Here is a 72,089-nt window from a genome sequence, read left to right as displayed (position 1 = left end):
TTATGTGCGACCATAAAGACTGCAGTTGCTCACACATTAGGGAAGACAAGGAGTGATTCTCTGTGATTTCTTTGCAAAACCTCTAAACACAATATTCCATTTAACACTGATTGGATGCTGTGATACAAATGTGCCAAAAATGTTTTTTCGTGTCCTTTCAAGGGATTCTTGTTTGCATGTGTTTCTCTCTTCTTGTCTTGGTCTCTGTAATTTCAGTGGGAGGTGATTGTGATTGTTGGCCACAGTCAACCTACTTATTCTGACAAACGTGGGTCCGTGAAATGAAAGTTTAGCATTGTGCCATGATTTAGCGTTGCAGAAAAGTGGATTTCTATAATTAAAAAAAAAAAAAGTTTGTGAGTAATTACGAGTTGTTTCATGATAATATGCACCCATATTAAGAGATGTCCAAGTGCTGTTTTCCTCCAAAGAAAGAGTGAGAGCTTGTTTTAACACTTCGGGAATTACGTACCTACTAGAACTACCAAGGGCAGTCATTTTGACTGCTCATACTTAATTGGCATATCATTTCAATAATCAAAGTACAAACTGAAAGGTGATAGTAAATATGAGGAAACAAAATGTGAACTCTAACTTGTCTATGGTAGTTAAAGGTAGACATGACCAGAACTTGTTTGCGTGTTGTAGTTTTACTTTGTTAAAACAATAAATACACATATTTAGGAAAAGTCAGGGACCCATGGTCTCATATGTTTAATTTCAACAAAGTTATCACCCTAAAAAAATCCAAAGCAGTTAAAATGACTGCCCTTGGTATTTCTAGTAGAAGACATTACATGGAAATGAGGCAAGTTGTGCAATAGGCAATACAGGTCCTTACACCTCCCTGCTGTGCAGCTAGGTTTCAGATCAAAATGAGCAGGTAGTGTTGCTCAGCAGTTCCTCTCCCATCAGCCATTGGGTAGAACATGTAATGGACAGCTCTATACTCGCTCTGCTGGATTCCCACCCCTGTGATGAATTATTCAGCTGCTCCGAGTGTGGTAGCAAAACGCAAGGTGTCAGGAAACCAGACACGACTTCATCAGCAAAATATTCGTGCCCCTCCTCCTCCTCTATGTCCTCTTCCTTCTTCTCCTCCTACTCCGACTGCTCCCCACACTCTGCAGCAATTTCATTTTCACCTCCACTCAGGATCCCGTGAGGGAGAGAAAGCTTGGTTTCTGGGCGGGCGGACGGACGGAGGAGGCCAGCAAGGCTGGGTGTCCCTTTGTCCTTGCTGGCCGTGGAGCTGTAGACCATCCATCTCTGTCAGAGACAAGCATTTCAGGAACACCCCCCCCCCCCCCCCCACCCCGTTTCTCTTCCTCCTCTCACTCTCAAGGCTCTGCCTCACAGGCATGTCAGTGCTAAATGGAGCCTTTACACAGTATTGACTGGCCCCACTAGTCTCTGCACTGGCCGTGCTGGGTAGAGTGGGAACCACACTATCAATTTTATCTTCCCGGGTTGACGGGCTACACGTGAATTGAGGGATGACACAAAAAGCGCGGGTGGGGCCTGGAGGAGGCTGTGTTGGAAATAAAATAGGGTTCCGCCTTGTAGTTTGACACCAGCAGTGACTTAACAGCGACAAAACTCACGTTTGCACACACTGCTGTCACCTTGCACGAGTCAATTATCAAGGCATTGAACCGCTGTGACAATGTCTGTCTGCTCTTCAATATTTCTTCAGCTGTGTGCGATAGCTGCTGGCAAGTGGATCCATAGCTGGCAAGGACAAAAGACTTACAAGGCATTTAAGCAATCTTTATTTTAGCTCAGCGACACAGAGAAGCCAGTTTTTATATGGAGCAGCCTTATATTAGAGACAGGTCTTTATTTCTAATTCCCCTCTGTTTAAGCTGAAGAACACTGGACAAGGTCAAAACTTCCTATACTTTTACCTTCTGTCTTGAGAAATTCGGTAAAAAGTACATTTCCACAGCACTGTTCCATTAATGCATCAACAGAGAAATTACTTACTTTCATCTCCTTATTTTCTGTTTTATAGCTATCCTTGCGGACCAGATCACTACAACAATAATTAATTTGGTCTTATCTTCAAATTGTTAAATAAGAATGTTTTTGGCATGCTCCCTGTTTTATGTCCCTCTCACCAGGTGAACACAAACCGAGGCTCATACTTAACATTGGACATAACCCAAACAAATATGTCTATTTCAGAAACTTTTATTTTGTGTCAATGACAGTTCTTCCTTTTTCACATTGTTTTACAGTTTAGGTAGTTGCTGCTAATGCTGGAATAGCCAATATATGCAGCCTCTTAGCAGATTTTGACCCACAGGACCCCTATTGGCTGTTCTACTGTCAACTGCCAGATTTCAGATTTAACAAAAAAATGTTGCCTACCTCAACTTCAATGCACTGATTAGTTTGGTACAACACATCCATGTTCTTGTGCAGAAAATAAATGTACCAACAACTTTAATTAAGTTAATGTTCAGTGAAAATTAGTGAGACTTGAGTCAACACCAGAAGACTCCTCTGCCCGACCCCCCTCCCTTTCCCAAAGTCTGTAACAATTCAATTTGTGTGGAGGACATTTTGGAGTCATTGCCTAAACATGACTACCAGTAAAAGATGTGTAAAAGCAAAGTCTGATGCAGATCAAACACTCACCCATAGTAGCATCCCACAGACGGGACACTGCACTTTGAGAATGTAACTCAAGTCTCATCCTCTGCTGTTTTGATCACTGTTCAGCTACTGCCAATTAAAGTCAGCACTTCCCCCGCAGATGTTTCACATTATAAGTCCTTGGGGAGCTCAGACGTGATGATTTCCACTGAATTTGTCATGCAAGCCTTCTCTCTTTTTTCAATTAATGAATCAATTAATTAAGTACAAGAGCAGTCAGAAGTCCCAAAGGAGTTGTACGCCAAGGTTGCTGCAACTTCAAAGCGGATATGTTTATGTGATTTGAAAAAAAAAAAAGGCTTTTACAGAAACTATTCATACCAAACAGATGTTTTCATTTGACATGCAGCTAGAATAGGAACAGTGAAACATTTGGCAGTCATGTTCAGAATATGATTTTTAGAGGGATATATTGTACATGCAAACCTTCACAGGTCTGGTATTAGCTCCCTCCTCTGTGTCCTCACCCAGGGAAATCCTTCATCCCTCTTTGTCCCTCTTGTGGAGCTCCCTCGGTATGTCCTCTGTCATGAAAGCTGAAGTCCACACATCTCCCAAGGGGAGCAGAAATCAAAACCTGCCATTGGTATTCCCAGCATAAACCTGCATCCATCAATCATCTCATCTAACACTGGCTGAGGCTCAAAAGCAGCTATTCTCTTTCTGAACTCCCTCTATATGTGTTTCAGAACAAAAGGCGAAAAGGGGCCAATAAATCCCTTAAGAGTGAATGACACTAACCTGTTAGAAGAAAGTAGATCTGGCAATGGAGACACTTTCAAAACTCCTGCCTCAACTTGGTCAAAAAAAATTAAGATATACTTCACTTTTCTTACCAAATGTTCACTTAAATGTAATGGAAGAAGCATATTTTGTTGATGTCACACTGCATGTTAGATGTAGGCAGGAGAGTTTGAGCTCAATGATGAATGTTATGGAATGATTTTAAGATCACTCTCCATTCAAACAATATAAAAACCTCTCATTACTGAAGGATATGTCTGAACCAATAGGGAGCCTCAAAGTGGAGTCATGCTGTGGAGGCATGTGCAAAAGGAATAGAAATAGGTTACCTCCTCTCCATCTTTCCTTGTATAAATAATATATAACTATATAAATATCATTTAATCTACAGTATTGTTTAGTCACATTGTTTATCCTCTGAAGTTTGGAGATGGGGGCGGAGCTGAAGGGGTCACTGGTCCATTGGAAGACCAACCTATGCTCCGTTTCCATCATGGTTTGGTTTGGTATAATATGGTATGGATTGCAATGGTAAAGCCCTGTGTCAGGCTTGCATACATTTACTTGGTAGGCAGGGTGTGGGCCGTGCCTGATGGCCGCATCAGTGAGACACATAGCATGACGTCGTACCAGTGTGACCACAACAAAAAGATGACATTGAACACAATGGGATATTTACCTCATTTGCAAGAATGTGACATTTCTCTGTCGCCCCATCAGCTGAGTGCCATGGAAAGATCTGGTCCAGCTCCACCCTGACCTTTCCATACCATTTTATTCTTGTACAAGAAGGGAACTACTAAGGGAAGGGGCTGAAAGTACGTACCAGACAGTACCAAATTGAACCATTGCACTCTATGGAAACACCACTAGAAACAGGGTATCCGCGAGGTCTTAAAAAGCCTTAAAGTCTTAAATCCAATTATTTGAATTTAAGGCCTTAAAATGTCTTAAATTCTCCTTAAATCTCATAAGCAGTCTTAAATAGACTTTTGAACGGTCTTAAAAATCTATTAACGTTATGTTTATTTAAAACATGCATAAACTTCAGTTTCGCTTTGTGCTGCCCGGTGAGAATTTATCGATCACCCCACCACTAGCTAGTGTGCTGTGCGCGCACCGCGGTGTGTTCTAAGCCGAATTGCAAGTTCAACGATTTGTGGCTCCAATTTCCCTTCATGTCTTTTGTAGTTTTTTACCAGTACAGATTTGAAATGGGTCCTAAATTGTATTCATTGTGGTCTTAAAAAAAGTTTTAAAAAGTTGTTGAAACCTGCAGAGACAACGATTGGTGTACAACTTACATATGTTTCAAGATGTTTTCAGACATTAAACTTTAACTTAAGCTTTTCTTTTTGCCTTTTTTTTGATAGGCTTAATCAACATTGCATTAACTCATGTAAACACAATCCAGTATGCAGATGATGATTATTCACAAGAAATTGTAAATTTTTTAGAATTCATCTAAGTCTGTATTCTAAATTGCAGAAAGAAATTTCTATAAAACATATATTTCTTGCTAAGCAGTAATCACATCACCAGAGCTCCTCTACACTTTGTTCACCTGTCTTATCCTGGTGACGTACACCTGCACTGAGCACTCACCAAGAGGCACAACATAGGTTCAGTAGTACATAATCACACTGAGGTCATCATCTCACTGAGACATCTCTTCCATACAAAACATTATGTTATTCTGCAGAGTTTTCACCGCACCAAAGCCTCTCCTTTCCCCCTCGACACCAGGGAGGAGACACACACTTACTGCTCTCTGTCTCTCACTCAGAGACATATGTCATGTTTAGTAGTGGTCCGACAACCAGATGCATGAATGTTAAATCTTACGTTTTAACAAATATTTCTGTGTATTTCATTTCCCCATTTCCAAGGTCATTGGGTTTTCCTTACACGGGAAATCCTCCTGAACACATATTCATATTTGGAGCAACCTCACCAACTTACCCCAATTTACAAGATGGCTGCCTTCATACAAAGACATGTTTCTATGCTGTTCGTGTGCACAAAGTATCATGTAGAGCAGGGGTTCTCAAAGTTTTCTTACCTGAGGGCCAATTTAGAAACCCAACATTGGACTGAGGGCCGCCAAAGGGAAAAAAACAGAAAGAAATTCCATTTGTAATAATTTTAATGACCAGATTGTAGTTCTACAGTTTAGCGTTAAGTAAGATAAGCGTTTATATAATGTAATTTAAACATTAAAATAATAACACTTTATAATTTACTGGGTAATTACCCAGTATTTTGGCCATTGTTCTTACCTTCTAATTACAGGTTAATACCAAGTAACACATTTCCATACATTTACCATATATTTACTGGGTAAATAGCTAGTAATTGGGGGCTGTAGCTACCTGCTTATTACCAGCTTATAACCCAATAATACACTAAAATTCACCATATAGAAACCAGGTAAATACCCAGTATTTTTGTTTACTCTTATTGGTCTGTATCCAGTAATGTCCAATAAACATTTAACAAGCTTAGTAATTCATTGCGGGCCGCCATGAAATGTTTCTGCGGGCCGCCATTGGCCCCCGGGCCGCACTTTGAGAACCAATGATGTAGAGCATTGCTATTGACTGGCATGGCTGACAATGGCTAGCCCCAAGATACGTTTGCATCCATTGTTTTTTTCTGACTGGAATGCAGTGAACAAGGGTGACGTCACTCCCAGTTCCGATTCTCGAGTTCTGATGTAAACTGAACATAGCTTTGGCTCCAATCTTCACTAGTAAGGAGGAATGACTCGCTCTGGGGTGAGCTCGCTAATTCCGTCATGACTTATTAGCAGCAATCCAAAATTGAGTGTCATATCTGGTGCAACCGTAAAGGTCCCAGACATCTTAGCATAGGCATTAGCCGTTTTGGAAGGCATACTGATTTTTAATGTTTTACTTTATTAGTGCTTTAAAATCGTTCAGTCCCTGTTGAGTTTAAACGAGGGACTGAAGTAAAATATGCAAACCGATAATAATAATCAAAGCGATGGTCTTTACACTACCATCGCCGACAGAATATAAAAACTATAACATTTGTTCAAAAATTCAGTTTCATTGAGTATGGAGCAGTTTTCTCTCACCTCACCATTCACCTATAGATGTCGGCCATCTCTGACTGACAATTGACTGACATGCAGTCAGTTCAACTGCCAGCTTTTAAGGAAACTTCTTGACAGAAAAAAGAGTAACGCCATGACACTTCTGATGTTTGTAGTCCTTACATCACCTCATTTATGCTCTCTGTAGTCATAAAGTTTACTTTCTGTAAAATAGATAACAAAAACAGAGTTTGTTGAAAACTTGTAAGACATCTTAATAACAGCAACACCGTGATTACAACACATTTGGGCATATCACATCCCAAGAGACATATGGCTGCTGTCTCTTGTTACCTCAGTATGCGCCTTCTTTTAGACCTCACTGTTGATTTTGGTACAGACCATCTTCACCTCTTAAATCAGCTACAAATAAATGGTGCCATTGCTACAACAGTTTGTCTCTGTTGAGAATTTTGCATCCCATTATCGCTCATCTCCCATGGTTCTATTTCTTCATTGTTTTATTTAAAGTTGTTTTTTCCTTACGTTTTAATAGTTATTTTATATAATAACATTTTTATAAATTACTTAGTAATAACAAAGAGGCAACAATACAGTACTTTCCTTCTAATTCTAAAATTCTAATTCAAAAGGGTTTCAAAACGTAAACATTACTAAACATGGCATGGCTGTTGAGATCTTCAAAAAAGAAAAGGAAAGGAAAACAGAGCTATTATTCATTGGTGTCATTTCGTGAGAGTCTGCTTTACATCCTGATAAATTACCCCAGCTGCGACACTCAGACCCAACCCTGTGATTAGGGAATGACCCGCCCCACCTTCTGATCCACAGCTGCCCACACATGCGCTTTAATTTCCACTAACTTCCTGAAAGTGCTAAGCGGGTTTAGAGCAGCTGAGTTTCTGAGAGATCCATCATTATCTGTAATGCGTTTACTGACATGTTGACTAACACTGCTTTTACAGCTCCTCAATTAGGAAATGTACATACAAAATTCAAATGTGTTTGGAGGATGTATTATTAATAGTGTACACGTAATAATTTGTATGTACATGCATCTACACATACTATGTTGGCACAGATTATTTATTATCGGACAGCACTAAAAACACAATATAATTAGTAACGGGTTATGTGAAGATGATTATGTGAAGATGCTTTGAACAGGTGAAAAGTCGTAATGGACATCTAGAAAAGGGCAGACTTTTCCAGATGGGGCTTTAAAATTAGATTAAATATGACTAATTTCTTTGCAGATTTTAGGAACAAGAAAAATCAGCTGTTCAGAATAGTATGTGGATGTGGCTTTGAATTTGAAGTCAGTCAATTCAATAATTTTTCCGTTAAACAGTGATGAATATTCTATGTGTTTATTCTGTCTTCAGATATACACAAAGAATGTTAAAAATGACCTTAAGGAGGCGTTTGAAAGGGAGGTGTTCAGGTAAACTATTGTTGAAAAGAATCAATAATGACACTCGTCACAGACAAATTTAACTGGTGATAATTTTTGTCAGCCAATGTGGCCGTTAATATTTCAAAATTCCAGCCATGCAGTATTCTTAAATCGACACACATAACAAGAAACACGCAAATGCACACACGCAGGAAAAACCTGGGAAATAAGTGCAAACGTATGAAAATACACAGCTCGTTCCAAATGTCACAATTCTCCGTTTATGTCAGTTTGCATCTGCGTTTCATGAAGATGGCTTCTTTGGTGTGTTTAGATTCGGTTTTGGAGCGAGAATCCACGTTTGGCAAATACACCGGACACAGGAATTATTTTGGCGATCTTCCCATGCTTCGTCCCAGTCAGGGTAGATTCTCCCAAAATCCCTGAACCAGAACAACACGTTACGCAAAATAACATGTACCAAGCATACGCCTATGGATGTATAACATAACCCCTTTTGGTGGATAGCAGACATCCATGATAGCAGGGTGGATATGTGTCTAGTGCCTTTCCTTCCTGTTAAAAAAATGGACTGTGCGACTGTCCAATGAGCGACGACCCTGGTCGATACCTACCTTTTTTTGAGTTAATATTTTGTTTTTTCTGATTTTGTGTTTTTTGTTTTGCGTTTGTTTTGCATTCATGTTTATTGATTTGCATTTGTGTTTTGTGATTTGTGTTTGTGATTTGCATTGTGTTTTTTAATTTGCATTTGTGTTTTTTGATTTGTGTTTTTTGATTTGCATTTGTCTTTTGTGATTTGCGCCTGTGTTTTGTGATTTGCATTTATGTTTTTTGATTTGCATTTGTGTTTTTTGATTTGCGCTTGTGTTTTTTGATTTGTGTTTGTGTTTTATGATTTGCATTTGTCTTTTTTGATTTGTGTTTGTGTTTTGTGATTTGCGTTTGTGTTTTGCACCTCAGGGCCGTAGTACAGAGATGCACTCAATGAAAGTGTGAGTGAATGGGTGTGATTGGTGTAAAAATGGCAGAACTGTAGTGTAAAGCAGCTTTGAGTGGATATCAAGACTAGAAAAGTGTTGTATAAATACAGACCAGCTTCTTGGGGTTGATTTTTCTGTTTAGTGAATTTTGAGTTTTTATTACCTACAGAAGCAGTATGTATTTTAAATATATATTATTATACATTTAATATAAATGTGTCATGGTCAAGGTTTGTCACTTACTGCAGATCATGTGATTACACCTAAACAAGTGTCATTTGCTGATAAAGGACATGTGATCTGATCAAAACCGCATTTTTCCACAGAAGATGCGCTTCTTCAGGAAATTTGAATGAAATGGCAAATCCAAGCTTTTCAAGAGAGAAAGGGATTATTTATCGCAGCAACAGCGATTACATGGCACAAAGTTAAAATTGAAGAGCAAATTTATCACTTAAACGGTCATTCCATCAACTTTGATTTTATCATCTTACATTTTATGTCCTGTCCTCGTACATCAAAGCCTCTGCAGCGAGCAGCATTCAGGGCAGCGTTATCGCTCCATATCTGACCTTTGTGACTGCAAACAGACACTGGAGTGATGCTCTGAATGGAAAAGGAGGCACTTGCTTTGTTCCCGGGTTGTCAAGTGGCAAAGGAAGAGCTGTTTTGAACTGAAATAGATGCAAACTGAGAACAGTCAGTGGCAGCTACAAAGCATCACATGGAGGCCTCTCCTTCAGCTCACCTCGAGGGGAGAGAGACAGTGAGACAGACAGAGGGACAACTGTCAGTGAGTGAACGCTGTCCTTTGCCTCCGCAGTAGTTATTTTATGACCATGCTGACAGTTTGACTGCCTTTCTCATCCCCTCCTGTATCCAGCCTTTCTTGTTGTCTTTAATCAGTGGCCCCCTCGTCAGTCCTCTCAAGAATGTGCTGCCAGGACGTCTCATGCTCTGAGCAGCACATTCTTGACAATGGCCTCCATCTCCTTCCTCTTCTCTCACTGTTAAAAAAAAATGCAGCCTTCCATTATTCTCTCAGTAGATCTGCTTTACTTGTTAGCATATGGCTAACACCGTTTCCTGCAGCAAAATGCTGATCACATTCAATACCTCCAGAGATAGCAAGTGCACTGGGCTTCCTCACTTTAATGACCATCTTAATTAGTGCTTATTTAAGCAGCAACCGGGCCACTGCTGGAGCAGACCTGATAACCAATCCACGCAGCTGGTGATGCAAAGAGGCATTTGTCTTTTTTCTCTTTTTTTCTTTTTTTTGAGACAGTTACATGCATACATAAAGAGACATAAAATAAAGACACACACAACATGAAGGAACACAACTTTGCCTCTGTGGGTGCATAGGTTTGTGTGAAACCTACATTCACACCTGGACAGACGTGTTTTTTTTTAGCTCTGCTTTGTCTCGATCTTGGCTTGTACTTGATGCTCTACACTTTTTATTTGGATTTAGGACTTCTCTTAACAGATGTTTTGGACTTGACTTGTTTGACTCTTGGATTTCCAAGCCAAAATGTGTCCCTTGACTGAAAATAAAATGGAAAATATACAATTAATGTCCCATTTATACTTTTGTTATACTCAGTGGTATGCCTACAAAATACCCTTTCCTACACACTACCTCCTTAACTTGAAGAAAGAAGACACAAAGCTTGGCAATACATATTGCAAATAAAGGAAAGAAAATTTATTTTGTATGAACACCAGGATGCAAATACCAAACAAATAAAAGTAAAATAAAATATGTGTACTTCCAGTGCCACGTTCCATATAATCAATTTTTTTACCCAGCGAACTACTTTGCCAGATCGATGCTCATTTTCAACTATCTACACTGAATAGATACTGTAATTAGTCAGGCCTGGTGGCAAACCGGCCATCTGGAGTAGTGGGAGTTTTCCCAGTGGGCCGGTCGACCTGTAGTCCAGCAACACCAATGAGATAAAAACAGAATTTCATGCTGTTTGCAATGGGCTGTCCAGCTGGCTTCACAAAGGTGTGTGTGTGTGTGTGTGTGTGTGTGGGGGGGGGGTCAGAAGTTTTTTTTACATCTCATGAGTGGAGCTTTACTTCAAGTGCTGAGCCATTAACAGACACATAATGGCTGTGCTGGGCAGGAAGTGCAGCTGTACTCAGTTCCAGAAGCTGATGAATGTGGGAATGTAGGTGAACAGAAATGATACTGGACTGAAGCTTTGGGCAGAGGAGAGCACATGCTGCCTCAGATTGATGGATGTGTTTTGACAGATTCAGGACTGATGAATCACCACATGTTTGTCCTTAAACGTCAGTCAGCAGTTACTCAATAATGCTTGGACTGTGAGTTGGGCTTTTCCTTCATGGAGGCAGGTTTAGCTTATTGTCAGATACACTGACACACTTACATAATGTCAACGATGAACTGTACACATATGTGTACTGACACACATTGGATCCATCATATACCAAAACAATTGGAGACATTAACTTGAAATGATGCCACTGTATTTGTGCTGCGTGACACGCATAAAAATGCCATTGCAATATTTTGTCTTCCTGCGACATCGATAGTGTAATAAATAGATACAAGCGTATATAAACAGTTATAGTTACAGGGATAGTCAGCAAATGACTTGGAATGCTTCACCTTTATGGAATGAGACATCACAATAGAAATTATGGGAAATGAGTGTACATTTTCATTATCACCATGTCATTCAACTTTTTTTTCAACATTGCCACCAAGTTTTCCTTGTCAGAATGTTTTATTTTCAAGATGCGTTAATAGTGTTGGGAGTTCCCGCAGCTGTGAAAGTGAAACTCATCAAGAACAAATGTCTTTTGGTGTTTGCAGACACAGTTTGGCTGTCACTCACAGCAACTTCCAGAAAATTAAATTGGAGTTAAATAGGACTCAAAATTATGTTATATCAAGTGGACTTGTGTAGACTGGTCATGGAACTGAGAATCTGCATGTTAAATTTAAAATTACACTATAAAGAAATTGTAGTATGATGTGTTATGATCTACTCTGACGTGTAATGATGCTATAGTAGACGTGTAGTGCGGCCCCATGCTGTATCTTGATCAGACGATAACATTATCATTATTTGTGTGTGAATGTGAATTTTATGACTGTCTAAAGAACCGAGTGTATAGTCAGTTCTTTATCGTTTTTGTCACATTCTCTGTCACTAATGATAAGTGTTTTTATTTTTATTGTTTTTATTCTTCACTGATACACTGGTTCAGCTTTAACTCCCTTAAGCCCAATTTATACTCCTGCGTAAAGTGCTCTGCGCAGGTTACATAGAGCCCTCTGCGTCGACGGAGAGCCTGTCGCAGAGCCTCTACGTCGTCTCCGACTGCACAAAATATTTTCTACGGCTGGCTTTACACGACAACGATCCGAACACAAACCGCAAAAGTGGCGTTGCGTTCCCACTTTTTATTTCGCGTTTAGACAAGCGTCTTTGGGTGGAAATCTGCATGCACACGGTGACGCAAAAGTGTTTGAAATTTGATGTAGTATACATGCCAGGTGGCTAGGTGGCACTGTGAAGCACTGTCATACAACAACAACAGGAGCACGTGCATGCGCTGAAACGTCTTTCTACTTCTCTCTAGTAGCGCTGAGTAGCCCACAGTCGAAAACCAAAACATTAACTTGGCGTAATTGCTAAAATGACTCCTGAATAGGTATCAGAGCAGCTAAGGCAACTGGCTGTACTGCACATGGATCTGACCTCAACATGTACAGGAGGATAGCCAGCGTGAGCAGCTCAGAGAACCCTTTTGCGTTTTCAACCCTTTAGGCGGGAATGCGACAGCGGAGCGTTTTTAAGATTTCCACTCTGGAGGGTGGGTTCATTTTTTTGCGTTTTTAAGCCCCAAAAACGCCGTCGCCGTCTAAACGAAAGGCACATCTGATAAAATATTTTGTCGGTTACACCCGGGAGCGTTTCCGTGTAAAGCCAGCCTAAGTGTTTGTCACTCCGTCAAGGGACAATGGAGACGGCAAGAGTTGCGATTGGTCCTCAGGACAGGCCGAGATAACACTGTTCTGTGCCGGCTCACAGTGCGCACCGAGCATCCACAGAGGCGGAGCTGATCACCGCCAACAACGTCGCTGCCAAACTATAAATACGTCATATCTTAATACACACAGCACATGTTTAGACTCTAAATGGCCAATTTCTCGCCTCAAATTATCTTAAAACTGCGTTCCGTGACACAGAAAAGTGGGAAAACGGCCACTGTTTCAACAACAACAATCTTTCTCTCTCTTTGTCTCTCGGACGCCATTGCTCACTGTAGCCAAAAGCACAACAACCTTGCGCAGCGACCCCTACTGATCGGGCGGGAAATTGCAGCGCGTATACGTCCATGGCGCAGAAGTATGAAGGCTCGAGGGGTCTCTGTGGTTACAATATAATGTGGCCTTTACTGCAACATAGTTGTGTGCTCTGTGTGCATCAGAGATCACCTGGCATAGCTGGTAAGCATTTGGTTTTGATCACATTCCATAGCAATACATACTGAGTTTGGAAGTCCAAGTCTACTCAGTGTGACTGGTTTCATGAGCAAAGTCCTTCTTGGAAAGCATTGCCACTTAGCAGCCAATCTACCACCCTCAACCCTGTCCTCCCTTCAGTTGATCATCTTTGGCTCCTCCCACTGCAAATGCTGAACAATAATGATATTATCCTTTCTTGCTTGATATCCTCCTCTTTCATCCATTGCTCAGTGCAACTGCTGCATGTTATTTTCCAATACAGCTGTTGTAAAATAGATTTCTGACTGACTGAGAGAAGGTGGTCAGCTGTGTCATCATCTGTCACATTTGGAGTTACATATTGTTCTATTCTCTCTCTGCCCTATAATGTATCTGTAGTGTCCAGCCTGTGCTGAATACATTGTGCTGACCAGTGGGCAAATAGTAACCCTGTTAATTTAAAGGTGATTTATATTGTTGAAACTTTTTCATTTGGTGTGGGGTTTCATTTTTGGGACCAGTCGGCTTGTGTCTAGGCTTGTAATGTTATCTTGTTGTCCAAGGACAGATCAATATTCCAACATCTACAGAGACTGGTAGAGAAGAGGGGGCTGGGAATGTAGAGCTCCAATTCCAAAACGAGAGACTTTGGTAGCGCAGTTTGTCGAGCAGGCTGAGTGATATGAATAAATAATGGTCCTGCTGGTGCCAACAGCAGGCTTTTCTTAATTTGAAGGGGTATTTAAGATCCCAGCTCAGTGGATTTTTAAGATGTCAAACAATGATAATGTGAAGGTGGCAGATGAGTCAATATCCCATCTTAAATTATATGTAGTAAAAACCGGCGCGTCCACACAGATGCACATACGCACTACCTCCTTTTTTTTCTTTCTTTCGTCTCTCCCTATCTGATTCACCCCCCGGAACATTTCTCTGGTACAGAAATGAAGACATCTTGAACTTCAAACACTCTCTACAGTAAACAAGCACTGTGGAGAAAGTGTTTCATCTGTGCCTCTGGGATATTATTAAACGTCTGCTGTAGCACAGGCTGCACAGCAGTAGAGTGGACTCCTGTCTGTCTGTCAACCAGCTAATGCATGCATTTAAAATATTATTAATATTGTTATTGTTATTATTATTATTATTATTGTTGATATTATTAAAGCTCACATAGAGTGGTCCTGTTGCACATATATGTTAGTTATGGAGGTCTACTTACATACATTAACTTGTTTTTATGCTCAAAAACCTCCTAGTTACTGTTAACGAGCCGATAGAAATCTCTCTTTTCTGACGCTGTTCCTGAGCCGCGATATTTCAGAAATAAATCTCACCCGCAGAAGACAGAGTGTGTTGTGATTGGCCAGCCAGCGTAGAGCCTTCCCAACTGTCTTGTGATTGACCAATACCCGGAAGTGACATATTCGGCACACCCGCTCTAGGTCTAGGTCCGCTTTAATAATAATAACAATAACAACAATAATAATAATAATAATACTTCTAATGATAATAATCAAGATTAATGTTTTGCTCCATCAAACCTCATGATATTATGTATGAAATGCACAGACCCCTCAATCCCTTGTGTCACTACACACAGCAGCCACTGAAATAAATAGAAGGCTTGTGTTCATGATGAAATGCTGTTTGTCTTCCTCACGGGCTTTAGGAATGCAGGGAAGATGATGAATTTAATTAGAATTTGGTGGAAATGTATGAATAATGATCCAGAATGTCAGTGACAGTATTCTATAAATCAATAGAACTTGATTTTTGAAATCTCTATTACTATTGGAAATTCATATTTTCAGTCTTGTTTTTTTGGAAACAATTACAATAACTTTTTTGTGTGTTTGTGTAATATGGACAGTTTTATGTACAATGCACTTATGTGTTTATATATGTACTGTATATGTGTGTTCTGTATGAATGCATGAATATACTGTATTTCTACACACCTACATATTATTTGGTTTCCAATAAGTATAAAATGTGTCTATATATGTATATATACTATATATGTTTGTCGTGTATCTATGCTGCCTTTACATGCGTGTGCATGTACGTGTATGTGCAGTATGTAGTATATGTGTGTGCAATCTTGCCTGCAGCTCATGGCAAACTGTATCAGTGTGTTCACAGTGATGAGACACGCAGCTCATATATAAATGATGCAGAATGCCATGTGGCACCTAAGTGGGTTGATCTATCTTGGTGCTTTCAACCGTAATCACTATTGCAGCATTTGGGCAAAATAAAAATAATAATAATAATAATAATAATAAAAGAAAAAGCAACAAGAAAAAAGGAATACTTGAGATATTTGTCACCACAGATATTTATTTTTACACTGTCTGCTTGTAAATCAGGTCTCAAAAAGCAATTCAAAGAAAATGTTTTTAATGGATGGTGAAAATGGAAAATGCCTGGAGCGTGACTGATATGATTTTTAGGACTTGCCAAGCTTGTACAGTATGGGCCTACATGACAAATTATTTATCCAGAACCAGAGATCAAAGAATGCTCTTGTAGTCACAAACCGATTCTGCTAATTCTGCGTGAAAAAGACTCCCTGGTGCACTGCATTAAGCCCTGAAACTGCTCGGGACAGCTTCATTAAGTGCTGATCATCATTATTAACCATGATATCGATGCCTGTGCTGCTGTCTATCAGGTTCTCAGTGTTAAAGCATCAGAGTACGTCTGTTCTGCTCATCCCTAACGACTACTCCATTGATTGTAGCTGTTTGCTACCCATTAGATTAATGAGTGGGAGCAGGAGACAGCAAGTGGCAGACATGGCAGATATATGATGGGCGAGTTCTAACCGAGACTCTCACACACACACACACACACACACACACACACACACACACACACACACACACACACACACACACACAGAAGCTGTGTAATGTTTCCCTTTGACACATCTGTGAATGCACTCGTGTTTTCTGTGCAACAGATGTCACTCTCCGAGTCCCCCTGTCAGTGGAATATCTTCATTAGGAGTTTCAAAGGCAGGCCCCACTGGCAAAGCAAAAACAGGCAGCAGCACAAGAGGAGTGTGGATTAAACACGATCACCACCCCTCCTTCTTCAGCTTTACCAAGCATCATATTAGCATATCCTGTATTATTCATGCAGAACCCAGTTCAGAAATTGCCCTTTTTAAATTGTTTTATGGAATGGATGGTTCCTGTGCAGGTGTGTGAACTTGCTGAATAAAATATTTTGCCAGTTCTGGGTGGAATCCCTGGATTGTTTTCGTGTACAGAGGTTTCACTGTGAAAAAATTAATGAAAAACAAGGCATATATTCAGAAAAGCATTCTTGTGATATGCAAAGTACCTGGCTTCAAAATATTTCACTGTGGAAGGAAACCTTTTCCAATACATTGAAAGCACAGGAATCAATGCCCCCTATAGAATCGTCAGAAAACGTTCCCTCTTCCTTGAGAGTCTGCACGCGTAAACTGTTGAGGGCTGTTGATTACGTATTGAAATTGCCGACATTGTTGTTATCACATCGGAAAAGGTTAAAATGTGATTTAAAAGTCCAATTGCCTCATTGACACGGACCCGGTCGAACATTTTCACAATACTACATCCAGAGGAGGCGGGACACTGACCTTGAGATCCAGCTGGAGAGGTATCCTGATAAGCCAATTAGAAACTGGAAATTCAAGTTGACTTCTATTTCAATCAAACTCTCTTACACATACTACTATACTCGCTCACACTGCATGTCATTCACTATCATGTTGTTGCATCCATAATAGCGTGTAAGAGAGTATGATAGTGTTTGTGAGAATGATAGTAAATGTGTGTGGTGATAGTAGTGTTTGTGAGAGTCTGATAGTAAATGTATGTGACTAAAGTAGTGTTTGTGAGAGAGTACGATAGTAAATGAGTGCGACCATAGTAGTGTTTGTGAGAGAGTATGATAGCAAATGTGTGCGACTATAGTAGTGTTTGTGAGAGAGTCTGCTTGTAAATGTGTGCGACAACAGCAGTGTTTGTGAGAGAGTATGATAGTAAATTTGTGCGACTATAGTAGTGTTTGTGAGAGAGTATGATAGTAAATGTGTGCGACTATAGTAGTGTTTGTGAGAGAGTGTGATAGTAAATGTGTGCGACTATAGTATTGTTTGTGAGAGTCTGATAGTAAATGTGTGTGACTATAGTGTTTGTGAGAGAGTATGATAGTAAATGTGTGCGACTATAGTAGTGTTTGTGAGAGAGTATTAAAGTAAATGTGTGTGACTATAGTCATGTTTGTGAGAGCGTGATAGTAAATGTGTGACTATAGTAGTGTTTGTGAGAGCGTATGACAGTAAATGTGTGTGACTATAGTCATGTTTGTGAGAGAGTATGATGTAACGTGAGCGCAAGACTGAGTTATTTCTCGAACGACCTCTCATATGGATGTATGTTTGTTCGTACTAAATCTATGTCTGTTATGATATTCAATAAAAAGGGGGACATGCAAGACTGCTTTGAAGTGAGGGAGATTAGATCTTTAAAGCATCAATTCTAAAGGGTTACAGCCTCACTAGCACCCCTTGCAGGGATGCCAACTGCACATTATTCATTCTTCTTTATTGCCAGGTAGAGGAGCTAAAAAATAAGTTTATCCTGAGGGTGGCCCTCGAAGAAAGACATAAGATCATTATCTTCTATGGAGCATGAATATGACCAAAAATCTTAATGGAAAACTGACTGGAGGCATTTTTTATTCTGTGAGTAGCCCATGAGGAACTGCACACCATGCTCTTTTTGGTGCATGAATCCACCTAATTTGACCATTAATCGATTAGCAGGATAACTGCAAATAATCCCACTATATGTTGTTCTACAGCAGCCATTTCTTTATATTCATTATCTGTTATTTATCCATCAACATGTTCCACATACTGTACTTCAACATGAAAAAAAATCAAATTTTTCTGCTTCTTACTAGTTCCACACACATTGATGTAGAAACAGCTCATTTAGGACGTTATTCAGTCCATCACTCATAATCACATAATTGTTCATAGATTTCATAGGAAATCTATCTATCTGTCTGTCTGCCAGGGGTTTGCAGTCATGCAATATATGTAAGATTATTTTTATTAAGGCTTGAGATTCATCTGAAATCACCCTCTAGATAAATGTTTCAGTCTGGGCCTAAGTAGTAGTCAGACATCCTTTAAACAAAGGCCCCACTGTGACTTAAAGTAGATTCACTTACATCACTGAACAGGAACTAAAGAATTAAAAGCTTAATTTGTATGATGTCCAGTAAATTCTAGCCAAAGCCTTTTTTTTGCCTGATTCCACGAATCATCAGTAAGTGTCCATTCATTATATGGAGACATACAGGTTTCCTTACAAGGAAGAGTGGCTTCACTGTAAAGAAACCCCTGAAACCTATATGGTATAAGTTGGTCTCTGTGTATAATATACACTGAAATTTGAGGATAGATTTTTCCATTTAAGGCCTGTGCCAGGCAGTTGTCCTCAGTCGTGCGTTACCTCACTCGTTCTTTAACAGACTCTGGCCATGTCAGACCACCACTAATATGTCTGCTCAATTAGTCCGCACCAGTCCTCTGCTTTGATGGCTGGGTCTTTGCCAAGTCTAATTATAAAAGCTTCATTTTTGAGGATTATGTCAAAGAGCTTGTCATTTTTTTGCACTTTGCTCAGAGAACAATTTCATCACATTTTGGGGGAGGGAGGACAGCCCTTGAATACTCAAATACAAAGACAACTACTACAAAACACTGCATTGATTTCTTCAGAATACTAGATAACATTTTGCAACATTTTTATCATTTTACTATCGCCAAAAGCTTCTTCTATCTTGCATTTGTCAGTCGTGACTTGAAACAAATCATTTAGGAATTATGTCGGGCAACTTGACATCAACACCCCAATACTGAGAGAACGTCATGTAAAGCCGATTGGCTTGATCAGCATTGTGTGAACTCATTTGGCATTCATTTATAAAAATCAAAAGTTACACTCTACAGTTTAAATTATTTGAAATATTGTAATTAACCCATTAAGACCTGAAGTGCCTGGAATAAATGTCTCTAAAACCTGAGCTTCAATGCCGACTGAATGACCGATTTCTCAGCCTCTGTAGCAGATATAGGAACACAATTCAAAAAGTATTTGAAAGCGTGAACCTGTGGCTTTCCTGTGAAATTTATTTCATTATTAGATACAAAAATTTTAAATTAAAGTGAATAACTATTTTCAATTAAAAAACAGTAAGAAAATAAAGTAATATCAACTTGTGTCAGTGCCTTGATTTAGTCCTGATGGAGTGTGAAGAACAAGAACAGCATGTAATGACTGTAACAGTCTGCTTCACATGTGACGGTGATGATGCTTACAGCGCTGTGGCATCTGCAGGTAAATCCACTGTCACCCCTGGTGCGCGGTTGTAAACACTCCGTCGGTGGTCATCGTCATCGCCGACCTCGTCGTCTTCAAACATAATTATGTCTTTACCATAAATCCCGGTCGATTTGTTCAACGCGTTTGAAGTTATCAGCGATGATGTCATTGAAGACGAAACTCCTCAAAATCACTGGCTACAGAAATATCTCCACTGTCAAAGTCCTCCATGTTTGTGAGAAGTAATTTCAAAACAATCGCGAGGAACCCTTATACCCCCGAAAATTGACCGCTTTACCGGCGTCTATGGTAGAAGTGCGGCAATGCTTTCCCGGTGTCAATGGGTTAAAGTGGACCTAGAATGCAAAGTTTCCAATGAACGCTTTTTTGTTTGGTGTGCATCTGAGCCATTACCTCGTTTATGAAGCCTTGAAGGTTCTAAACAAACAGTTCAGCCACTGCTGAAAACGCTGTGTTGTATTGGAATCTAAACAGCATTTCTCCTGAACAGCGGATCCTCCTGTCCGGGCACATCCGGTTGCATACATTGTACCGCAGTAGAAGAAGAACATCCGTTGTGGAGGTATGCAATATTTTTTTAGGCGAGAGAAAAACATCCGTCAGTTATGCTGTGTTCCATGTACATTTACTCTGACACAGTGGCATCTACAGTGAAACTTACACTGTTTCTGGTGGAAGTGTTGTCTGTAGTTTGATACCAAGATAATCCACATACATTTTCGAGCAGGGATTCCAAAAAGAGGGTCAGGGAAGAAGTGGTTGTAACACTGTTAAAACAATGTTTTGATAATGAGTAGCAGTGCATCCACCTTTCCAGAGGGGGAGCTGCGCTTCTGAGAGCCGGTGTGCTGATTACGTCACTTCCAGGTATTGGCCAATCACAAGACAGTCTGTCTTCTGGGTGTGAGATTTCAGCCTGAAACAGCGTGGCTGATGAGAGCTTCAGTGAGGAGAGATTTCCATCGGCTCGTTTCCAGCAACTAGGAGGTTTTTGACAAATGAAAAATAAGTTAATGTACGTAAGTAGACCTCCATAACTAACATACAGTATATGTGTCCAGCCATGGCAAAACCGGTCACAAGTCTGGTCTAAGCTGTCAGTGAAACCACACCTCTCGGTATGAGCACAGATACTATTGTTGTGAGCTACACTGCTACACAGAATAATACATATGCAATACATTAAAAACTGGATATAATATCCTCTTAAGATTTGAAATGAAGTAACCTAAAAAAATTATTCTGTTATTCTGTTATTATTTCTTGTCCTTACACTTGTGTAGTCATACAGTGGTATGCAAGTTTGGGCACCCCTGTAAATCTTCATGATTTTCCTTTATAAATCATTGGTTGTTTGAATTTAAATATATCATATAGGAGACAAACACAGTGATAATTGAGAATTGAAATAAAGTTTATATGATTTACAGGCAGTCTGCAATAATTATTTAAAGAAAATTAGGCATGCCCACCCTCTCTTATTGGAAAGCTTAGAAATCACACTTTCGGAATCTGTAAATAACTCAAAATGTCCCTTGGTAGACTTGTGACCGGTTAGGAAAAGGGAACCATTGACAGGCTTTTTCCCATTGCACTTGAGGTGGGCTTAACACAATGACAACAGAGAAGATCATCAACAGAACATCTAACAGCTTTTGCATTCATCCATCATGGTGACGATTGAAAAGCTGTCTTTCCATTTAGCCGTTGCTTCCATCGGAAGCGACTTGCTCCACAGTTCCCCCTGGCAAAGGTCGTTAGACGCATAACTCGAAAGCCACCACTCCTTGAAAACTAAAACTACTAATCTCCAATGAGATTGAGATGCAGTCTGGTGTTCGTCAGGCTAGTAGTATGTGGCAAAAACAATGCACATCATGCACTGGGAGGTTTCAAGGCTGATTCAAATTAAGCAGCAGGGAGGCAGTTACTTTGTATTTCAGTGGAAAGTTTGTCTGGCACTTTGAGGATTTTATTAACAACAATTGAATGATTCCACATGTGCAGCAATGTCAAAGTAATGGAGCCATGGGTAGAGTAATGGTTGTGAATAAATCTTTTTTAGTAATCATTGCACAAACAGTGGCAGCATTTAAATCTTTAAAAACATTTGTCACTTATTTAATCAGTCTGAAAATTGTCTATAAAGTGGCGTGAGTGATTCTCAAACAATCTGTTGTCTACTTTATATTAAAAAAGAAAAAAAAAACACTAACTCAATTTTCAGTTAATTAAATCCCTGCAGCCATCAGAAGTCAGCAGGAGACTTCCTCTATGTTGATGAATCTGCAAGTACCATGCCACTGCAGTGCAGTGCCATTACCCACAGCTGTCCACTTACCTTTATTAAATCACATACAAATGATTTAAGGGTTTCACTTCTTAATGCTACACATTACGGCACACATCAGTCTTGTCTGTTACGACATGGCACGCTGACGTTTAAGCGGGAGATGTATGTGGATAATCAATCCATGCTTCCGTTTTAACTTTGCTGAGCAGAATTAACATTTCATGTCATTCCATTTTATGGTATGATGGGACCATTTATAACGTAAAGTACAGCAGAAATAAAAAAAAGGAAAATTAGGTGACCATATAAACATCCTCGTTGTACTTTGTTTATCCATGTTTATACATGTACAACCATAAAATGTTGATGAAAATGGACGCAGTTTTCCAGTCACAAGATTTAAGCCAAATGGAAATGTCTTAAATCTTATTTATCTTTAATAGCCATCAGGGGCCGACTCCACTGGTTTGTAAATAAGAATAGAAGTCTATCACTGGATTCATAAGTGCAGTAATCATAATCTTGTGGAGTTTATGGTCTCGATCATTTGTTTCGTCTTCTACCGTAGAGCATGGTTTTTGTAAATGATGGTCCCAGATGAGAGTGAAATCGACCAAAAGTGTTGAGCTCAATCCAATTTATATATAAAGCACATTTAAAAACAACATTGTTGACCAAAGTATTGTACAGTTCATTTAAAACCCTAAAACACAAACTCACACTGAGTTGAAGGCCAAAGAGAACAGTTTATAACAGACTTTCCACTCCACAATTTGGGAGCTGCTACCATGAAGGCATTACCACCTGTAAGCTTCATCCTTGTTTTGGGGATGACCAAGAGCAGCTGATCTTAGGGGCCATGAAGGCGTGTACATCTGGAGCTGGTTTCTGGAGGACCATTACCTTTCCTTCCACATACACCAATGCAAGTGAATCTGAGTTGCATGAGGCACCGGCATATAAGACTTTTCTTTCAAAGATTCCAATTACATTATTGGGGGCTTTGTGGTTGTGTGTGTGCCAGGGTGGTGACTGGTTCATCCATTTTATGTCATTGAGGTGCAGATGTCAAGATACAACTGGCCAAAGTGGCGCAGTGTGTTTTCCTCTGCAAAGATACAACACAATGCATCATCATAAATGATGGACACAAAACAACTACAAGTCAACCTGTAGAAAAATATGACTCTCTAAGTGTGCTGGCAAATAACAGCAATGAAAGTTATATGATCACAATTTACTATTTAGAGGTTTGAAAGTGAGTAAAAACAAAGTTTCGGGATTGAAAATCAGCATAAAATGTATTTACACCTATAACTTTTACTTTGACTAAACTTCTACTGAACACAAAATTATATATGTATACTTGAGGTACTTCTTTTTTAGTGGGGGTATATTGGTATTCCTTGCACCTCTGACTATAACTATTGTGAAATGTGGTGCTGATGCAGCACGGTGTGTTTCATACTTGTTGTGCTGAAGCACTCCCACCGGAGTTTAGGCTCCCTCACAAGACAGAGAGAATGGTATTGATTTGAATTGTGTGGGGGAACAGTGAGGTGGCAGGCTGAGAAAAGTAAGGAAATGGAGGTGGAGAGGTGCTGAGCTGGTGATGTGCCCAAACAGGAAGGAAGTGGTTCGATAAGTGGATTTGATCAACACTCCTGCTGTTCAGCCCAAACATTTTTAAAGTAGATGTAGTTGTCCCTTAAACAAATGGACATATAAAATGAAATGGTTCTTTTGAACTTTTTGATGAACGAGGTCAAGTAGTGAATTGGGCCCTATTATTCAATTTTCTAAGCAATTGAATAACATGCCAGCACATCATATGGTCATTAGGCATTTTTTCTACAGACATCGACCATTTTACACAAACATGGCAAATCTAAGAGATGTGTTTGAAAAACTGCTCTTTGACTCAGTTAACCTTTTTTAAGAATAAAATTGATTGAAATAATGTGCTTGTCTTTACAAAACTGAGTCATGGAAAAACATTTTTTAAATATGATGTTTGAGTTCCTCCACTGGGCCGGATATTCATGCTGGGGGGGCAGTTTTAGCCCACAGGCCACCAGTTGCTGACCACTGAGCACATGCTCAATATTGATCATCCCAAAACACTAGAGGTGCAACGGTTTTCAGTGTTTTACCGAACCGTTCGGTACACCCTGTTCGGTTCAATACGCAACGGCAAACAACGGTATTTCTGTACGTTTCAGTCCGTCAAAATGTATTAAAATACACAATGCTGCGTGATTAGATCCACTCAGGAGCAGAGACATGAGCGCAGCTGCTCACTCAGAACGAGACTCTGAAAAGCCTCTCATTTACATCGTCATCACCCGCCTCTTTTACTTGGAGCAGCATGGTGTATTTGTAGTTGTAGTTTCTGTGAGTAGGTTAAAATTGTGTTTATTTTTATTGGATAACACTAAACTTTATTTATTTTTAATTTGTGTGGTTTTTTGTTTGTTTCATTTGATCTGACAGTGCACTATTGTTTAAATAAAGTTTGTGGTGTGATTATATCAGTGCTTGTAATTATTTTTACAATATAATATTGCCTTTGCTAGTCTGAGCAGTTTTATATTAAGATATCGAAAATGCACTGATACCGTGGCCCCAAAACCGTGATACATACCGAACCGTAGAGAAACTGTAACGTTGCATCCCTACAAAACACACATGTAAAGACAATGATTTTAGCACTTTTGGCACATTTGACTGAACTGTTAAATTGACTGCTTATGAATGAGGTTAGGTTAGACAATGTGGGTAACTTGTGGATAGTAACTGCTCTTCATCTTGCTCACACAGAAGCCTTCCACTTCCATGGGAGAATTTCGCCTTAAATACATGTGAACTTCAAATCTGTTAATATGACCTGCATAAACCCATTTGCCTAAATGTGGCATTCAAACATTTTTTTCTGCACATAGAAGTAAAATAGCAACATTTTTCTTGGAGCCCAGGCTGAGCAATAACTCTTGCATTAGGCTTTCCACCATCTTAAGTCGTCCTCCTGCTTCTGTCTTGTTTGAAAGCAGTTTTCACTTTTTTTTTTTTTTACCCCGAAGAGTGAATCTCTGAGCTTTAAGTGACTAAGTCTGTCACTCTGTGATGGAAATATTCAAATGAATAAACCCTGAGTCTGCCAAGTTTCCTTCCACTATTGAAATTCATTTTATGGTATAGCACATGCATACAGTACAGTAGGATTTTACACCTTACAGAAAGAAACGTGTCAAAACTTTCTTAGTGCATGCAAATAAAATGTGGCCAGCCATGGAAAAAAACAGGAACAAGTCACCCAAGGAGCATTTTGAGCTATTTACAGATGTTGGCCATTTGAATGTAGGCACTCCTCAAACTGGTTTAGAGAGATTAGGAAGAAAGATTTAAACCTTTCTGGGAGCCAAGAGTGTCCTCACATTTACATATTCCAACCCTTTCCTGGTCTAGCTGTTAGTGACATCTGATATTCACCCACAGGACATAAACTATTGTAGTGGTTTGAAAAAATGGTTATCAATAGTAGGTTTAGGAACCTCAAGGGTTCTATGAAGAGGTCCCAGGGGGTTCCCAGAAAAAGATAACATGAATTATGAATATAAATGTTTCTAAAAATCAAAAGCAAGAAAGGTTATATACTCAAGAGTTATAATGATAAAAGATAAATACATATTTCTACTATCAAATTGAATACAATTCATTTGAGTGGCTCTGTGTTGTAGTGTGGATGGATCAGTATGTTGCTGAATGAGCTGATGATGTGCTAACTCACCTAGTTGCTAAATCATTAGCATCTTTGTCATTCACGAATTATTCAAACACATCGGGTTGGTTTGTTATTCAAATTAATCACAGATGATCCCATGCTCCCCTTACAGTTTATAATATGATCATCTGATCGAACAAAAGTTTAAATATGCATTTGCATTTTAAAACGACAACACTGAGCTAGCTAATAACAATGTAAGGCACATAACGTTCTGAAATCCACATTGGATTATTAAAAGATAGCATCTAGCAAGAGCAACATTTTTTTAATCCCTGTTTGTGATTTTGAATTAACACCAACCTAACGTAGATTAACGACGATAATGAAAACTCACCCCATAAGAAGAAAGAAGGTTAATAAAAGGTTTGGGGTGCTTTCTTTTCATTGCGACGTCATGTCGTCATCTCAGAAGTAACTACTGTACGTCTGTTTGCCTCAAGGTGTCCAATTATTATCGTGTTCTGCCACTCTTTTCCAGCCGCTAAATAATCCATCCTTATGTTGTACATAAACTCTGGAGAAAATTTGGGGCTACACATTGCGGCTGCGTGGACATGGTAAGATTTGAGTAAGGGTAATTTTCCAACAAAAAACTTGGCATATCACATAAATAATTTTTTTGTGTTCAGGATATTTCCTTATATTTCATTATTAAATTAACATGATGTCTGATTTGCTCTCGGGATCACCCTACAGTTGGTAAATGGTACTGTCTGCCATAAAAGAGTTGAGTTGACGTGCATTTGTTCATAAGCCAGTGATAGGACTTCTAATGTATAAAGAATCATGTCTTCAGACCTGGAGCATTAGCCTGTGTTATAGCATTTTATACAAATGTAGTTCCTTTTTTTTCCAAGAAATCAGAAACAAAAACTACCCCCCCAACACATTATTTGAAGTTTAACATCTTACATTTAAGTACATTTGTTTTGTCTTTCTTTCCTGATTACAGATAAATATTAAAGGTGTTAATATAGGGTATTGGTCAATTTAAAGTTAAAGCTGCAGTGTGTAACTTTTGGTAGTTTTGATATTGTTGATGTTAGTGTTCTTCTTCTGTTTGGTCTTCATGAAGATAAAGAATGTAATATTATTTTCATACTGCTTCGTCGAGCGGTACTATCAGACAGACTGAATGAGGCAGCGTTTGTGTATATATAATATATACATATATATGTGTATATATATATATATACATATATAATATATACATTGTATTTTGTGTATGTATATATACAGCAGCAGAAGAGGAGGCCACATGGTTGGTATAGCGATTAGCTCTTTGAAGCAAGAAGACCCATGTTTGCGACCCGGTCCGAACAAGGGCGTTTCTGCATGGAGTTAGCATGTTCTCCTCGTGTCTGTGGGTTTTCTCCAGGTATCTCCAGTTTCATTCCACAATCCAAAAACATGCAGATTGATGATTTCAGGATTAGGTAAATTGAACACTCTAAATTGATACTAGGTGTGTGAAAGTGAAAGGTTGTTTGTCTCTGTGTGGCCCTGTGATGGACTGTAAACATGTCCAGGGTGTCAGCAGGCCCTATGTCAGCTGGGATTGGCACCCTCATGTGGAGAATAAAGGGGTAGAAGATGAACTGCTATATTGAAACACACAGAGAGGAGCTGATGGGCCTAATCAGTAGTTTGTGAATTCATTTGACAATTGTTTGAATGCAACAGACGTGTTTATGACTATGCACTACAATTTTATCATTATTTTACAATCAAATTTCTAAATATCTTCCATGGAAAGAATTCTGCAATCACCCACTTTAGGTGACTTGTGGTTTTCCAGACATTTTGTATTGTTTATCCTTTTTGATAATGTACCAAATCATCCTATAGTTCCTTTTCCTGACAGGTTTGTGTTTTTCAGCCTCAGGGCCTCTGTCCTCTGATTGTCAGCTCTTTGGACAGTGTCCTTAAACAACTAAACCACTTGGACTCAATACCAGACCTATTTTCCTGCCAAAGTATCAGTGGAATATCATTGTTACTTCAGGACCTGACAGTATATTCACAGTATAATACAATGTGTGTGAGCACACAGTTATTTTTAAGTTGGTGTTTACAACATAAATGCTGTTGTCACAGTTACAGTACATAATGGTTACAGTGCAAACTCCTGGTTTTGACAGTTGATCTGCAAGGCTTGGGTGTCCAATCTCCTATGTGCTGTATCACCCCTATCACATTTTTACACTAAAATTAGTGGGTGCATCTTGGACTTTTGAGACCAGGTGAACATGCTTATAAAAAAGCCAGTTGTTGTTCTGTTGTTTTTTTCACTATGATGTCACAAATGCACCAGAAGCAAAACATCACAGTGATGCTCTGAGAGATGTCAGATTAATTAAACTGATTAATATAACATTTATATATTGTATGGGTTAGTTTGATCCCTCATTCAAACTCAAAGGTGAGTGGATAAATGTAAATTCACTCATGAGCAAAGTTTGGTTTGCTGGAAACATTCATGATATGTTAACAGATCCATGATGAATGTAAGTTGTAATGTTGTACTGGAAATAACACCCCAAGAAATTAAGCGGGCCTAAAATAAACTGCATGTTCACTTGGAAGAAGCCAAAGCTAAATAAATCCTGCATGCATTGCAGAGTCTGGGACAGAGATAGAGGTAGCGGAAGCCGGAAGTGGATGAGTTTAAAAACTGGTGGTCAACCATCCAAAGTCATCTGTCTAAAAGACACAAGGTGGAGGTGACAGAGATTTTTGTTGAGAGTGACCAGGATGGACAGGATTATAAATTAGCATATTCCATGGACAGCTCAGGTTGAATTGTTTGGAAATTAAGTAAGTCACATGCAGAGGAGGGACAGTTATTATATTGATCAATTATGTTGAAGATGTAGCTGCAGAAGGTAAAGTGGAAGATCACAGAGAGGGTTCATGGATGTTATGAAGGAGGACATGAGGACAGTTGGTGCAACAGAAGAGGACACAGGGGAATCAGGTGTATGTATCACATGACTGAGGTCTAAACTCATACTGCTGAAGCACTCTTCAGATAGTGTAACTATATCTGAATAAATAAAGTATATCTGTATTTTCTCACAGTTTATGGATGAAATTACAGTCATGGTCACAAATTCACAGATGCTCCTTACAGTGTGATGTCAGATAATGAGAAGATAAATCATCAGCGAGAAAGATGAGGCCCAGTGCACCTGCCTCTGGAGGTAGTGGAGCTGTGGAGGGCTATAAAGAGAACGCTGAGTTCTGCTGGATGCTTTGTGCTCTCTCTCTGTGCTCTTTCTCTGTACATGTGGCTGGAGACTGGGAACAAGATACGACTTCACCCAGGACATGCAACAAAAGAGTCCTGAGACCCATCCACCACTCAAAAGCTGTGTTGAGAGAAAGCAATATCATGACTGGCACTGCAAAAGAATGTGTGCTGAAAAGGCCAGCCAGTGAATGGAGCCCGATGGGTTTCCCTGAGGTCAAGAGGGGCAACGCTTTAACTACGGTGGCGGACTGCAAATGGTGGCGTCTCTTTGTTTTAGCCAGACTCACATCAACATTGTGTGGATAAGTACCCTCTTTTCTTCAAAGCTGTTAGTCTGCATGAATGAATATCCAGCTAGGAATAGACTTGTTTAAAAGCTGTCTAGTCCATAGTTCCCACGTTAAGTATAACGTGCCTTGGATGCAAGACAAAGGTGCATTATAAAATGACCATAATGTGTCATCAGAGATGAAGAAAACATGGTAAATTGAAAATTCTGGAATGCTTGGTAATGAGTGCATTCACAACTTAAATGCTCATGTGTGACAAAAGTAATTGGCCCTCTCGAAAACGTCTTGACCAGAGGAGAAGAAAAACAAGGGTCGACAGTGGAGATATAAAATAAATATACATAGTATGGCAGATGTTGGATAATTATCTCCTGGACAGCAATTGAATTTCAGCAAAGGTTAGCTAACCCACAATCTCTCACATACATTCTCCTCTGATTTTCATGTAGAAAATCAAGGACCATGAAGGTACCACATATGGTTCCCTGCCAGTCTATGTATGCATGTTTTAGATGTTTCCCTTCTCCAACACTCCTCATTCATTTCATTAACATCAACGTCATTTCTTTTTGAGATAAGATGGAGGAGAAAATTTAGTTGTATGACGATACTAGCCTTCCAGAACTGTACTGAAGTTTATTAGCACTGATTAGTCATTGTATGATAACGCTCTCTGCTGATTGGCTGGGTGGAATCTGCTTGTTTTAAGATCTCGCTGTAACGCACAGTAACATGGTTTCAGGTGTCCACATAAGTTACCAAATATAGTTATTTGCCTGGTAAAGAGTTATAATTAATTATTGCACCTTGTACAGATGCATTTCAATAAATGAGAATACCGTGGAGAAGTTCATTTACTTCAGTAATTCAATACACAGAGACTGAAGTAGTTCTTTGGTTATTTTAATTGTAATGATTTTGGCTCACATTTAGCAAAAAGGCAAAATTCAGTATCTCAAAAAATTAGAATATACCATAAGACCAATTTAAAAAAATAAAAATAAAACATCTGTTGGCCTTCGGGAAAGTATGTGTATGTGTATGTAAGTATGTGGCACTGCTGAGGTGGTATGGAGGGCCAGGTTTCTTTGACAGTGGCCTTCAGCTCTTCTGCATTTTTTGGTCTCTTGTTTTTCCTCTTGACAATACCCCATAGATTCTCTATGGCATCAGTTCTCAAAGTGCGGCCCGGGGGCCAATGGCGGCCCGCAGAAACATTTCTGGCGGCCCACAATGAATTACAGTTGATAGTTTTAATCCAGGAGCTACTAAGCTTGTTAAATGTTTATTGGACATTACAGACCAATAAGTGTAAACAAAAATACTGGGTATTTACCTGGTTTCTATATGGTGAATTTTAGTGTATTATTGGGTTATAAGCAGGTAATAAGCAGGTAGCTACAGCCCCCAATTACTAGCTATTTACCCAATAAATATATGGTAACAGAAATGTGTTACTTGGTATTAACCTGTAATTAGAAGGTAAGAACAATGGCCAAAATACTGGGTAATTACCCAGTAAATTATAACGTGTTATTATATTAATGCTTAAATTACATTATATTAACGCTTATATTACTTAACGCTAAACTGTAGAACTGAAATCTGATCATTAAAATTAATACAAATGGGATTTCTTTCTGTTTTTTTTTCCTTTAGCGGCCCTCAGTCCAATGTTGGGTTCCTAAATTGGCCCTCAGGTATCAAAACTTTGAGAACCCGTGCTCTATGGGGTTCAGGTCTGGTGAGTTGGCATGACAGTCGAGCACACCAACACCATGGTCATTTAACCACCTTTTGGTGCCTCTTGCAGTGTGGACAGGTGCCAAATCCTGCTGGAAAATGAAATCTGGCTCACCCTCTTTGTGAAGGGTGTCAATGATTGTCTTCTGGACAACTGTCAGATCAGCAGTCTTCCTCATGATTGTGTAGCCTTGTGAATCAAACTGAGAGACCATTTTAAAGGCTCAGGAAACCTTTGCAGGTGTTTTGAGTTGATTAGCTGATTGGAATGTTACACTATAAAGTTACAATAGCAAACTCTTTTCCCATATTGTAATTTTTGAGATACTGTATTTTGGGTTCTTGTTAATTGTGAGCCAAAATCATCACAATTACTGAAATAAATGTACTTTTCCGCGATATTCTATTTTATTGAGATGCATCTGTATATGAGAATCTGTCTGTCTGTCTGTATATAATCTGTAAGTGTGAATTAGGTCACAATCACTTTGTGGTTTTCCATGTACAAAGGAAGGGACATAATCAGCGTTAAGTTGGAATTATGAGCAAACTTCTGCCTCTGTATTAGCCATCTGCTTAGAAAAATCACTGGCTACCAACTTTTTTTAATGAGTTCATTAGTTAGTTGTGAACTATTATAATATATAAATGAAGCAGTACTGACAACGTGGAGAATCCCAACTTTAACAATGTTCTCTTTAGAACTCAAATAAGACAAAGAGCATATCTGGCAGAATGTGTCAGTCAAGTTCATTGGATCATAATTACCAGATTAAGTTCTCTCTCCTCATCCTGGTTTGAAGAGCGGCCCTCGCGCCTCACACTGTCAACCCTGACTGCTCTATTACTGCTCTCAAACAAACTTGTTATATGAGCAAATGCACTGCGAGTCGCACAAAGTCTCTGGCAGACCGAACTTTCTTTTGAAATGAAGATCAAAGCTGCGGCAGCAGCGTCTGGGCCTGGCGGTGCACAGAATATTCATGAATACCAGACATCTGTCAGCTACTAGACGGCATTTGTGGGCAAAGAGTGAGGGAGGGAGGTGACATTTGTCTCTCGACAATGAGGGATGGGCTTCAAATAGGGAAGTAAGTAAACACCCCGGGAGCAAACGCACACATTCTTCAATTTGGCTCAGAGGCTGTTTCGTCTTATCTGTAGTTGAAAACAGCGAAGTGACTGCGAGGGGTCTGTGTTTCATTCCCTATGTGTTAAATAAATCATGACAGTTTTGCATAATACCTATTTTACTGTGTGATTCTGTGATTATTTATATGACCTCTTTATTTTCGGAATCCTTCATCTCCATGAGTCTGCAGAACGCCGTCCTTCCTCGAGGCACTGTGAGTTGAATTTAAAGTCACGGGCAATGTCATGACGGATTAAATTTTCATATTAATAAAGACCTCTCGCACAGTGTCCTCCGCTGTAATAAGGAATTGGGGGTGAACAGCACAGGAAATAACAACAGCAATCACACGCTCTGGTTACCATGGCACTTTGCTCTGAGGTTCCTGGACTGTAATTTATAGTGGAGGGTGGTCAGAGGAAGCGTTGATGCTGAGGAAGTGGTTGAACACACACCTGCTGGGAGGCTGCCAGGCTCTGGATGTCAGGGGGTCTGGAGATGTCACATCTACAGCAGAATGACATCCAGAAGTGACCGTTCTATTTCAAACACCTGTGATAGTATCAGAGGACAAATGGAAATGTATGTCCCAGGCCCAGTCCACACAATGTCGGGTAATTTTTAAAACAATTTCTGCATTTTTTGGCTATTTCGTAGACTCTGGGTTAGGGGTAGGGTTAGGGTCTTATAAGTAAGGCTCTTTTTTTTCAGAATGAAAAATTTCACATTCTGCATTCACAATGTTTTTAAATGGGCAGGGAAAATGCAGGTTTTTTCTTGTGCCGTCACACTGCGCACCAGTGACATTTGACAATTGACAATGTGTTGTTAGATGATTAACAGAGTCCTTCTTGTATCCACTAGATGACAACTTCATAAACAAAAATGTGGACCGCCATGGCAAAAGTGTGCCTAAGTTGGCCCAGCACAAAACGAGTAAAAAAATGTTGTGTTTTTTCAAAATTGTCCAAGTTGAAGTTTCGAAGAAGCCACTACATGCTTCAAATCACAGTACTGTGGGTCTTAAAACCATAAACTTTGTATTTGAATTAGGGTTGTCGCTGTGAATCGATTTCTAGTTAGTGTGTGGTGATATCACATTCCAGAGCTTTTGTTGTTTTTTCAGCCAATCAGCTGACGGGGAGGTAACACATGGCTACTTAATATGGACACAGCTGCTGCTGCTGCCTCAATGCTGCTGTTGACCTGTGTGTGTTCACTGTTGAATAAAGATGGACAAGGAAAAACCACAGAAGAACAAATCTGGCTGTACTTCTTAACAAAGACAGACACAGATCTCACTTCTGCTATGTGAGTGGACTCGTTAGCGTTTTAGCGATTTAAAGGCTTTACAGTTACTGATATATTGCCACCTGATGACTTGGCATGTTTTTGTCAGCACTTAACAGCAAATGTTTGTGTTTTAATGCAGACAAAGCCTGATACTGACCCAAACCTGTCATGTGTCCTGTATTTTCTTTGTCCAATCCTGACCCAGACATGATACAACATACGCTCAAGTGTACGCTGACTGTCAAGCATAGCCTTTATTTATGACTGCAAATGACTTATGTTATTGTTACATCCTGGAGAAAGCAAATACAGATGTATCAAAATTAATTAGAATGTCGTGGAAAAGTTAATTTATTTCAGTAATTCAACTCAAACAGTGAAACTTGTGTATTATATACACTCAATACACACAGACTGAAGTAGTATGTAAGTAAGTAGTAAGTCTTTGGTTCTTTTAATTGTGATCATGTTGGCTCACATTTAACAAGAACCCGAAAATCAGTATCTCAAAAAATTAGAATATGGTGAAAAAGTTCACTATTGTAACTTTATAGTGTCACATTCCAATCAGCTAATCAACTCAAAACACCTGCAAAGGTTTCCTGAGCCTTTAAAATGGTCTCTCAGTTTGATTCACAAGGCTACACAATCATGGGGAAGACTGCTGATCTGACAGTTTTCCAGAAGACAATCATTGACACCCTTCACAAGGAGGTTAAGCCACAAAAAGTCATCGCCAAAGAAGCTGGCTGTTCACAGAGTGCAGTATCCAAGCATGTTAACAGAAAGTTGAGTGGAAGAAAAGTGTGGAAGAAAAAGATGCACCACCAACCAAGAGAACCGCAGCCTGTGATGGTTTGGGGTGCAATGTCATTTGCTGGTCTAGGTCCACTATGTTTTTTTGAAAACCAATGTCACAGCACCCGTTTACCAAGATATTTTAGAGAAATTCATGCTTTTTTTTTTTTGGCTCGATGTCCACGTAATGATCAGCTGGACAGTCGATGGGTGGTTGGTTTTCTTTGTCCACTTGTTGACAGACATCTTCAGCTGAGTTTTCATCACTCTCATCAGTGTCATCAAGTTCCATCTCAATTTCACTTTCTCCAGTTTGGATGATATCAATCACATCCTGCATACTGTATCACGGCTCTTGCTGGTGGCATTCTGGGAAAAAGCAATTAATTAACATGTATAAATATGCTTTGTATATAGTAGTACATAATCTGAAAGAATAGATAGGGTGGTGGACCAAGTCCTCTGGTAGAAATGTTTTCAAGGCAGACAATACTGTCTGCTGATTGTAAGTCGCTTTGGACTAAAGCATCTGCTAAATGCCCTAAATGTAAATGTAATTGTCTGAGCCTATGGTCTCTACTTATCATACTAAAAGAAAAACATGCATACCCCTACTTATATCCACACCCCACGTTCAGGAACATTTACACCTTTCCTGGAACTGAATTGTCTGTTGATATCCTCTTTGTGGACAAAGACATGGGATTTTAGCTCAGTCTGATCAAATTAACTATATTTTTTTAGAGATAAAACTTTTAAATCAGTCAAATTTGACCAGAAGCTCTAAATGAAATTTGATGCATCTATTTCACAATAACTAAATATGTACATGCTCTACACATTGTAATAACAACCAAACACCAGACATTTTACTTACTTTAATCTGATGAATCCAGGAAATCTTGAGGTTGTGTACTTTCATGGCCATAGAGCGGGACTTAGAAACAAATGTAACATCCACTAACATTGTTAGACTGAACAATAAGACCCAATGACTATGTACATGTGGTAAAAAAACTGCAAAATATAACAGATTGTTTTTTATGGATGACTAAAGGTAGCGTAATTTTACAACCGTGGGTCTTACAGGGTTAAACTACTTCAGTCTGTGTGTATTGAATTTATATAATACAGGGTTCCACTATTTGAGTTGAATTCCTGAAAAAATTAACTTTTCCACAATATTCTAATTTATTGAGATGCACCTGTAGTACTGTAGCCCCATGAACAAATGCATGTAAGGAGTTATCCTTCTACACTTGTGCACAAACTAACTAATTTATCAGCGTGTCAGGTTTTTTGTGATTGTACTTTTAAAGAAAAGCACAGTGTACAAAGCAAAATCAACCCGAACAAACAATAATACAATCTACGTTAAAAGAACATGAGAGAAATAAAGGTGTGAATTTACAGTTGAAGGTCTCTTAGGGAAAGCATGACTTTAATTTTAACCCATTTTCTTAAATGAATAAAGCAGTTTTAAAGTTGTCTATGTCTGATTCTTGTGTAAAAGTAACACATCTCTTGTGTATAAATTCATATAGGAGTCGTGACGCTCTAGTCCACCCACCCACCCCCGTTTTTTTTTTCTTTTCTTTTTTAAGTAAACATCAAACACATTATTTATTTTGCTCCATTTATCTTTTTTCTTTTCTGCACAATATTAACTGATTAATTGATCAAACTCCCCATAAGCTGCCACATGGCACAGACTGTGACTCGGTTGGTGAATGCCCCATCTGCTTCTCTTGTTGCATGAAGCCTCTGTGTTGTTTTCCACTCAGTGACACGCTCCTTCACTGCTGTTTCAAGTTCCCCGTCAGGGTAATTGATGGTGACAGTGCCAAGAGACTCCAGACCAAACCAAATATCACAGCGAAGTCGTAGTTGTCATGGTTTAAATATTTCATGGGCGTACGCAAACAGCTTGACATGGGGATACACAATGCTACCATAACTTTTTAATAACTCAATTAGTCCTAATTAGAATGTCTGATTAGGTAAACAATAAGCATGAAATGAGTTTCTCCCGAACCTTTGCATCCCAACACATGTGTCTCAGCTGAGCTAAAAATCGAAATGAATAGTTTATGAATCCACATGATGGACTTGTGTGAGCCATTTTTAGCTCCGTCTGTCATTGAAGCAAACTCTCATCAAAGTGAAGAAGAACAATGGTGATGATGAAGAGATGAAATTAGACCCTCGGCTCATTGCAAATGATACTTAACTAACACAACACGGTGCTTTTAAGCCAATGGACACTATGTATTATGTATTTATGGCACCTTACAAATATACTGTGTAAAACTATTCCTTATTGTGTGAAGCTAAATACACACACTTTTGTCTTAAAATGTTGTCTTTATAGTTTTTATTGGATGTGAATGACACACAGACTGTTTTTTTAGCAGTTTAATTTTGTTGTACATGTTGCAAATGACAAATAAAGATTCTATTCTATTCTATTCTATATGTACAGCGGATAATCCATGATTAATCTGTCAATTATTTTATGTCTTAATGAATTGATTATTTTTGAGGTCATACAGTTCAGAAAATGTATGACCTTACTGAAAAGGTAAGTGCTCCCCAAATCTCTGAATGACAACATCCTCAATTGTCGTTTTGCTGACAATCAACAATTGGCATCCAACTAAATCAATATTTTATTGATAAAGTAGTATAATTAAAATAGTTTTCTTGTTACTTTGTTAAAGGAGGAGCAAAGAAACCATAAATGATTTATATTTAAGAAGATGAAATATCTGAAAACTTGAATAAATGAAAGGAAGAAAATGCTACACACTAGAACTTTAATTGATGTTTCCACTATGGCTTACTTTGCACAACACAAATACTATAAATAAACACTGACTTTAACCTGCTAACCTCATGTTCTAATAATTAGCCTGATATTTGTTATCTGTAAAATATTCTCAACATGATGAAAATACTGGCCTATTATTTTATGATCACTCATTTATACTGTAGATGATGATAATGTATGTAAAGTTGTCAGCATAGAAAATGTTGTAACATAACTAGAGATGCACTGAAAATTCAGCGACCGAAACATATTGGCTTATAATGACCAAAAAGCATTTCCGGTTTTCAGCCGGAAGACTTCAAACACTGAAACAAAACCACAGAAACAGACTGTTGTGGGGACACATGCAAAAACTTAGAGTCTGTCCAAGATTAGACTAGAACACCAATAAAACGGTTCCAACAAGATGAAAGGACATGGTGGAACAGCACCTATTAAATGCTGAAAAGTCTATTTGCGCAAAAGCGAAACTTGGCTGCATACGGCGCCGATTGATGAACTCCCCGCAGTTCGTTGCGACTATATTCGATCTTCATCATAAACATCATTACTTGAATGTGGGGATAAAGCGATGTGTGCCTCTAAATCTCCAAGTGGTGCGCTGTGTCTGTGTGCACCAGATGAGAAGCAGTGCACCCTCGTTGTCTGATATGTTCGATGAGATCCTCCTAAATATTTTCATATATTCTTAATTGATTTATCATTTGAAGCATGAATATTAATATATATATATATATATATATATATAATTGCAATGTCTTGACAGTCCCAGCTATAACAACAAATTCAATTGTTAATTGCAACAAAAACAATTGTACAGAATTGGCATAATAATTTCTTTCCATGTTTCAGTTTTGGTTTATCTGATGTTCATTTCGGTGCATCTCTTAACATAACCTTTAAGCAACAAGCAACAATTTAGCCACACACACACATCAGGGATGCCCCCTCGTACCTAAAAAAATGGCAGTAAACCTCTGCAGCACAAAAAGCAACAGCATTGCACAGCATTGCACAACTTCTAATCTAAATAAGCTTTGGACTGATTTATCTCAATAAACTACCCACCTGCTTTTTGTTGTATTTGGCACCAAGTTTGGTCACAAATGGGCAAGAGAATCTGAAGGTCGGAAAGAGACAGAATGTTGTTTGGTCCGTAATCATAGGGTTCACAACTGTTTCTTTCTCTCATACAATAAAAATAACATTTAGTTATTGTACTGTACATAAAAAGAGAAAGCACCTCCCTAAAAAAGCTACCCGGTAGTCTTGTTGCCACTCATGACCATCCAGTCTATTTAACGCTGACCTACACACAAAGATGTAGTTTCCCCCCTCCCTAAACTCCACTTTAAACACTCTGGTGAATCCGAACAAAAAGCAGAACACTGTCACTTTAATTCTGCGGCTGCACGTTCCTGCTTTCTTGCTCCCTCATTGCTCTGATGTATATGCATGAGGAGGCATTGCATCAACCTCCGTGGTAAAATTACCCATAGAGGACTAAGGTCTTATATGACAGGTCACCTATCACATTTGTATTCATGAGCAAGTTAAATGAACAACTTGATGAATAAATGCATAACAAGAATCCGCTAAATTGTTGCATAAATGTCGATGGAGCTATGTGATTTCAATTTGCGAGCAGCAGTGGAGTGCACTGATTGGTCGTGGAGTGGTAAGAATGAAAAAAAAAAATCTACATTTTAAAGAAAAATGCTCTTTGCTCCTTGATACCAACTCTGTGTGTTGAAGATATTATTAGTTGTGTGTGAACCATGTGTGGTGAATATAAAGAGGGTGAAAAGGGCCTTCGGAGCAAAATGCTGATGTTTTTTTTTCCACCCACAGCTGACTCTTTGAGAGCAGTGTGAGGTTGTAGACCAGTAACTATAGATGTGTTATCTCCGTGTTTCTTTTTGTCTGAGACATACAAGCTGCGTGCACCAATCTGCTTTGACAAAACACCTTTCATATACACACTTACTACCACACATGTTTGAGTATTGCTGTTTATGATGCAAGATGCCTTTGATTCCAGCTCTGGCGCTCTGCAGTGTCCTTCCCATCTGTGACAACATGAGCACCCATGTTGCCAAGGCCACTTCCTTTAACAAGACATATTTTTGGCAACTGCTGCATTGAAGTCCGACCAAAAGTATTTTTTTAGTAAGTCATACAGTGTCTATCCATCCATTTTCTACCACTTTATCCTCCACATGAGGATTGCGGGGACGCTGTCAATCTCAGCTGGCATAAGGCTGAGATTTTACACCCTGGATAGTTCGCCAGTCCATCACAGGGACAAATAAAGACAAGCAACTATTCACTACCTAATCCCCATGTTGCATGTTTTTGGACTGAGGGAGAAAGCTGGAGAACCCGGAAAGGCAACCACTATACCAACCGTGTGGTCGCTTTAATACATTCAATATTAATGCAAGGAACATCTGTCTGTCTGGCTGCTAACTGCCAAAGGGTCAAACTTGTCAGGTGCGTTACTAAGAGCGCCAGTGTGTTCAGTGCTGACTTTGACGTTTGGATCGAAAATGCAAGACTATTTTTTCGACACTTTCTCACACAGCACAGCACTAATGGGTCACTTAACAGGACTCAAGGTTAAATAGTGTCTTCAATGCCGATGTTGATGTTGTCTGCTACACACAGTAACACACAAAAACAGGCCCATATTCAACAGGAACTTCATTAGTTCCTTCAGTCCTGAAAGAAACAATGGGATTTTAGCTGTTTAAGGCAGTGATTGATGTATGGATTGGTACTGGGGTAGGCTACATGTAGACTACTTAATTTGTGCTGGTTCCTCATAGATAAGTACTGAACTATTGATGTGTCTAGAAAAACAGTGGTGCTATTGGTATTTATGTCACATTTATTCTAACTTTGAGAGCAATTTCTGATGCTTAACTGTCCCCTTCATGACAGTGGAGTTCTCTCACAGCTCTCCACCACCTTGAGTATCAAAGCATGCGTATATTCATTCCTTATGACAGACGTTGGCGTTTAAATGATATAATGCACATTTATTCCTTGTGGATAATGAACACAGGGCAATAAAGCACATCAGAAAAAGAAAAAGGACCTGGTTTATTGCCAAGAGTTTTTACATTAAAGCAGTTTGCTTTAGTGTTTTGATGCATAATGGACATGTATAGTCAGAAAGTAATAAAGCTCAAGATAAATAAAATTAAAGCAACTTATGAATAAAAGTACAGGAGAAGAAGTACAGCACTGAGCAAAAAAAAAAAAGACACCTTGAAAATGAAAACTTATACATAGACTCCTGAGACACAGTCATTTCGTTGTCCTCTGCAGTGGATTTTTGATCTCGGCCTTTAAGTCATTTTCACAGTATGATTACAATACTGTTCTGTGTACATCTGGAGTTCTCCTCCCAGGTTGCCTCATTTTCCATACAATAGTCTCAGGTCAAATTATGTAAATTGTAGATATGTACTGTAAGTTGCTGATAATAGGACTAGCTGTCTGCTCTTTCTTTTTTTAAATCTAATTTCCACACTTCTGGAAACAACAATAAGACATTTTCTTCAGAATTTTGCTGGAATCATGCTGTGAAGGATGGACAATGACGCCTCACATGCACATAGATGCTTGCACCTCTCTATGAGAACAATAATTGATCAATCAGTCAGGTATTACTTTCATAGTAAGTAATAAATAGCAATCAAAATAATACAATATAATATGTTTTCCTATCAAACATGAACATGACAAGATGATAAAACATAAATAGCATTCCCGATGCATGCATGCATTTGGTGCAATGTGTATATTTTGAGCACAATTATTCAAATTTCCAAAAAATAACTCAATAGCAAGGAGGATATAATAATAAAAAAGTACTAATAGAAATTTGTGCAGCATCTGAACTTGTATAACAGGAGTTACAGAACACTATCATTTTGCAGATGTGCAAAAGAGTGTGTGTGTGTTATTGTAACTGATAATAACTACAAGGTGTGGGGGTGATGTCTTATATCTGTATGATCTAGTAGTAAAAAAAAGAGGCAAATGTCAGTTGCTGGTAAAAAAAACACATTATACCCAACCACATTTTAACAAGCTGTCTCCTTGATCTTTAAAAAATAAATAAATAAAAGAAATAAAACAGAAAATCAATCATCCTGGTCCAGCTTTTGTTAGTTTGGCTTTTTGCTTGGGTGAAAATTAGTTTTTGAAATGATTAATGTGGGATCAGTGTTCCTAAGAGACCTGCACTGTGATCATGAAAGTTAAATGATGAGCTTTGGAAAAGGCCGATCAAACCGTTCCTGGAATGTCAATGTCGATGGTAAAAATGACTGCTGTACTATAACATCCTCCCACATCCAGTAATCACTCTCAGCATGCAGAGCAGGCAGTGTGTCAGAGTGTTTCAGGTGTTAATCACGTTGTGGGGACCACAATCTGTTTACACATATATTTTAAGGTGAGGACATCAGGTAAGAATCAGGATAGTGTTAGGCCAGTAGTAGTTATGATTAAGCGTTAAGTTAAGTTAAATAAAGTCTCCAGGAAATTAATGTAAGTCAATGTAATGCCCTCTGAAGTCATGGAAAACAGACCCTGTGTGTGTTTGTATGTGTGTGTGTGTGCATGCGTGTAAAACGTGTGGCTATACAAGGCACTGCTCTTCAATCAATAGCAATTATGCAGTCACATGGTTGATTGGTGAACTCACGGACAGAGTGTATGTTGATGTGCATCATGTATCTCCCCAGGTCAACATCACACCATCAGTACCCCCCCCCCCCCCCCCCCGCTTACCTCAGCAGTTCAACGGAGGTTTACGGATGAGCATTGAAAACGCCTCCTCAGAGCGCACATTGATGGAGAAGGCAGACAGCTCTGTGATGCTCTGCTGATGCACTGTGCATGAGCTCGTTTGTTAAAATGAAGCAGATTAGTTCATTAGTGAGACTCACTGTGCATGTACGCACACACGCACGCACACACACAGACTGCCAAGAGGGCAAAACCAGAAGTGAGTCATAACTGTTGGATCAATCAGTTTTTCTGTATTATTATTACTTTGATAATTACAGTGATGATGTGCAGTTGTGGATATAAATGCACTATGATATGATCCATTACTTTCCACTCCAAGATCAATACACAGTCCTGCCAATATGCAGTTCATAAAAAGCCTTTAAACAACAAACACTGGTGTTGTTTGTCTAATTTAAAGCTATAATCTAGATATTGGCTAACTTACTTTATAGCTCCAACCTAAGGTCCAGTATGTAACAATTAGTGACACCTAATGGTGAGACTGCAGATTGCAACACAAGTAAGACTCCTCTGCTCCTTCTTTAACCCAAAAGTAAGGCTGCAACTAACTATTTTGATAGTTGATAAGTTATTGGTTATTGAAATGATTAGTAAACTAATAACAACTCCAGCTTTAGCTAGGCGGGCTGTTACTTTTTATCAGAAATGTTCATATCCATTTGATCAGAAGGTGGAGAGTGAATAATTTCTGGGTGATCTATAACATGTTTCTCTGAGAGAAGCAGCTTCAAAATACAATAAATATATCTTCATTTGCCACCTTGTGATAATAAATACACTACAAATAAGGTCATTGGAATAGAAATAGTTGTTTGTATACTGTATCTAATCAATGATGAAACATTTGTTTTATATTATTTGAATATATTATGAATAGTAACAGTAATGGATTGGCTTTTATAATCAAGCAGATATAGAATACTCTCAGCAGAGATGAGTAGAAAGTGAAAGCAAAGCTCTGCAGCGTGAGGAAGATACAGGAATACATAACTGACAATTTTCAACCATTGTTCCCCCACCGAAAGACACAAGAAAATTATGCTTGTCTGTGCATCTCGGAAGGGATGTGATCTTTAACAAGCACATTAAGTTGTCCCTCAGCTGATAAGAGAACCTCTCTGATATGACCTCCTTCTCCTTTGTTCAATTTGTGTAGAAAGCTTCCACTTCCATCTTCAAAAAGCACACAAGATGGTGGTCTCTGAATAGCAAGGCCCTTGTAACCCTGTTGGGGCAGTGTTTCTGGCATTGCTTCACATAGTTAGGTCTGCGTTCAGCAGCATTATGTGCCCAAACATTAGGTCAGCTGACTGCCTCAATAAACAACGTGAACAAGCAGATTTTTTAGACGACAATGCCAGGGTTCGTCAAGCTCAAATTGTAAAAAGAATGGTTCAGGGAGAATGAGTCATCATTTTTCACACATGGATTGGCCAAGCACAGCAGTCCAGACCTTGACTCCAGTGAGAATCCTTGGGATGTGCTGGAGATGAATTAACATAGCAGTCCAACTCCTCAGAATCAGAGATTCAAGAGCTTGGCAACAAATAATACAACCGCGGGTTGCAATAAATGTGGTGACATTGGATACATTTATTGGAGTCATACCATGGTCAATGCGTGTTGTAATCAAAGCTAGAAACAGAAAATCAACTGTGGCCTTTTTTTCTTGGTCCGGCTGTATGCTGTATTAATTTCTGCACATAAATCCTTTGAAACACAATGGACCTTTATGTTCTGTAAGTCTCAGGCCCTTCACCTTGAAAAAAAATCAAACACATCACATTAACTTATCACCAACATTAAAACACTGTACTGCAGTAGCTTTAGCAGTAGCTTTAGCTGCTGGGATAGCTCAATGGTAGTCCACAGACCTTGTTGTGGAAGGCGGGGGTTCAAATCCTGGTCAGTGCAAGGTCCCCTAGGCAAGGCTGGATATATGGGTTGTGTCAGGAACTACTGCCAGACAAATGACCTGGTGATCTGCTGTGGCGACCATGTGGAGGGAACAGCCGAAAGACTCACACACACTGCAGTAGCTTTAACACTTGTATAAAGACAGAAAAACAGCAATTGTACTAATTATTTTGCTGACCCTTTGACTCTGATCCAATGTCATCATCAGCCTATTACTGCAGATTTAAGAGATTATTGCGTTGTTTGCTCTGTACATTGTGAAATATCTGCCAAAGATGTCCACCTGGGAAGATCTGTCAGAAGTGGAAGAGACAGTGTGCTTTTAGCACTTTGTTAAGTGTTACTTTGTAAATCTTAATCCAAGTTGGTGAATCAGAAATATAACTAGTTGTAGATGATCTAATCTCACAAGGTCCACTTAGTACATTTAAAAGGGAAACTTTATTATTATTATTATTATTACGACAGCAACCCTCCCATTTATCTGGTCTTGAGATCGGCATTAGGAGTAGGCTACATTGGATGTGTTTTCCTGTGGCTGGGGTCAATTTAGGGTGTTCAATTAACAATGAGCAATGGGGATTGGGTACCTTGCTCAGGGGTATCCCAGCTCTTGACCTGTCAGGGTCTCGAACTGGTCTTCAGTGACTAAGTACCCTTTCAGTTTAGCTATTGGCTGTGTTCACCTCTTCTCTTCACGTTGTGTGATGTGGGGTGGCACTGGCATGGCCAGAAAAAGACATTGGGTGTGCACCAGCAAATACTGGATGTGGCAAATTTTATTTTCAACAGAGTGTTACACCTCCATAAACATTCAAAATAATGCATCTCTCTTGAATACAACATTAATAATATAAAACATATCCACACGTTGCATGCTCAATTTAAAGGGCAAGACAACGTAGCCTTGAACGCATTTATTATTTCAGTCCAGTTTCTATGTGAGCTCTTTTTCAAACGTGAGCAGCGAGATGCTATTCAGTCTCTCTGTGAGCATTGTAGCTCTGCTGCTGGGTGTTTTTCTAATATGACATCATACAACGTTAAAACTTGGCTTTGGTTTGTTCTATCAGCTCCACAGCAGCAAGGCTTCTTCACCTTATTCTCTGTCTGAATGGATTTTTTTCTTTTTAGCTATATCAAGTACAAACTCTCCAACAAATGTACCTGAATATTATTTCAGCAAGAGTCTTGTTGGGGACCAAAAATAAACTGTAGAGTTAACTTTTATACAAGAGCACTTGTCTTGTAACTCACCCCCATCCAGTTTAACTACATGTTGTTTGAGCTTGGCCTTTTTATCACTGTGAGCACATCCCTGCAAACGAGACACACTGGCTCATCTTCACCACAGCAAAAGATTACTGTCTGTCCATTCATCATGAAAGAATGCAATGTCCTGCATCTACTTTTCTTATCTTGACTATCTTGATTTCTGTGGAGCTTGTAAAAAAAGTACACTAAACAGTTACATGAGTTCTGCCTTAACCCTGATCATGACTTACACGCTCCTAAAAAATGTGTTAGTCTGCTTATTCACATAATTAAGGAAACATTAATTGCTGTCATGGGCGGTTGTTGCCGATATGAGTTGTCTTACAGAAAACTCCCTTGTGCCCAGAGGCAGACATGCTTTATTTACTATTTACTATCTAGACTTGTATACAAATATATATTGGCAAGAGACACAGCAGTCAGATGCTCTATTAAGGTGAATTATCACGTTATATAAACACAAGCATTGACCCAATTCTAAAACTATGACACCTACTGGTTATAGGTTGACCTGTTGATCTCAACCGCACCACCGCACCTTTAAATGATGAAAAATATACAGAAACTGAGGGAAATAAAAGTAGAGAATAAGATTTAAAAGTGCAGTAGACAACTTTTTGCTTGCTGTTGTGAAGACACGGCACTATTTACCTCTGTCAAGTAGATTATGTTTTCCTCTGCATTGGTTTATCTGTAAATGTATCCTGCTGTTAGCAACATCCTGTCTTTTGGTAAGGATCTACACACTGATGGCGAATTTGTATGTATGCAGACAATCTACCATCAGATTCTGGGTATTCAGATTACCAGATTACTGATTTGTCAGCACTTTTAAATTTGGCATGGTTTAATTCCATTTAACAGGTTCAGATGCATATATTCCAGTTATAACTTTGAACAGATCAGGATGAATTTGTCATGCTCAAGTAAGATGGTCATAGCTATTAGCAGGTAAAGGTCTATACAGATCCAGAAAGGCTTTTGAATACAGTGGATCAAAATGTAAAAGATGCTGGTATGTAAAACGCAGGTGTTCTTGTTTCAGATATGATGTGAAATGATATGGTTATTTTGAGTGAGTTTTTCCTTGTAAACTATGAAAAACATAACATAAAATGATTACTTATAGGGAATCAATATACACGTGCATGGTGTTGTATTTCTCTCTACATAACACTGTTTAATCAATTTTAAGGTGTTGTTTCCGGCTTTAAGTCACGGGAAATCACAGGCACCGATGTTCTTGGAAAACTTAAACTGATTTCGATCAGTTCAATCCATAAAATGTGCAAAGGCACTAAAAGTTCATTGCAGGTTTTACAAGCTGGTTTATGTGAGTGTGGTGAGGGAAGAGGCTCCATCATTGAGGTGTCGATGACATTTACAAGTCGATAGCTGATTTTATAAAAGTCAGTTATCAGCAGATCCAATAAATCATTCACAATCATTTAAGCTACAACATTATAAATAGATTTTGTTTTAGTCTGTACAGGCTTTGTGTAAAGTCTCTTCATTCACGGTAAATACTTCAGCCCAGACCTCACACAGCTGCCTCAGATGTGGTCAGTCAGCATGTGTGTGTATGTAGGTGGTGAGACAGTTTTTTTTTTCTTTCTTTTTTTTCCCTGTGTGTTTCAGTGTTACACTGTTAAGCCCTGGAGAGATACGCAACCTGCTATGCGTCCGTCCCAACCCCCCCTCAGCTGTCGTTCTTCAGCCTTAGTGGACATGGCAGTCTGCTCACAAGCATTTTCCTCCACAGGGACATTTGCCACACATACACATACCCCAGCAATACTCTCCTTGCCCTGGTTCAGATCAAAGTGATCCTCACAGTAAATAAACATATCAAAATGACCAAACAAATACCCTGCAACGCCTCTGGAAAAAAAAGCGAAGAGGTACAACAAAGTGAGAGCTCCTGGCTATCGGATCACAGGGCAGAGGAATTTGATGGATGTGGTATGAAGATATCAAGGTAAAATCACAGAGAGATGCTACTGCACTGAAGGCAGCCAGTCTTATAGACTAACAAACACATGCTGAGGAGTGAAATATATGATGCAAATTATTGATGGATGAGAGCTTTCTTTGAGAGGCACCCTGAAGTCAACTACAAAGATTTCACAAAAGGCCTGTGGATGTGTGACGAGGGCAGATCAGGTTATACAGAGATCTTTATCAGACTCAAATGTCCAAGACCAACAGCTACTGGCAATGACTCTCCTGAAAACAAGACTATTTATATTCTGTGGTAGGGTCATAGTAGTACTAGTATCATTTAAAGAGTGGAATTTACATATTTCCTCTCAACCATCTTTGCACATGTAGTTTGTTAATCGCATACACCTTATTTGAATGAATTAGTCTTAAATGTTAACTGTTTTTTAATAACCTGCTCCAGTTGTCAATAATTAATATGTGGCTAGCTTTAATTAAATATTTCATCGGCATAATGTAGTGGGCACAGGGGTTTCATGGGAAACAGATTTATTCCCACAAAGAATTTGCTCTCACATCATCTTCCTCTTCCTCACATATGCTTCACACACTGGGATAGTGAAATTACATTAAGATGGAGTGAGAGACAAGGTGACTATTTTTATTATTTCATTATTATATATATAATATTTGTTTCATTTTCTACGCACTCCACTCCGATCTCATACCCTGGTATATGCAGTCGAACAGTATTTCAGATTTTCCGCTCAAGTACCACCAGAGAAAGCTTGTACCACAGAACCATGGAACTACTACAACATACCGTGCATACCTGGCAATATGTCAAGCAACTTGTCTCTTCTCCAGCTGTCTTCACAAAACATGAAGATGGTGGATAGATATTTGTATTCCTTTACTACAACAGTTGGGGACAAGCAAACACAAAATATTTTTACCAGATCCCTGGAGGTGAGAAAAGTGGATCACTGCCATAATGTGCTCAACGTGAGCGTAGAAGATGGAACGCTGGTTATCAATGGGCAACAAATTCTGCTTTTGACATGATCACTTTATCAAGCACAGAATCCAGCATCCAATGGCATGACTTGCTTTTATTGCAGTGTGCCGTTGCAAATCGCTTCCATTCGAATCAATGAGAGCATTTCCACCAGACGCGCTGCGGAACGTCTCAAGCCCAATTTATACTCCTGCGTAAAGTGCTCTGCGTAGCTACGCAGAGTCCTCTGCGTCGACGCAGAACCTGTCGAAGAGCCTCTGCGTCGTCTCCGGGTGCACGGAATATTTTTTAAGTGTCCGTCACTCCGTCAAGGGACTACGGAGACGGCAAGAGCTGCGATTGGTCCTCAGGACAGGCCGAGCTAAGCTGCTCTGTGCCGGCTCTCAGTGCGCTCCGGGCGTCCTGACAGAGGTGGAGCTGATCCCCGCCGATAACGCCGCTGCCGAACTATAAATACGTCATATCTTAACACACACAGCACATGTTTAGACTCTAAATGGCCAATTTCTCGCCTCAAATTATCTTAAAACTGCGTTCCGTGACACAGAAAAGTGAGAAACGGCCACTTTTTCAACAACAACAGTCTTTCTCTCTCTTTCTTTCTCGGACGCCATTGCTCACTGTAGCCAGAAGCACAACAACCTTGCGCAGCGACCCCTACTGATCGGGCGGGAAATTGCAGCGAGTGTCCGTCACCACGACGCAGAAGTATAAATGCTCGAGGCGTCTCCGTGGTGACGCAGACGGATAACGCATACGCAGTCGGAGAAGAATAATGTGGCCTTCAGAATCGTCCCAGAAGCGACTCGTTAGGTAAAAGTTCTATTTTTGCCGTTGCCGCTGCTGAACGGCGTAATTTACAACAGAGCAGTTCGCACCAGACAGGAAAAGCGACACAGACTCAAAGTAAAACATTTCCGCCGCCTTTTCAAAATAAAACACAATACGCAGGTCATACAGCCCATCACAACTTCACATCAACATTACGTCATGACCGGTGCTGCCAGGTCAACAGTCAATTAATCAGAGCGTCTCGGAGAGTCATAATGTACGACGAGAGACTGATTGTTGAAGAGGAGAAACATAAAATCATTAATGACACCAGATCAACAGTTCTTCCACGTCAGAGAATGAAAAGAAGCTGTGTTGTTGTTGTTTCCTTTATACACACAGTGTAACGCGTCCAGTGGAAATCCGGGGTTAGTAGGATTAGAGAAGGTTTATCAGAAAGTTGTAGATGTCAGGTTTCTGCCAGTCTGGAAGAATCCGGCTGTTTCCATACTTGTGAAAAGCACCACAAGGGCATTGTAAGGGTCATATCAAGTTCTGTGATATATTGCTCGATCTCCTGAACTCTGATAGCTTGAAACCAGCTCTATTGCAACACCCTTTATCATTAGGAAACAGTAGCAAAGAAAACAGATTTTTATTTCAACATCGACATTGACAAGTTAGAGTGGCCATATTGCCCGCAGGAGACGCACACAACCTCTGATTGTTATGCTTTTTCATCTCCTAGGAAGAGATATGGGAATGATCTGTTTGTATCAGCAGTTTACCCAAGTGGATCTTAGGTAGATACTTTTGTCTGATAAATTATCCAATATCACCTGATTGCGTTCCTTTTGTATTTTCCTGTCCACTTGTGACAGCAACAGGGCCCTGTTAGATTGTTATCTGTGCTAGTTTTGTTTGGTCAAGGACATAAAGGTAGATATTTGTTTTCTTTTTTTTATTTGAACATTTTCTCCAAATATGGCAGAACAGCACGCTTTATGTAAACCCCCTTCATACTTCAACAATCATACAACTAGTACTTTGTGAGGAGGATTTAATTGTAAATAATGCATTTCATATATTTGTCTTCATATTTGTGACTGCTTAGGCTAATCCATGTCTCAGTGATAAACCATGAACCATGTATTTAAACCATATATACCTCACATTTGCTCATTTATCCTGATTGCACCATTCAATTATTGTATAATGCATGTTTTCCTAATATCTTGCAGCCCTAACCAGGTATCTTACATGCAGTAATATACAGAGGTACAGGTCTTTTCTTCCCACCAACGAGTGTAATTCAGCCCTTCTTGACATTCTCTTGGCTCTCTTGGCTCACAACAAATAGTCACATTCAAATGAATTAAGTTAATTCAAGCTAAAGTTGGCATGTTGTAGACAGATTCAGATAACTTATTGATTTTTAAAAAATTTAAATCAAACAAATAGAGTGTTAAAGCAGAGAGTTTTGCATCTGGTCCTTTGTCATGAACAAAGCACATGCTCATCTGATGGGAGGAGCAATTTTTAGATACACTTACTCGAGCATTAATACATTTTGGAATATACTTTTGCAATATTAATTAAATAAAATAATAATAATAATAATAGTAATAATGATAATACTGATAATAATAATAATAAATAATTCATTTGGGATGATAAGCAGTAAGGAAACTGCTTCCATTATAGTTGTATGATTTTATATAATGACCACAAGCCCACAAAGCACCATATCTCATCAAATTAACAATATCACATTGTCCATTTGGAGACATTATTAGACACCTGCCAGCCTGTCGGAAATGAGACTTCTCAGTTGCCATAAAATTTGATGGCTCCCTCTGCTGTGGTTTTATTGAGGCTCATGGCTGTAACTCTATGAAAAAATACACAAACCTGGGAGATTTTTTGGGAGTAGGGGACTCAAGCCAGATATACGGTGGCACAATCGAGGATGCATCACATTTGAATTCTGGCCAAAAACAAAACAAAACAAAAAACAAAACGCTGTTACTTTTTTCAGTAACAAGTACTGAGTACTGAGTGCCTATGTCAGCTGACATAGGCACAGCACCCCCCGCGACCCTCCGATGGAGGATAAAGTGGTAGATAATGGATGGATGGATGGATGTTTGTGAGGTCTTATGTAGAAATGCAAGATGTCCACATCCATGAAAAAGGGCCTTGGCAAAAAGAACACATGAAAGGTTATTGTGAAGCTGCTAAAATCAACAGATTTTTATTTTAAAATGAATTTTTGCTAAATGAGTTTGCACATTGCTGATTAAGCCTGAAGAATGAAGCATGAATTCAGCGTCATAGGGAGTGAAGTGGAAGAAGCACTTGGCGTTAGTAAAGCTTGGATAGTTTCATAAATCAGCACCACGGCTGAAAAATGTGCATAAAAGGTTTTAATGCTAAAATCATTCGGACCTTCAGAGTTCATATTATTGTGTTTTTTATCACATTCACAATTGTAGCGTCTCCTGAATGTGATGATCCAATACTGAAAATGTGTGCTCCACCAACAGCAATCAAGCGGTTCCTGACCTGCCTGACTTTGTGCCTGTGTACTGTGTACTTTGGAACAAAATATAACTTACCCTTGAAGTACTGTAGAAAAAAGACTTGAGACGTCTCCATTATTGTCAGTCTTTCTGTGTGTGTGTGTGTGTGTGTGTGTGTGTGTGTGTGTGTGTGTGTGTGTGCATGTGTGTGTCCGAATGGGGAGGGGCAGAGGACAAAATCTAGGTCAAATCAAAATTGCAGCGTTGTGGTAATCATTCAGAGGTCCACAGGGGACGAGAGAGGTTCCGCACTGGAAATTAAAATTCTGCCAGTATACCCCCAAGTCTGATGTGTAACATTTACGAGGTTTAAAGCAAGAGCCTTGCTTGTAAAGATGTTTGTACAGACACTTGAACTGATGTGTATATGGAAGTACATGAAACATGTTTTTTTATGCAGAAGCTTACTATGGAACCAAAGAATGTTCCTACTACATTCATAAATCAACAAAGCAGGAAGAAACCTAAGAGAGTTGGGATGCACTGATACCGTTGCCAGTATCGGGTCTGATGGTGCACTTGTGTGCTTGTATTTGTATTCATAAAAATAATCTGATACTACTGCTGATATGATGCAGTGTCAGCATTTTGGAAATAATGATGGCATGGAAAGATAAGCTATGACGTCAAAAATAGAGCACACTGCAACTAGTGCTATAGCAGCGATCGCATCTAATATGTGTTTTAAGTTAAAATCCGTTCTGGTACATAGTGGCCACAATAGTTTCATGATGCGCTTGATAAAAGGAAAAGTGAATCGAGTCCTGTTTTTTGTTCTGCAGTCTCCACATTAGATGCCACTGCTTTTTACTCATTGGACCTTGAAGGATTTCTTGCTGTGGGTTTGCTGTTTAATGTGACCTGATCGATAATGTTAAATGATGTACTGTGTGTAGAATTACGTGTTGGTTTTTCATTTGATGCACTTACGGTGCCAATAACATGGACACCACACATTTATCATAAAATAAATGAATTATTTTCAGTGGAAGCAGTAATGACTATCAATAGCGGAGCCAGAATCTCGGTGTTAAGCACTTTATTTCACTGTGAAGGCAAATCAATTAAGGAGCTGAATTTATTAATGGAGAGTGATTGTGCACGTTTTCTCTGCTTCTCAGTGAAACGTGCAAGCAAGCCAAACACTGAAACAAAATACTTTTTCAGATTAAGATTAAGATTAAATACTCACATACTGGACGTTTAATATTTATCAGGAGGGGGAGAGGCACACTCATGCTTAAGAACTAAAGCACAGCGTGTAGTTGTCAGCACCTCAGAAATTCTAACAGTTTGATCGTGTTGCTTTTTCTTTTTATTCCACCGATACAATGTAGTTGATTTAATTCAAAAACACCATCTCATGCTGAGTGGATGGCAAAGACCAGCGGCTGCTTTTAATATTATCTGATAGGGAAATCAAAGACAGTGATGGAGAGTTGCACTCATTGGCAGCTCTTTCAAATTAACAGAGCAGGCGGGCTTCAGCCAGGCATAAACGGTGGCTTGACTCATAGTCGCACACTGAAAAGAAAATTGGGGTTTTATAATTAATGAAGCATCAGCCACTCCCCGCAGAGGGAGCCACAGTTAGAGAACATTCTTAACTTGTGATGAAATACCACTAAAGTTTAATGACATGCTTCCACCTGCTACAGGTGAGGTCCTCCTCCATTTTCAGCTTCTCACAAACTACTGGAAAGCTTAGTTACTGCAGAATATATGACAGAAGGAGCTTTTGCTGAGATCTCCACCTGCAGTGATCCATTAAAACTCACCACTGGAGCAATTAACAAACTGAACTACTGCTCATTATATTTATAGTCCCTCCTGCTAATATACAAGCGTCACAGGAAACATTGGTTGCTGATAAGAACCTCATAACATTAGACTCACATACAAGCTAGAAAATAAAAGAAAGCTATAGCTGCATTTCCTCAATCCGTGTTAGACCAGAGGATACAACTGAAGTCTGTTTTCAGTTAATATGACGCAAAGTAAGCTTGATATGCACTGCACGTCTGTTTCCGCTGTAGGTCAACTGTCCCATGTGGCTTCATTTTCAGTCGCATTATGTAATTAATCCATCACATGGTGTCAGACAAATTAATAAGAGCAAAATTCTGCAAAGACAAAAGCCAAGTCGTAAGGTAGAGGCAAACAAATGTTGTCCTTAAGGCACTGAAGGGTGGTGCACATATTTGTCATTGTCACTTCCCCTAAACTTTACACAGCACCTTATATGGGCACAGTGGGTGTATAAATAGGGAGACTACCCGTCCCGAGTAGCGTGTGCGCGCACATCGCTTAGAGACCAATTCATGCGTCCCGCAAATTGAGACTGTGTCACGCATAATCAATGCTTGCTCAAAAAAAAGTTGGCCGCTCTATATCCTGGAGCCCCAGGCAGCCAAACGAACATTACTCGGTTGTTGTCATGACAGCGCACGCACGTGCATACCAGACACACTGGGAAAGAACTTTTAGATGCACACTTTCCAATTCGAAAAATTGAGAAAGAGACTGAGTCTGAGGCACCGCCACCATCAATTTAAAGAGAAGGTGTGGGTACAAGGAAGACTGGGAAAATGAATATTTGTAGCTGAAAGGTGTTGAGGGGGATACCGAGAGGGCTTTTTGTGACTTTTGCAAAATGTCCTTCTCAATCGGACATGGAGGGGAACACGATGTCAAACGACACAGATACATGCTTTATACCCTATGTATAAACCATGTATATATTGTTGTATATCTGCACATACATAATCTTAGTTTGATTGAGAATTTCAATCATTTCAATTTGAATAATGTGGGCAGTATTTTTTCATTGATCAATAATTCCACAATACGCCAGCAGAGATTAATGACAGTTACAGGCCACAACAATTTTTAGTAGTCCTGAATAATGTAAAAAAAATAAAATAGATAAGGTACATAATTACACATCATTGGATTTCCCTCCAAGTACCACCAGAGTAAGCTTGCATACCACAGTTTGAGAACCATGGTTCTAGACAAAACTTCTGCCTTCATTGCTTCTGAAGGCGGGGGTGTATTTGTTTTGATGATGAGTTAAAATATCAACAGGCATGTTCCCAAATTGCTTACCCCACTTTTAAATGTTAATATTTATAGTAGTAATTTATGACATGAGGCACCTTATTACGTCCATAATTGATGACATAAAGATAGGGATTGATATCTGGCTTGAAAATTAATATCTCTGCCCCAAGGTTCATTAAAAGTTACGCACAATACATCATGTGCCCTCTCAAGTAGGTTAAACGTTTCTCCACCAGAGACCCTTTTGACATTGATTTACTCCCTAACGTGCACATCCCAGTCTGCAGCTTCCATCAGGTGGCATTAATCTGTTTAGGGACACTAAACGTTAAAGGATTTTCCATTTCCCCTTACACAACCTTCACTCAGTCTTTCAAAAGTAAAAGGCTGAAGTTTTTACCACAGACAAGAACTTTTGCTCACTTAAAGCTGTTTCATCAGACTATGTTTCCATCTAAGTTAAAATTTCTTAGTTCATGACTTTGAGTGAAACAGTTTGAAAACCATCATTCACATTAACCCAGACACAAATATTCAAAACACTTTTGCCAGGTGTCTATGGCTATTTTACAATGAAGCTGTGCTGTTCAAATCCATATATTTACAACATATACAAGGGAGGTAAATATTATGTCAGGGAGCTCAACTCTTCACTGGCTGGATTCATACATAGTGAATTTGGTGGATACCTGATGTGCTCCAGGATACCAAAACAGTCTGGGAGAAGCAAAGGGAGAGCATTTTACTGGATCACCAAAGATCTCATGAGAAGGCACATGCTGAAAGTGAGCATAGAAGACAGAATGATGTGAATTCACAGGCATCAGATTCTGTTTGTGTAGTGATCACTTCATATCAGGTACAGAATACAATGCTAACTAACTTTGTTGTCTTCTTTATTTTACAGGCCTCACTGTTATTTCACACAGGCTACTTTACATTAAAGCAGTTAATTACTGAGTTAAAAAATATAAAAGTAACTATTGCGTTGCTTTCAAGTACATTTTAAATGCTCAAAGATTTTTGACTCCACCTCCACCCCCTCTTTAACAGAAAATGTATGTGCATGTTCGATTATTTATGCGAAATCTGAATATTAAAATGAAATGGACACTTAATGCAATAAACTACTAAGAGAAACAGTGTACACAAATCTAAACTATGCCAATGGTGCTGTGGTACGAAAGGAGTCTAACATTCCTGGCTACCAATTTGTTAAAGCTCACATAGAGTGGTCCTGTTGCACATATATGTTAGTTATGGAGGTCTACTTACATACATTAACTTGTTTTTACTCCCAGCCGCAGTCCCTTTTATGACTTTGACGGAGTCAGAAGACACTGTCACTCGTGAAACACCTCCACAACGGACGTTATTCTTCTTCTGTTGTTCAATGTACGCAACCGGATGTGTTGCCCGGACTAGTGCCCGGACCAGGACGATCTGCTGTTTCGAAGAACTGCTGTTTACGTAATCGGACCGGGTTTTTTCTGAGATCTCGCTGTGTCCGAGATTACAATAAAACACAGCGTTCACAGCAGTGGCTGAACTGTTTGTTTAGAACCTTCAGGGCTTCTTAAACAAGGTAATGACGCAGATACACACTAAAAAACAGCGTCAATTGGAACTTCCGGTCTAGGTCCGCTTTAAGCTCGGTCTGAGACAAAATGTGTGGGGCCGAAAAAATCAAGCTTCAGTTGTTTCAATTGCGTGGCACTGTCTTCGTCTCCTTCTGTGTTCATGACCACTCATTTCGTGGAAGCGTGTGATGCTGAAAGGTTTCATTAGGTCGGAATGGCTTGACACCGACGTGGAGAAGCACTTTTGTCCAGGGCATAATTCATTCATTTAATATATAAATTATTTCCTTTAATTTAATTTCCAAAAAAGTAATGGCTATACTTCCAGTTCAAGACGGCTGCTTTAGGATTAACCAGGCTCGCCATTCAACATGTTGTTGATCTTTTAATCACTTGTGTCATTGTGTGCGCGACTATGCTTCCTTTCGTTTGTGTCAACAGCACCCGACCAACTCTGCCTCTGATTGGCTTACAATGAAGATTTACTGTACCTCAGCCAATCATTGTCACTTATCTGGTTGTCTTGTCTCCCCTCATGAAGAAAAACAGTAAAAAAAAACAAAAAACTTCAGTGTAGAGATCTAGTTGGTCTGATGAGAACAGCTTCAGTGAGCTAATAATTAAAGTAACGCGGCACATTTTTTGGCTATAACAGTAACGGCGTTATCATGATTGAAACAGTAATTAATTAGTTTACTTGTTACTGAAAGAAATAACAATGTTTATTTTTAACACCATTACTCTCATCACTGCATACAAGTGAGCACACCAATTGCTTACATTACACTCCCCATATTCTGTGTATTTAGTAACCAGATTGGATCCATCCATGTCCCACCAAGCTTTTAGGGACTCTTTGGAGTAAGACAAGGAAACGTAAATCAGAAAGTTAACATATCTTTTCGGGCTGTTTTCATACTCATGAAAAGCAAGTCAGATACATTCAGTCTGGTCTATGATTTATTGCTCAATCTATAGGAGTTAAATTCTGCAATGAACTCTGACAGCTTGAAACCAGCATTTTTGACAAACCATGGCATTTTTTCAGAAGCTTTTCCTGCCATTATGGCGGTGTGAACGAACTGATGCCCAAAGCTCTATAGAAATGCTTTACATATTGGTCAGGTTTATTTGTGGATTATACATTTAAGGGAAAGGTTGTGGCAATAGTATTTATTTTTTTGGTAACAAAAACTCTTTAGTGTTTTAGTGAAGATGACCTGTGTCAGGCTTGGGACAAGTTTGAACATAAAGAACATAATGTAATCTTTCTGGCTCAGTTGCTCCGTTTGATAAGGTCAGGTTTGCAAAGAAATACTTGTGTTTGCAGCGCTCTGTCACAGCTGGCTTGTTCTGCACTGATTTACAGACTGGAAATGTACCAGTTGAACACACTGTCCATTTTGCTGATCAGAGCTTTCAAGTGCAAACAAAATTTACCCGACCCCCAAACATAGTGGTGCCTGTTCTAGACATGATATTGATGAAATTAACCCAAATCTACACCAGTCAAAGACTTGTTTTTGTTGTCCTGTATAACCTCAGTGTTCTGTGTTTTATGAGTTCATTTCCTTACTGCCCTTGCTGTGCCGCCCCGCATGTTCACGTCTGACAGGAGCAGGTTTGTTTGGTAAGAGTCAAACAGGGTTAATGTCGAGTCAGACAGCAGATAGGCGGCCACACACAGATTTGTTTGGGCCCTGACCTCTGAACATTACGTCCAGAATGAGGCCAGCAAGGCAAACCTGCTGATTTGTTGGAAGTGGAGGAAACATCGACCCAACTGCTCTTACAGCTCTCTACGTCTGAGCGGCAGCTTCTTGCTTCGTCTTTCTTCAACTGATTGCTGTGATCGAAAATTGAGCAGGCCAACCTTTTTTCCCCAAATGTAAACATGTGGTGTGCATTTATGTCACATAAAGACTTGCTTCCTGACTGTTTCAGGGACAGCATTATCTGCAGATACAGTATTTATGTCTGGTGTGCCAAAGACGCCAAGGAGCCAATGAACGACACACACAGTTCAAACATTTCCTGTCAGGCCCGTCTGCCTCAGTGGCCTCTTATTGGCAGCCATTTTTACGAAAGAGGCTATTACATCTCACCTGTGGGCCGTGGGGAGCACGGGAGATGAGGAGTGATGTGGCTGTCGGCCGATCGCTTCCTGTTTGTCTTGCTCCCGTCGTCCACCGAGAGCAGCACACAATTTACTCTCTCTGAGGCTGAGGTGTCCATTTATCTCAAGGAGAGATGTCAAAGGTGTGACAGATGAGAGGAGGACCTCATATTTCCTTTGGCTGATGCCCAGTCAGCCGACGCTTGGACTAACTGTTCTCTTCATGTCCTCAGTGTTTCCATTTTGAGTGTCAGTGAGCTATTGCAGATCCAGAGGAGGAATATTACTTTTCTGATAACAATCAGCCTTTGAGTATTACACACACATGTAGTCCCTGCATGATACAATGGTAGATAACTTTTTTCATTACCACATGATTGCATTTGTATTAAAGCAGACCTAGACCGGAAGTTCAAATTAACGCTGTTTTTTAGTGTGTATCTGCGTCATTACCTTTTTTAAGAAGCCCTGAATGTTCTAAACAAACAGTTCAGCCACTGCTGAGAACGCTGTGTTTTATTGTAATCTCGGGCTCAGCGAGATCTCTGAAAAAACCCGGTCCGGTTACGCAAACACCGGTTCTCCGGAACAGCAGATCATCCTGCTCCGGGCACTAGTCCGGGCACATCCAGCTGCGTACATTGAACCGCAGAAGAAGAATAACGTCCGTTGTGGAGGTGTTTCACGAGCGACAGTGTCTTCTGACTCCGAGTTAAAGTCATAAATTAATTTAAACATTGTTAAAACAATGTTTTGATAATGAGTAGCAGTGCATCCATCATTCCAGAGGGGGGAGCTGCACTTCTGAGAGCGGGTGTACTGTCCGGGTCTGTCTTCTGTATAAAAATATTATCATAATGCAGCTTGTATTCAGTGTGCAACTAAATACAATTACATCCTATGAGTGAGATAACATCATTCTTTTCAATGTTGCAAAACCAAAACAAGGAGATCATTTACGAGATGGTTCAGGGTTCTTGAAGTTCCTGTGAAATATGTGTTAAAATCCTGACATTGCTGCATTCATCGTTCAAATGTGCCATTTTTGTGGCTTTAATGTTTAAATGCCTTCATTCAGAGTTGGGCTTAGAAATAAAACCCCGTCTGACAGCAACACAAAGTGGCAAACATATTTTAGGATACAGTTAGGCAGGTGCATGTTTTATTGCTGTTGCATGTTTTCAGTGATAGTGTTCCTCCATTACTCAAATAAATATCACTCATCAAATATCAACAAATATCTGATCATGTGACTAATTTGGCATCTGTTCCTCTCAGTCTTGAATAACTAAAAAAAAACAAAAAAAAAACCTTTAGCTTGTAACTGTAATTTGCCAGCCTTCTGTCAGTAATGAAACTCGTACAGTAGAGTGAAGCCACATCAAATGCAAAATTCCACACCAGTCACTCAAGTGCAACACACAAAAGCACTCAGTTTGAGAGGCACTGTACTCGACTAAGTACCAGCTCCAAGTGCCAAACACAAAGCCACAATGCAGTGGCTTCACTACCTGAGAGTTTGCAACATTTTTAATCAGCATAAACAATGTGAATTGTATATTCTTGGGTTGCTCCAGAGAGTATAAGCATCAAAAAATATGAATACATCTTCTTATAGCAAAAGTGTCATTGGTTCATCCATTATTGCTGTGATCATTGCTGCCGCTGCCAAATTGACGAATTGATGACCGCAAACCTGGCATACGTTCAACGCGAACAAGAAAATATAAATAATGCTTATTCATCATTTAGTTCAAGATCTGCATCAGGGAGCGCTGCACCATTGCCACCATTAGTCACACACACATTGACAGAAAATTAATTGGAATACTATTTTAATATCACGACGGAAATAGTGTAGTCATATTTTTTGTTTTCATAAATTATTATACTGTATATTAGGACTCTGGACTTTTGGTCAGCAGGCTGTAAAACTGCACCATTTTATATATTTTACAGAGTCGATTGTATACTACAAAGAAAATCAGTAATTAAAATATCATCCTCCATTTTGCTTAAATGTAATTTGAGTGTGACCGCACTTAGAAAATCTTGTTAAGCAGGTTTGAGAATATGTTGAGAAAATTGTAGCACAATTCGCTGAGATTTTTTTATTCATGTATTCATTTATTCTTCATGCTTTCTGCGTTCTGATTTTATAGAGTGATACCTACTTGTTCTGATCACACCTACCTACATGACTGCTGTTTTCTTGTTGTTTTTTATGCCTATATATGTATAACCATCCTCCATGAGTTGAGCTTCATTAATTTCTCCTGGAGCTGCAGCTCATAGCCACACAGGCACCATGGAGATGTAAATTGTAATCATGGAGGTGCTAAACACTGTTACAGTAATACAGCTTTTGAAGATTGACATTACAATGCAGCTGACAGACCTGTCTGGAAAAGGAAGAGCTCCAGGTCTAGTGTTTAGAGGTAAATTAGGCATATGGGGTTAAGGGTGGAATATACTGTACTGTAGTGTATACTATGTGCATACTGAGGACTGCATATGAATTTGATTCCCGTGGATTTTTACAGGTCCCAACGCATATTTCACGGGGAACAAAAAGAAATGGAATGGTTCCTGTTAAGTAAGAATGAAGTCCACATGTGATAGGAAGCCGATGATTCAACAGGTAGATACATCAACAGACTGAAAAAAAAAAAAGAGGCATGTCTTCCATGTGGTGAGACTTCTCTAATGCAGTGTTTTTCAACCATGGGCTGTACTGCTGGAGGCTCTGGACCTCAGGGTTGAGAGATGGGCAGGAGGTGTGTTGGGGGAGCAAGAAGAAGGAAGATCAGGAGGGTGTGTATGTGTGAATGAGGTCAGAAAGTTATGGCGGTGCACGATTATGGAGAGCCTTTAAAGTGAGAAGGAGAATCTTATAGTTGATTTGATATTTGATAGGAAGCCAGTGGAGTTGTTGAAGGACAGGGGTGTTGTGATCTATGGAGGAGGTTCTGATGATGATCCGAGCAGCCACGGTACTGACAAGGTCGACGGAGCTGTTAGGTACTATGGTCATTGCCTGTAGCAATGTTTTCATTGTATGTGTGGGATGTAGGGAGGAGTGGTCAGGACAAGTGTGGGACTGTCAGACCCATGCAGTGGTAGCGGGCAGTAATGATCAAAAATATTGAAGAACAGGTTTATTAAAATACTCCCACACAGAGATGAAGTACAATATGAAGTGGAAGAGGAGAAATATGAAAAGGGAACAATATTGTATGTTTGATTGAGTCCTATGATGTGATTTTTTTTCTTCTACGGCACATGCTCCAGGTGCCGAATAAGCATGTTTGCAGGGGTGTTTCAAATGAGTTTGAGGGGGCTCAGGCATTAGGGACCTGCAGAGCCCTACATTAAACCACAATACACCTCAATCTCACCTCAAAATGAAATGCAGCAGTCTGTGACATCTGATGTTTGTGCAGATGGTGGTTAGCTATACTGACAACCTAGCAGTGTTTGAGCATTTACCTAACTCATTTTGAATTGTATTGATGCTACTAATCAAACCCTTTGCAGAGCTAATTTATTGTTCTTCCCTTCTCCTTTTTGCTGCCTCTTTCTGACTTTCACAAGTGTGTTTCTTTCTTTGGTTTTTGAGTCTTTCATGAAGCTTTTGGTAACAAATTAAGGAATTTGATGTTTAATTAATCATGACTTCATATGAATTTTCTTGTAGCACAGCCTGTTTCAACACATATCTCCCCCATATTTCCTCACAGCTCACTCCAAAAGACTGAAACCAGAGAGCCAAGGCTGTAATCTGTGATTTCATACAGAAGTAATAATGCACAGCTTGGACAGCAGACTGATTCTTCCCATAAAACACTGAAAGCAAACCTTTATCCTTGGCTCCTTTTTATTGGGCTTGCCTCAGTCGTGTTACTGCCTTCTGATGTATTTATTATCTTGCTCTCCTTTGATACGACATGCTGTAACAGATTAAAAGACAAATCCTTTCTCTTGTTGTAGCAATGGAGAACAGGAGTAAACACTTCCTAAAACTGTCCCATGGAAGAGATGCTTTATGAGACCGGAGATTTATTGCCATGCTTCCCTACAGTTTCCTGCACATTCAGGAATTCACACACAATGCATTAGTTTTTGCTCAGTTTGGACAATGAGGCCCAAAATCTACCTTACTATTACATCCAGTATGGTTGACTCAAACTCCTTTTTCACTTTTGGTGAGTTTTATAAACAGCACTCTCCAAGTGAAGGGCTCTGTCTGGCAAAACTATCAGACACTACTGAGGGAGCGTTTATGTATGTACAGGGGCAGTGCATGGGTGGACGGGGACAAGAAGCATGTTTAATTACTGTGGTATTTAGCATAACATTTATGTTAAATCTTTGCATTTTCAGTCGCACCTTTTGCCGTTGCCTCACTTTGCTAGCACAATTTTTTTCTCTGTCTGTCTTATCTGATCAGATCACTTCCTGGGTGCAGCATTGGACACAAGATCTAAACACTGCTATACTGAGAAACACAGAGTTTAGGCGCAATCGTTTGGTGGTTTGGTGGTTACCAACAAACTACACAGTCCCGTTCCCCATCAAACATTTGACCTCTAATAAGCCCCCCCCCCCCCCCCCCACACACACACACACACACCCATCGACACACACACACACACACACACACACAGCAAATACAATCTCTCAAAGTCTTTGCTACAATACCCAAGTTTGAGAATCACAGTCACCATGAAGTGTTGCTTTGCCATATTTCCACATCATCAGGACCTTTAAGCATATGATGTAATCCACTTATCAATTCTAAAACTCTGGAAATTGTATTAAATGAGGAAGCAATGAAATTACACACAATGCTTTTTGACACAGAATATAAATGAGAGAAAACTTACAGGAAGCAGGTTGGCAAGGTTTTTAACTACCATGACTCACTGCTGAGTAAGAGCTCTGCAGTGGTGCTTCTTCAAATGTGATCTGTTCAACTTCTAAATCAATTATGCCCCATTTTCAAAGCCTCATTCCTCATGATGGCAGTATTACCTCAGAGCAAAAGGTCACTCATCTATTATCTGTTTTTTTATGCCTTCCCTTTTTGTGCAACAGCAAATATGATGGTTAAACTAGAACTGATGCAGCAAATCAGTTTTAAATGTTTTCAGTTGCAAGAAAAGCCTTAAGAGTTTTGTCCCTGACAAATAATATGACAAGTTAGCATCAGCAGGGGTTTGATATATAAACACTGGTAAGTAAAACAAAAGAAACCACATTAATGACAATAGCTCCAAAGGGTCTGAACAATGACAAGGGCAGTTTTTCCCCTTGAATTGAAGTCGCTAATCAATACCAGTGGCTCAGCATTTACTCCAGTGCCAGAAACATCAACTGCTGTGATTTTTTATTTCTTTTCAGAGCTAAACTCTCCAGTTTGATTTTCTCATTGCAATAAAAACTTCAGTTTGAAGCTTTTAACCCATGTACACCTATTTCAGTTTAATCCGCTCACTGAAGGGTGACATAAACAAGACGGTTCTCTTTCCCGACACCGGGCTGTCTGTGAGGATTCACCACAGTCTGACAGAGAAGCCAGTCAAGTCTCCAAATTCAGGCAGCAAAAACGATTTCCCTCAGCCACACACTGGCCTTGTAAAGGCGACTGACAGGTCTCTCATTTAGGAGCTGGTTTGAGAAGACAGCCAACTGTGGACCAGACTAAACCTGCAGCTCTCCTCTAAAGAAAAACACCCTCCTGATTTAGGGATCAAAGCTAATGGTGTGTACAGCTGCAGGTGCATTTCTGACACTGTCACCTGGACGTTTCTCTCAGATGGATAACAATCATCTCAGTGGAATCTAAGTCAACTGAGACATGTTTCTCTTTGTGCTGTGGAGTGTAAGCAAGGGTGCGGCACTTGATGGACCGTTATTGTGGAAATACCCACATATCAAGGTGCCCTTGAGCAAGACACTAAACCTAAAACTGACCCAAGTGTGTGTGTGAAACAGATGTGTTTGTCAGTATTTACTGGCAGGATGCCAATAAGAACAAACTGGATTTTATAAAAAGCGTCATCAGATGTTTCACTTGTGGTCAACATTTTTTTGCGTCTACCGGTTGACATGTATCAAAGTGAACCTTCCTTATTAATTGATTACCATATATTGACAACTATTTTGATAACTGGAGTATTTTCTTAATAAATAAAACAAGTTCTCTGGTCTGTCAGATATTTAAATGTGAATATTTTATCGTTTATTTTCTCCAAATAACAAAGACATCATTTAAACTGTTTGTGGGGAAAAATTAGACATTTGAAAACATCATTATTTTGATGTTTGGGAAAGACCAAATATAAAAATTAATCATTCGTTGCAGCCATTTGTGGTAACACTAACATTATGAGGAAGCAGAATCTAGAGAACAACATCTCAACATGATTCACACAAAATCTCTTTTTTCATATAGTGATTCATCTCAACATCCAGCTCAGTTATGTAGGGTTGTTCACACTGTTATGTCACAAATATAAATTATTTCCAAATCACCTTGGGAGGGTAGACTGAATAGCTATGGCTCCACTGTATAATGTATGTAAACAGGACAGCTCAAAAGTAAAACATCTCCTCGTGGTCGCTGGCTGTGATATAGATCAATTATCACAGATTAATCCAGTCGCATGTTGATTGAGATTGAGGTTAGGGCTGTTAATCATTGAAATTTGATCAAAATCACAATATGGCTATCTGCAATTTTCAAATATCATGAAATGCAATATTTATTTAATTAATTAAATGTATGAAAAACTACCATTATTATTAATTATTCATCATTATAATTACCAGTATTTTTGACCTACACACATCATATTCTACAAACTGAAGAAAACATCTTTGTTTCTCACAGATATCACACAGTAATCATTTTAAATATGTTGTGTGAATGAAAATGACGATAATTAATGTTCCCTCTCATATCGTGAATGACAATAACCATAAATATAAATGTATTAAAAATCGTTCAGCCCTGCTTGAGATAATATATAGTATCTTGTGATTTGGCGATATACAATTACAATTTTAAGTCACTAGTGTAAGACATAGACATGTACGTATTCGTTTACACAATGCTTTAACACAATTAGACATGTCTTTATATTAGTCAATGATTTATAAGTGGCCAAGAACATAGCATCATCCGATCTTATGTGTAGGACCAAATGAGACTAACAGACTGCAGACACCATTTGCAATGTAGAGGTATGTACAACATTAATATTCTACTTTATGACAATACCCAATTGAAAAACTTAGAATAACAATGAAAATAATCACTACAATTCTATAATATTATATACTAGTAACTTACTAATCAATATAGCCACAACTTTACAGCATTAGATTGTATTTCAAAACTGGCACAAGCACATACATGTTAAAAGCCTGTTGCCTGCATCATGACGTGGCTAATCCAGTGACAACAACACTGCAGCATTCAAATCACACATTTGCTTGATTTGGAGCAGATTTGACCTGAGGTGTTCAGTCTAAACACTGTGGTGCAGCCAACAGTGAATTCACTCTGACACTGAGAATTTGATTATATCGAGATTAAACTCATGTTTCCATTAATGCAGGTGTTATGTAAACACCTTAACGAGGTTACACACTGTTGAGCGCACATAACCTAATCAACACAACCCAAAGATATTAACAGTCAATCTACCACAAGGGAGATATATATTTAATATGACCAGCTGGATGTTTTACTGATTCTATATATCAACCCTTTACCATATATTCTGTAGAGGTCATGATACTCCTGTCACATGTTCATGTCACCATGTTGAGAGTAATGCAAATCATAAAAGCATAACATGTTAATCTTATTTTTATTTGAAAATCACGTTTTATACACACGTCGCTGTTATCAGGATTAATTTCTCTCCACCCACTTCCCCCCAATGAGGCGAGGACAAAGCAATGAGCACTTTATTTTTACCCATAAGCATCTCGCAGTATAATTTTCCCCTCCACTGAACACCAATCACTGAACCATTCTTATACCTTAACCCTGTAATACAACCTTCTTTGACCGCAGCATGGCCTATAGACTGGATGAATGACTAAGTTAATGAAAAATAAAAAGAATAAAAAATAAACATGCAGCCTATACATTGTATCCCCATGTTTTCCCCATAGCTATTTAAGGTAACAGTAAAGTTTTTGAAGTGTAGTTGTATGAAAAAGACTCTTTACTCTTTAAAGAACCAGCTTTAGCGAGTAACTAAACCCCTTTTTCTGACGCTAACTCTGACCAGTGGCTGATTTTGAAAAATGCCAAAGAAGTGGGTGGAGAGCTACGAAGAAGGAGAGGAGGGAGGGAGGGAGAGCAGGGAGTAATGCAGAGGGTGCGGTCCAGTGGTGCCTCTGATACTGAGTTGCAGCCATGTGGAAAATCCCTCACCACTAACACGTGTCCCGTGAGTCAAGCCTCTCAATCGCTCATACATTCCTTAAAGGGATGGTTCCGAATTTTGGACATAAGACCTATTTTCCAACTTAGCCAGTGTGATGGAGACGTCTGGAGATGTTTTCAAGAAATTTCATTCAGTTCTTCTAGTTGCCGAGTTCGCTGGTGCTATGGCTAGCGCAAGTTAATGGTACCTGCTAGCATGGCATTAGAAACACTCATACCGACTCCACAGTGCACCCGAGGCAAATCAATTGTAACGGCAGACTATCGATGTATATATCTGTGTTGATAGAATAATATTTGAAACAAAACTAACCTCGCATCTCATGAATTTTTGAGGGACTACTTTCTCAGCACTAGACTTCCAGCAGTGGAATCAGTCCGCCGCTGCCAGAAGTATGACGCGCTGCTGCTGCTGCTGCTGCTGAGACATAAATCCTTCAAATTGCAAGGTTGGTTTTATTTCAAACATTCTATCAACACAGATATGTACATCGATAGTCTGCCGTTACAATTGATTTGCCTCGGGTGCACTGTGAAAAAACAGGGAAAAAGTAAAAGGTAGAAACCTTAGGGAGCACCACAGGTGAGGGATCCACTCCCTGGACGGACAGACGTGCAGTAGATGTTACCCAAAAAATATGATACTCAATGACAAAAAATAAAGAGTAAAAAGTAATGACACATAACTCTTCCTGCTTGTTGACATGCTCTGTATAAACATACAGATATATATAGATAACAATAAGCCATATCAGTTGCTGACATGAATGGTTTAAAAAGCTGGTTTCCAAAAGCACCTTGTACATGATTAACTATACCTCTTCTGTATTAAAACACACTTGTGCAGCCGTCTGCCAAATACGATTGTGTTCAACCACTGAAACCATTTCATGAGAAAACTCATTTTCAGCCTCTTAATTATTTTTCATTACAGTGGCGCTGAGGACTAGATTGCAATTGGACTGTAATTGCCTGACCTGAGCGCTGAAACAATTCTGATGTATCAGTCTAGATGAAGTGTGACAGGGATACATCTCAGCACTCTACAGCACCCATTAGCCTGTTTCCTTCTTTCTGATCACCAAACCCACCCAACTGGATTGTGGTCAGTGCAAGGTCAATGCTACTGCCTTTTTAATAGGTGAAAGTGCTGGTAACAGTCTGCAGTAGAAGTCGATCACCTTGTTTGCCAGCACTATCCAAGTATGCAGAAAAAAAAAAGGCTGTTTGGTCAGTGACATGGATCCTCATACCCCATTTCCACTGGTCAGAATTTAAACCTGTATTTTGAAGGGTTTTTGACTAGAGCAGTTGACATTCACCCCCAAGTCAAATTACTCTTGAACAAGGCAATTCCTTCTTAATCCTTTTTAAATTTTTTGCAAGTGATACAAATAATGCATAACCTCGGGTGCTATACTACGACGCATAATTCAGCTTCCAGCCAATATTGTGCAAATAGCTGTGTTGCAAACCTTATTTTTTAAAACTTAGAACACTGCTGGACAGGGCAACAGTAGGTCAGTGGTAGAGTGAGTCGTCTTACACCTTCAACGGTGAGGGTTCGATTTCAGGCTCAGTCTTCATGTCAATGTGTTCTTGGACAACACACTAAACCCGAATCGTTTTATTTTTCTAAAACATTCATGCAATGGTGAAGCAATGGGACTAGTGCCTTTTTTTTAGCAGGCTCAAACGTAAAAGCCCAGGTACCCCACATAATTTACTGGGAAAGAGACTTCAGTGTTCTTTCTACGATCAAATCAGGAACTCAAACTACATAAGAAGGTGATCTTCTTTGTTTGTAAGGTTAGGCTGTTTGTTTGTAGCAGGTAAATTCCCTTGTCGCCAAACCCTTTCATGAGGTGGTGTAGGGAAGAGTTAAGGGGAAGCTATCAATAGCCAGAGACATGAAGCTCACCAAAAGATGACATTTCTACCTGAAATGTTTTCTTTGAATCTGTGATAAAGATTTCTGTGATTTCCCCATTTTTTGTGTGACATTTTTCTGGTTTTCTGGAAGCCTTTAAAGCTTACACAACAGTGGTTGTTTAAAGAGCCCATATTATACCTATTACATATATATATACCTTTTACATATTATTCCTGATGAACATGTCTGTGTCATGCTTTAGTCAAAATATCATAAGGATGAAGCACAATAGCAGTTCAATAACCCTGCCAAAACAGCCCTTTTCAGAATGCTCGGTTTTGTGCCTGGTCATTTACACGTGAATGAGACCCAGGTAAACACACACCCTGCTTCCAGGGGAGTGTCGATCTAACTAAAGGCCACATCATACTTCTCCGACTGCGTATGCGTTATCCGTCTGCGTCACCACGGAGACGCTTCGAGCCTTTATACTTCTGCGTCGTGGTGACGGACACGCGCTGCAATTTCACCGCACGATCAGTAGGGGTCGTTGCGCAAGGTTGTTCTGTACAGTGAGCAATTGTGTCAGAGAAAGAAAGAGAGACAAAGACTGTTGTTGTTGAAACAACAGTCTTTCTCAGCTCCGCGTCTGTGGACGCTCGGTGCTCACTGTGAGCCGGCACAGAGCAGCTAAGCTCGGCCTGTCCTGAGGACCAATCGCAGCTCTTGCCGTCTCCGTTGTCCCTTGACGGAGTGACGGACACTTGAAAAATATTACGTGCAGTCGGAGACGAAGCAGAGGCTCTTCGACAGGCTCTGTGTCGACGCAGAGTCTCTGCGTAACCTACACAGAGCACTTTACGCAGAAGTATAAATCGGGCTTTACTATCCACAGCCATACTGTCATCACTTATCACCTATTGTCATGCACCGTCGTCACAAACACCGCTCCATATACCCCATAGTAATGTCCGTTTACCCGTTGTTACTGCGTTTCACCGTAATGCATAGAGTGACCACGATTTTGGCTCCTCGCGATCATAAAAACATTAGAATCGAAGAAAAACGATTAATGCGCCGCGCGGCGCGGCGTGTATGTAAATAGAGGATTTTTGTGTCCAGTGGATATATTTTATTTATGAAAAAAATGTTCACAAGCTTCACAAGCCCTTTGTTGTTGATCGTGTATGTAAATTCCTATGCTAGAAAGTGCTTTCAAACGCGTGCTCTTCATATTATTGATCCACACGTCACTCGCTAACTGCAGGCACTTAACTGGTGCGTTCAAGGTGTTTTTCTAGCATAGGAATTTACATACACGATCAACAACAAAGGGCTTGTGAAGCTTGTGAACATTTTTTTTCATAAATAAAATATATCCACTGGACACAAAAATCCTCTGAGGCTGGAATTTTGTGTAAAACACTGTGCTCCGCTGTGCAGTCACTCTTCCTCCTCGCCTGCACTCTCGTATTTCACAGGGACAAGGGGGAGCTACGGTGGAGCTGTGAAGTACTCTGCCTGGCGGGGTGCCAACATTCACGGTGAAATGCTTACTATGTCGTCATTCCGAGGGAGGTTTAAACATTGCGTGTTTTATCGCCTATACTTACACTAAGTGGAACCACTAAAACATGACTGAGTCTTGTTTTTTCACATTTTGGGGACTGGTATTGCCCCCTGAGTCCCAAATATCAGTACTAAAATGATTAAAAAGTTGATTTTGCACAATATGGGCCCTTTAAAGCTTTTATTGTAGTGCAAAACACAAAACATACTTTCAAATATTGTGTGATATATGTCTAAAGGTGCTCACGAGAAGAACATTTTGAAAGATATAAGGGTATCGGCTTCAACCAGTAAGTGTCACAGTAGATATTTTATATTATATATATATATATATATGTATATATAGATATTGTTCTTGTTTTCTGGACCCTCTTGAGCCAGGTCTTCAGCTCTTTATATCCTGTTTGACTTAACCTGGTCCCTTGTATTGTGAAACAGTGTTAATTAGATCCACTGGAAGCTGAAGGAGTCATGTATGCAGGGTGCAATTTGTTAAAAAAAATAAAATAAAAAAATAAAAAATAAACAGAAGGGGGATTTTTATTTATTTAATTTTTATTCAAGGGTTAGGCGTCAAGAGGGTGCGTGAGGGGGCATCAAAACGTAGTATTATATATATTGTTTTCAATAGATGACCTGTTCAGAACAACCCAAAACTCCACTGACCAAAATGAACAGTTCAAAATTCAAATTCCGAGTTTCCAGTTGTCCTCGACCCATCACACGTCTTACGCTATGTTGTCAGTGCGTCTTCCAGCCGCAAGTTACCAGCTATATTTTCATTCAGAATGGGCATTCAAAAAGCCAGAATCTACACCGTTAGCGTCCCTGGAGCCTGGCAGCAGCAGCAGCAGCAGCAGCAGGAGAACCGGAGAAGCTGAGTGGTGTTACTGACCTCCCCCCACTTTTGTACGGAGCTGGTGCCGGGACTGCCGCTCAGAAACATATGTATGTGTTTCTGATCCTCTGCCTCCTTTGCCGTGGATGTCAGCACTGTTTGTGACTGGTTCATTACCTTCCATCTGTGAATCTCAGTTGACCTCAGGCAAGGAAGGAAAAAGCGCTGTGATTCACACTCAGCCTCATAGCATAAGCACTGCTCACAACAGAATTATTGCTTTTTTGTTGCTGCTGTGTAACTGACTGAAACTTCTCTGCAGACTCAGTGGCCTTCAGGTGCTCTGGACTACATCTGTGGTTCAAAAAGATTTCAACTTATTTCTGATAGTATAATTTTTCCGGCGTCTAAATCTTTCATTTTTGAAAATTGTGTTTGTTGGTGGAGTATTCTGAAACTGAATGACTGAGCCAATTTATTTCTCCTCCAGCATCAGATTACAGTGTAATTGCCTTTGTTTTAGGGTAATTATGGTTGTGTTTGAGCCACTTATTCTTGAGAAGGCTGTATTTATGTTCATCTGTTAGTGGTTTATTTTTAAACTGCCTCTCTCTAAGCGTCATTGTCTGTGCCTCTGCTTTCCACCTGTTCGTCTCTTCTTCTCTCTGTCTTACACGTATAACTTGCTCATTCTGTCCTCTACTCTTTGTTTTCTCCCTCCAAAGCATTTTTAAGAAAAAAAAAGTAAGCAATTTATGGCAAACAACCATTTAACTGAAATAGGCTGTTCATCAGCTGATCAAAGGTTTAAGTCTTTAAAAGCCTAAATCTTCACAAAAATGTGGATTAAGTGCCATTTCTTGTCAGGTATCCACACTGTCATGACCTCCTGATGCCAAAAATACGTTCTCTCTTTGAACGCAGTCAGATTGTTGAGTTGCATCAGCAAGGCCTTTCGCAGCGTGGAATTGCTACTCAGGTTGGACGCAGTAAGACAGTCGTTTAAACTTCTTTAAAGATCTTGAAGGTTATGGA

Source organism: Microchirus variegatus, assembly GCF_963457635.1.
Source record: "Microchirus variegatus genome assembly, chromosome: 12".
Taxonomy (NCBI): domain Eukaryota; kingdom Metazoa; phylum Chordata; class Actinopteri; order Pleuronectiformes; family Soleidae; genus Microchirus; species Microchirus variegatus.
Note: the sequence above shows the minus strand (reverse complement) of the source record.